This window comes from Saccopteryx bilineata, chromosome 2 (genome assembly GCF_036850765.1).
Source record: "Saccopteryx bilineata isolate mSacBil1 chromosome 2, mSacBil1_pri_phased_curated, whole genome shotgun sequence".
Lineage (NCBI taxonomy): Eukaryota > Metazoa > Chordata > Mammalia > Chiroptera > Emballonuridae > Saccopteryx > Saccopteryx bilineata.
The window spans coordinates 102089761-102161849 of NC_089491.1; the positions used below are offsets into that span (position 1 = coordinate 102089761).

Sequence of the window (72089 nt, forward strand, 5' to 3'; positions counted from 1 at the left end):
CATTTAAGCCCCCCATGTGTGGTGCCTTGTTACAACAGCCGCAGCAAGCCCATGCAGGGAAGTTGTGCTCTGAAGAGGGTGGAGAAGCATGGGAGACTTCGGAACAAGGAGGTAAATGAGCAAGGCTGTGGTCTGGGAAGATTAGTGAGGCAGGTGTGAAACATGGCAGGTGATGAAGGGAATGTGGTTGGCATTGCCAATGGCTGCTGGCTGCTCTGTCAGCATCAGCTGTAGCAGGTGCGCAGACCCCTGCAGGCTGATGGGTGTACATTCCAGCACTGGCCACACAGGACTGTGAGCACCCCAGACAAGGACAGAACTGGCACAGGTGACTATGTAGTGGGCATGAGAAGGTTCACACAGCAGAGTGACTCATTGCACACTCACCACACCATGACCATGACCACCGTCTGCCCTCTTAGCCCACACATCACCCTCACTATAGATCTGATGCTAAGGAGTGCCAGCCACCAAGCAGGGTCTCATGTCTTCAGTGGAAGGTCCCATGCTCTTGATAGCACAGGATTTGGGGCTATTTTATTACAAGGTTCATGAAGTGAGAACAGGATGGAAAAGAGGAGGGACTTGCCCACAATCATGTTTTATCGGAACTTGCATTGTCACAGGCTGATCATGGGGCCTTTTACTTGTCTCCGTCCAATAACCAAGTCTCTTGTGTTTACTCCCAGCGCCCACTGGTAGTCAGTGTTGTTACTTGTCCTCACTAAGCCTGGGTTCAGCGGAGACTTCAGGAGGTAAGGACATATCAGGGCAGGTAGCAATAAAACGAGAGAGTTTGCAACACTCTCTACAAGGCAAGGGAGCAAAAGAAACCTCAGCATTTGTGACCTTGGCCCCGAAAAGCCCTCTGACCGCTGAGCTCCGACATGCAGAGACAAGGCTATGTTACAGCAACACATATCTGCAAATCTCGGTGTTCGGACAGCCAAGACTTAGTTCCAGCCCAGGGGACACGGACAACTCACAAAAGCAAGGGTCTCTGCTCTGAGCCCATACCAAGTGCCATCTTGAGAGCTGCCAGATGCCATGTGGGAGGCCAAAGAGCTCTGCAGACATCACAGTGAAAATCACATGTTCTGCGTGGAGATGACAAGGGTCACTCTGCCCTCACTCATGGTGCACCCAAACCCAGGGAAGCCAATACGAGCTGTTCTTCAACTCCCAGGTGGAGGCCAGAGGGCAGCACGATGCGGTGATCAGCACTGGCGACTGTCTCATGCCCAGAACCCTGTACTTGCGCTGTCCCCGCACCTCACAGGTAAGGCTCGCAGCAGCTGCGTAACTCACCAGGGGTCCCACTCTGAAGATCTGAATTCAGGCCAAGTGGACCCCAAAGTGTGTCTTCTGCTCAAATTTGCCTATTTGACCTGCCCTCTCTCTCTGTCCCTCTCGCACACATTTCACACACGCACACCTCTTTCCCACTCCCTCCCTTTGTCCAACTCCTAAAAAAATGAGTGCTTGGTAAAATCCATCCTACTTGAGGTGGTTCTATTCTCAGAATACTCAAAGTTCCATTCAACGTGCCGTCCTGCTCGAAATGAATGCACAGACTAAATTCTACCGTGCGTCAAGAATCGCTGTTATCTTTTATAACATCAAGACTGGAGAGTGAAATTAGGACGTAGCTTAATTCTTGTAAGTCTTCATTCGGCGTGACCTGAGACTTTGTGTTCTTGTTGGGTCTGGTGATGTATCACAGCTAAAACCTCAATAAACGTAAGAAGATTTTAACTTCAAGTGTTTCACCTGTTTCAACGCACAGCTCCAGGTAATGAAAGACCAGCCGGGGTCTGAGATGTTAGAGAACTTGTGCTTTAACGTGTAAAGCTATTAGAGCTCTATTGTCAAGGTGCCAAAGGCAGCGAGGGACAGTGACTCAGAAAATTGATGCTCTGAGTAATCTCGACATCAGCGGCCGCCTGTAGGAAAATGCCCTCGATTACCTGAGACTCTTTGGGAAAGTGGCAGTGGTTGTGTGCTCTTGACAGAATTACAAATGACCTAGAAAACACCAATTCTGGTGGAGTGGTTGGAAGGAAAAGTAAGCATGGCAGTGGGTTGATAAGAGAAAGTCTCTCAGAAAGCTTTGCTGTGATATCACAGAGCAATGGAGAGGCAATGGAGGGGAAGAAGTGTTGAGGAAGGACATTTCCGAATGTGTAATGTGACACATTCTGTCTTACCAAGTCAGTGGAATGTAAAAGCCTAACTTTGATTCGGGTCCTTTTACTTCCCCATTTTTAAATATCTTTGTCTTGAGGGTCAGACAGTGTTATAATGCTTGTTCCACTCATCAACTATGATTTTTAAAGTTCAAGAGGAAAAGTAGAGTCTAGTGTGCGTGCCCGTATTTCTGCCCTTTTTCTTGTTCCTTCCTCTCTCCTGATGCTCTAAGTTGGCTCCTTTTAGCTTCTCCCTTCTGTTGGAAGAACTGCATTTAGACTTCCTGGTTGAGAGTTCTTTCTCTTGGCCCCTGAAAAATGTGGTACTTCCTTCTGGCCTCTATGGTTTCTGATGGGAAGTCCACTGTCACGTAAATTGGTGTTACCACCTCAAATCAATGTATTCAATAGTCATTCATCTCTATCTGCTTTAGTGTGTGTGTGTGTGTGTGTGTGTGTGTGTGTGTATGTGTGTGAGTGTGTGTGTATAGATTTCAGAAGCTTAATTGTCATGTCTTGGCATGTGTTCCTTTGAGTTTATCCTATATAGTATTTGTTTAGCTTCTTGAATCTATAGATATGTGTCTTTTTTTTGCCAAATTTAGGGAGGCTTTAGCCATTGTTTTTACACATACCCTTTCACCTCTGAGCTTTCCTCTACTTCTGGGAGCTGAGGATAATATTGGATCTGTTATGTAATCTTACATGTATATGAAGCTCTGTTCATATTTTTTTCCTATTTTCTTTCTGTTGTTCAGCTGGGGTAAATCCTAGTGAGCTGTCTTCAAGTTGATTGCCTGATACACTAGCAAACTGCTGATGCATGAAACTCAAAAGGATTGATTCACAGGTTAGTGTCTACGTGAGGTCTGTGGTCATGATTTAAAATAAAACTAGTCAATCCAGTTGAGTGATAGTTCTATAGTCAAGTTCTGCTTGGATACAAACAGAATGAAAAAAATACTTTAGATGAAGCAGTCTAGAGTTTTAGAAAATAACTCTAATGGGGGACAAGGGGACAAGTAAGTTCACTGTAGTCAGAGTCTGTGGAGAAAGGTGGAGAGATTATTGAGTGGGACTTCTCAGCAAACTTGAAGCTGTTTCGCAGCTGAAAGAATGCAAGTCAGTGTTTGTGTTTTGGGATGCTCACTATTGATATTTTATATACTGGTAAGCACACAGGATAGGAAGAAGTGACTGGCTATATTGAGGAAAGAAGACAATAAATAAAACTGAAAAAGTGACAAAAGGCTGATGGATGGGCCATCCAGAAGGTGACAGATATATTGTCCAAACTGGAACGCTTTTGAGAATGAACAAGGTGTCAGTAATGATTACTCCAGGACAGTAGATCTAAACTGAAGCTATTCCAGAGAAGCCATGATATGACCACCCCAGTTACCCATGAGGTTGGTGACACCACCGTGAATGTGACTGGAATAGGGTAGGACACAAAGCTGTGGCTGAATCAATTGTCTTTAAGACTGAGGAGACAGTGACCATAAGCAATGATGAATAGCAGAGACAGACAGAGCACATCCTTAAGGATCAGGGAGTTCTGATTAGAAAAAAAGAAGGGGAAAGGTTTGGAATGAGCAATCAGAAGGTAGGGATATAAACTCCACTTCCTGGTCCTAAGGAAAGCAGCACATAAGGGAAAAAAGCTAGCAACCTCTTGAGATGTCTGTAGTAAAGATTATGTACCTGAAGGACAAGCAGGTGTCCAAAGGTAAAAGCAAAGATCAAAGGAGAGCCTGAGGGAGCAGGGCCTAACTACCAGAGCGGTAGGAGTGGAGTTAGTGCCGTAGGGTCACATTAGTACTTACAAGGGTCCTGGGAGGTGTGGGTGAAGGATCCTTGGATGTCTGTCAGTGATGAATGTTAGAAGGGATGAGGGGTGATGGGTAAAAAATGAGATCAATCCATTTAAAAGCTGAGCTCAGGCCCAGGCTGGTGGCTGGTGGCTCAGCCTGGCATATGGATGGCCCAAACTCAATTCTTAGGGCACAAAAGAACTCCCCCTTTTCGTCTTCCCCTCTCAAAGCCAGTGGCTCAAGTGGTTCAAGCTCAGCCTCAGGTGCTAAAAATAACTCAGTATTCAAACATCAGCCCTAGATGGGGTTGCTGAGTGGATCCCAGTCTGGGCACAAGTGAGAATCTGCCTCACATTATTTTAAAAAGTAAAAGGAATAAAAAAATAAAATAAAATACAAGCTGAGCTCAGTCATAGACCCCTCATTACAACTCATCACACTAAAGAGGGACCAAGTGAGGAAAGGACAGGTGTGGGAGTCAGCATCCAGAAGAGGAGCTCACGGTGCCATGAAGGGTCCCAGCAATGTGCTCCTGAACAACCCCGCCTGGTCAGTGCTGTCTCTCCAGCTGACAGTTTCCTTTGCATTCAAGGGAAATGTTTTGGGTTCCAGGTCACCTCCTGGGCTTATTTTGTTCTACAATTAAATGAGTGACTTTGTAAGCATGTTCCCCTTTCTCTCAAGATTTATTTTTCTAGAATTGAGGGAGAGAGGTTTAAGAATAAAAAATTACAGCAATTTAACCAAAAAACACACAAAATTTAAATAAGCTTACAGGATGACAATTGTCAGGTTTACTGAATACATAAGTGTTCTGAGGAACCTTTACATTATTCTTAGGCATAATGTCACTATGAGAAGTGTGATTGTTGATCTTGACACCTCGAGTTGCACAGTAAAAAGGAACATCAACACCCTCCATCTCATCTAAAGAAATTAGGTTAGAGCCTTCTGTTCCTGGCTACAGGTAAAATTCCCCTGATTTCTCAGATCAAGTTAAAGAGACACAGGACACGCATTCTGCCGTCCATATAAGGTGACTAGGACTTGGTATAGTTGGAAGGAGGAGGGTGTGGTTCTCAGGAGATGGGCGTAAGACCCTCTCCCTGAGGTTCAGCCTGTGTCTGTGGCAATATCGCAGACAGTGATCAGGAAGGCACTGCGTTCACACCCCCATCTGTGCTGGCCTCTACCAAATCGCCTTCTACCTGCTGGCCCTCTCCAGATAGTTAAGAACAGCTATTGACAGCTTGCAATACTTCAGTGATCTGTGTTTACTCGTGACACATCTGACACCAAATGTGTGGAGTTTTTTACATCAACAACCAGTTTTCCAACTCTATAGTCAGCACCTGGTGTCCCACAAGTCTACTCAATTCTGACACTAGCCCAGAGTTAGCATAGACCCTATAGGTTCAAGGGCTCTGTCTCAGAAAACTGTCCTCACTCCAGGTTCCAGTCACAAGAATTGGGTGTCAAGGGTACCCACACTTGCATCCGACTCTGCCACAGACTCAGGGGTTCCCCCAACTGCCTTCTTTCCAGCTTTGATAATTTGCTAGAATGGCCTGCACGCCCAGGAAAAGAGTTCATTTACTAGATTACCAGTTTATTAAAAGCCAGTTCGGTACAGCCGGTGAAGAGAGGCACAGGGTGAGGCTTGGAGGAGGGGTGCACACTCCCACCCCTTGGCTGGAAGCGCCACCCTCCCAGTACTTGTGTTGCCCAATCCAAGAGCTCCCCGAATCCCATCGTTGGGGGGTTTTAATCGAGGTCTCATTACGTACATATGACTTAGTCATGGCCATGGGTTAAACACTTAATCTCCACCTCATGTCCCCTCCCTGGCGGAAGGTCAGAGACATGGGCTAAAAGTTCCAACCCCATGATAAAGGTGTGGCCCTCCCCTTCTAGGGACCAGCCCCCAATTAAAGCTCCTACCACTCACCTCACCAACAAACAGCACACTCTCCACTCTGATGGCCCCAGGCTTTAGGAGATGTGCACTAAGAGACAGGGACATGGACCAAATATATATTTATTATCCTCAAGTTCTTAAACCTCGATTATTCTTCTGACAACTGATTTTTTTTCAGAAAAACTGGAAAATGTGAATATTTAAGTTTAATACATTTTTAGCTAACCTCTTTATATTTAGTTGATTAAAAAGACCTTCCTCTATCATTATCTTCACATTCAGTCAACTCTAGGAAGAATGGCTTTGAGATTTGTCTAGCCCATCAGTGAGGACAAGTATGGCATTTAAAAAATATAAGCTACAACAGCGATTATTAACTCGCATGCCGCAACCAGCACACTGGTGTACAGCAAGAATGTTTAAAATATGCAATATACCTGATCATTTAGTCAGGGGCTCTGGCTACTTTTCCCATAGGCTGTCAAATTAAAAAAAAAATAAAATGACACAGCCAACACAATAGCCATTTCATGTGAATGAATCAAAATCATACCTAATTTTTGTCAGATTAGCAAAAAATATTTTTTTGGTATGCCGCAGAATTTTAGTAATTAATTTATGTGTGTCAGGAGGGAAAGCGTTGGAAATTGTTGAGTTACAAAATTCGTTGCCAACATTTAAGAGCCAGAAAATATCACTAATGAAATATCCAAGCATCTGTTTCCTCTTGGAACGCTGTGTCACTTGGCAATGTGGGGCTCCATCTCCCCGTCACCAGATGCCTGCTAGGACCTCACAGCTCCTGCCCTGGTCGGTCTTACCAGTCTGTTAGCAGACTGCCCCTGTGAACAGCTGAGATAGCCACTACAGCACGCAGGTAACACGCACTTTCCAGACGGCTCAGTGGTGAAGGTGCAATGTCTAAGGGTGACTGTTACCTTGGGTGTCCACTTCAACACCCACCTGGTCCTGCTGACTCAGGCAGTCCCAGGCACTGAGAATACAGGGCACACCTGCAGCCTCCATTCTTGCTCTGTGGTGGAGATGACACTCACCCACTGCATGGTCTCCGGTTCTCAGGGTCAACCCGGGGCACAATTTTAATGACCGTGTGGAATCCCATAGCTTGTGCATCTGATGTTTCATTAAAGATGTTTCTCTTTGTCATGAATTCTAGCCACACTTTGCTTTACTCTGCTTTTTATCTACATATGTGGCTCTATCTTCATTATGTTTTATCTAATCAGCACCTTTTATAAGAAGACAAGATAAGGACAAATAAATTGTAAGCAGACACTTCCAACATAGCTACACGGCCATCATGATAAAGGTACACCCAGGGTAATTTCAGAACACTGAGAACTTGCATGGGACTTGGGCTGGGGATAGAAAATGATCTCATAGAAGATTTGATTTAGAAGAAAATTATGTGTGTGTGTAAGAGGCCCGATCCTAGCAAGTACCTGTTGTGAATCAGTAGCTGCAAACACTTCTGTGGGTCATAAATGGGGTTGCAACAGACAAGTGGCAGAATTGAAGTCTGGAGAGCTGAGCAGAGATCTGACAACAGCAGGTCCAAGCTGCCGTTGCTAGGCAATGCAGATGTTGCTCAAGGCCAAGAGGAGCTGTGGGAAAGATGCAGAGCAGACGAGGAACATCATCAGGTCTGTTTCTTGGAAAGTTCCTTTGTGTAAAAGGCAAAAGGGAGACATTCATTTAGAAAGACAGCGAGATTAATAAGATATTGCAAAAATCACTTCAAAATGTATGTATATCCCCACTCTAGGTGGTGATGGGCTAGATCATGGGAATGCAGGCTGGAACTCTCAGACATGCACAGTGAGGGGTCTGTCCACGCTGAGCTTGTCTGCAGTGTGCCACCAAGATCAGTGCAAAATCAGGGCCCGTAGAGTATCCACCATGGGAGCGACGGGAAAAGGCACATGCTTTTCTGTCGTGGAACACTGCACAGCATTGCATGTCACTGACAGCGAGGGAGAATCTCAAACGCACATGGGTAAATAGAAAAGTAAAAGAAAATGAAAGTGACAGACTAGAAGAACCCACACCACTCACAGAACAAGCAGGTTGCAACTGCACTGCTTAGAGACGCAGGCGTCCATTGCTTAGAAAAGCAGAGTAACGCTTCTAAAACCAGTCTAGTGGTTGCCCCTAGGAGGGAAAAGGGGATCTTTCCCAAAAGAGACAATGCAGGGACTTCTGGAATGCCAGAATGCTCCATTTCTTGACCTCAGTACTGGTGACATGGCTGTTTTTCAAAAACATAGAGCCAACATCCTAAATAACCACCTGAAGACTAGCTGAAGAGAAGTCTTATGACCAGGGATTTACAAAAGAAACCACATGGAGGCTATTAGGAAGGGCAGGGGTGTGCACAGGGCCGGCCCCGCTCCTATGGGCCATGGCTCAGGTCCTGGAGGGATAGCTCAGCTGCAAAGGTTCCCCATGAAGAGCAGGCTTTCCAGCACAGCACCAGGCTGGGAAAAGGCACCCACATAAAGTCTAGCTATAAACATCAGCAGGGATTTTGAATGCCAAGAGAGACAGGAGTCGACTAGAGACATAGGCTCCCTTTTAAAGGGCCAGCACAGAAAATCTCATTCCCAGCCACTCACCCTGGACTCTGGCAGAGGGAGGGCAGAGTGGATTGAGAAGTGTAAGGAAAGACTGGGGTTTGTAGCTCTGGGAAGAGACCTGGGGGACAGCCACCAAGATCCCTGTGCTGGGTCCTACTCCCACACCACAGCTGCCACCTTTCTTGGGTGAGGCATCAGCCTGGGGGAAAGCAGTAGCCCCACCCTCTGGACTCCCTGTTGCCTCACCCTACAGAGCTTGTACCCTGTCTGGGATTCAGCTGCCTGCGCCTGGGGGGTCAAGATCTGGGAAGACTTAGGCGGTGTCAGTGACTGGGTTGTGTGGCTTTGGGTGGGGGCCATTCCTCCCACTTTCCTGCCTGGCACGTCCCCCTCCCAGATCCACAAGAACCACACTCCGGGCTGCGCCCTTTAGATCTAGGCAGAATCCAGGACTGACTAAAGTGTGTGGCTCTAGGGCCTGGGGGGACACGCCCCCAACCTTCCCACAAGCCTGAAATCGTGATTCCCTTTCCCCAGCTCCTGGAGACCCCATCCTGCTGAGCTCAGGCCCCTGGCAGAATCCAGGATGGACTGAGTGGCTCTAGAATGGGGGAACTTTCCTCTCACAGGGTTGCATGGTGCAGAACCCTCCTCACACAGTCCAACCTTACTCTCTTTGTGAATCATAAACTCACACCTCCTAAGTGTGTGATTTAAGTAGGAATTAGAATAAACTCAGAAGCACACACACACACTTTCTGCTCCAGCATCTGAATGTGGCACTCCTGCATCCCACTCTAATCTGTGGCTCTAATTTAGGCACATCTCCCCATCTCCCTCTTTTCCATCCCCCTTCCCATCAGAATCCCTCTCCAGTTGATCTCTAGATATCCAGCTATCACCTCCTCTAGAGAGCCAGTGTGGCTCCAAAGTTGGGTGCATCATGAGTGGGAAGGCTACTGTGGATAATGCCCTGTGAATGAATCTGTCACCAATGTACCCCAGTCCCTAGAAGAGGGCATGATGTGGGGTACACGTTCCGTGTATCTTTCTAAAGTAAATGGGCTCCCCCCTCTTTACTTCCTGCCCCAACATCTGTAACCTGGGTATGTGTCTACCTGTCAGCATGTTCTGGACTGAGTGCTGATAACACCACCCAATTTGTACAAAACAGCACCTTCCCTTCCAGGGAACAGGCTTTCCGGGGCAGCTGTTCGCTAAGACCTAACAGAGCCTCAAACCACAGGCAGCCTCCATGACAAATCCCCATTTTCCCTGGAAAACTGCAGTTCAATCATTATTTCCTGTCACCTTGGACTCTGCTCGGGAAAGGCAGGAGCACCTCGGTGCCCACAGCTCCCAGGGCCACATCCTTACGCTAACCTACACAGTTCGCCGCAATGTCTACTGGCTCTTATGGCAACTTCCTGGGTTTTGCATTATTCTAGAGTCCTTGTCAGAGAAAAAAATCCTACCTTCAGGAGAGAACTTCACAAGATTGCTAAATACTCTCAGATATGCTGAGAAACCCAGAGTGCACTCCAGAGGTGCGGCTTTCCTGCATGTGTCCAGCTATAGAAACAGAGAATCTTTTTTTATTTATTTATTTATTTAGTGAGAGGAAGAGAAGCAAAGACAGACTCCCCCATGCACCCTGACTGAGATCCACCTAGCAAGCCCACTAGGGGACGATGCTTTGCTCATCTAGGTCATTGTTCCATTGCTCAGCAACAGAGCTCTTCTTAATGCCTGAGGCAGAGGCCATGGAGCCATCCTTAGCACTCAGGGTCAAGTCATTCTAATCAAGCCATGGCTGCAGGAGGGAAAGAGAGAGAGATAGAAGCAAGAGGGGGTGAGGTGGAGAAGCAGATGGGTGCTTCTCCTGCATGCCCTGACCAGGAATCAAACCTGGGATATCCACACATCAGGCTGACGCTCTACCACTGAGCAAACCAGCCAGGGCAGAATTATTTTCTTGAAGCACCTCTTGTGTTTACAGAATGGAGTCATCATGCTAGGGTAGAAGGACCACCCAGCAAGCAGATCATCACCAGGAGTCAGCAGTCAGAGCTTCACAAAATTAGGTGCAGCCTGGGTCTATTTTTAAATGCTGTGAAAGAGGAAAGAAAGAAAAGAAGGAAGGAAAGAAAGAAAGAAAGAAAGAAAGAAAGAAAGAAAGAAAGAAAGAAAGAAAGAAAAAAGGAGGGAGGGAGGGAGGGAGGGAGGGAGGGAGGGAGGGAGGGAGGAAAACGAAAAGAAAAGAAAATGTACTTTGAATTCCTCTCTTCTATGTGTTAACTATGTCCTGAACTCAGAGAGCATAGGGGTTTGTACACCCATTTTACAGATGTATAGAGTAAGTCAGCTTTCTCAAAATCAAGGCAGGCCCAATGCAAGCAAACAGAAGCTAAACAATCATCATGTGCTCACCATGGCAGATTGGCAATGTCAGCTCCCCAGCTAACCTGTGGCCTTCCTGGGCAAGGACCATCCACACCCACTCTTACAGCCAACAATAGCAGAAGGGAATTGGGAGGAGCCCCTGGGATACTGTGTCCATGCACAGGACATGCCCTACTGTTGGTCACATGGCTCTCCAGGACATGTCATTGCAGAACCCACTCTGCCACACTCTGGGACAAGAATGATATTACATGTGCTTAATTACAACATATCCTTCATTAACTTCTTTATCTTTATCCTATTTGCCAAATTTCGGAAGTTTTCAGAGGTTATTTCTTTGAATACTTGTTCAGTCTCCCTCTCTCTCTCTCCTGGAACTCCCATGATGCCACTGTCAGCTCTCAGGTTGCTGTCACACAGGCCCTGACACTGCATTTATCTCTTCTTCTCCCTCCTGTATCTGCTCTTCACTGTTCTGCTTGATAGATCAAGTTCTGCTTGACTGTCAAGTTCACTGAGCTTATCCTTGTCATCTCCCTTCTGTTATTGAACCCATCCAGTAAGTTCACTGGGGTTTTTCTGGTTTAGATTTATTTTTGAGACTGTAATATATGATAGTTCTATGATTTTCATAATATTTATATTTTTATTTTTGTGACAAAGACATTGAGAGACACAGAGAGAGGGACAGATAGGGAAAGACAGGAAGGGAGAGAGATGAGAAGCATCAATTCTTTGTTGTGGCACCTTATTTGTACATTAATTGCTTTCTCACATGTGCCTTGACCAGGGGGCTACAGCAGAGCAAGTGACCCCTTGAGCTTCAAGCCAGTGATCTTTGGGCTCAAGCCAGTGACCATGGGGTCATGTCTATGATCCCACGCTCAAGCCAGTGACCATGGGGTCATGTCTATGATCCCACGCTCAAGCCAGTGACCATGCACTCAACCTGGTGAGCCCATGCTCAAGCCGGATGAGCCTGCACTCAAGCTGGTGACCTCGGGGTTTCGAACCAGGCTCTTCTGTGTCCCAGTCTGACACTCTATCCACTGCACCACCACCTGGTCAGGCTTATATGAATTTTATATCATCTGTTCCTTTGCTGACATTTTTTAGTTTATTTCAAGAGAATTCACAGCTGCTTGTTGGAGCAGCTTTCTGACAGCTGCTTTCAAATCCCTGTGGGGTGACCCAGCCTCCGCTGCAGCTCAGCGCTGCGCTGACCAGCGTTTCCCATGCCCAGTGCGCTTTCCCGGCCCTTGGTGTGACAGGTGCTCTCAGGTGTGCTTTCCCGGCCCTTGGTGTGACAGGTGCTCTCAGGTGTGCTTTCCCGGCCCTTGGTGTGACAGGTGCTCTCAGGTGTGCTTTCCCGGCCCTTGGTGTGACAGGTGCTCTCAGGTGTGCTTTCCCGGCCCTTGCTGTGACAGATGCTCTCAGGTGTGCTTTCCCGGCCCTTGGTGTGACAGGTGCTCTCAGGTGTGCTTTCCCGGCCCTTGGTGTGACAGGTGCTCTCAGGTGTGCTTTCCCGGCCCTTGCTGTGACAGATGCTCTCAGGTGTGCTTTCCCGGCCCTTGGTGTGACAGGTGCTCTCAGGTGTGCTTTCCCGGCCCTTGGTGTGACAGGTGCTCTCAGGTGTGCTTTCCCGGCCCTTGGTGTGACAGGTGCTCTCAGGTGTGCTTTCCCGACACAAAAGGACTTTCTCGCTGGGTAAAAACTGAAAGCTCATGTGCATTGAATAGACCAATTTTCTTCATTTATACTTGATGAGTTACATTGAGTATAAAACTCTGCAGATATAGTAGTCCTCCTCCCCTTACCTGGGCTTGTCCTTTCCATGGTTTCAGTAACTTGTAGTTACCAATGGTGGTCTAAAGCCACTGCATGGAAAAACCTGGAAATAATTCACAAGTTTCCAACTGCATACCACTGCGGGGAGCGTGATGAACTCCTGCCCCGTCCTGCTCTGCCCGCCGGGAGCGCGAGTCGTCCCTTCGTCCAGGGTCTGCATATTGTGTGCACTCCCTGCTTGTCAGTCACTTAGCGGCCACCTCAATGATCAGATCCACCATAGTGGTATCTCCAGTCATCCTTATTTTACTTACAGTGGCCCCAAAGTGCAAGAGAAGGTAGGGGTGCTGGCAACTTGAATATGACACAGAGAAGAAGTGCCTCTTTTAAATAAAATGGTATGTAGATATAGAAAAAGGCACAGTCTACACTGGGTTCTGTACCATCTGTGGTGTCAGAAATCTGCTGGGAAGTCTTGGAACATAGCCCCTGTGGATAAGAGTGGGGTAGGGGGCTACTGTAATGCTTTGACTTTGATTTTTCAGTATAAAAATTTCCCTGGTGACAAATTATGATATAATGCTAATTGCTCATAGTGTAAATGTCAGTACGGAAAGCTAACTTTCAGTGCCGTCCTGTAGGTATGAGCAAATGCTCTCCTAGCTGCACTTCCTATAGTGTTGCTTGTATACTGCAATTAATATGCAAAGGAATCAACACAGACTGTTTCTAAAATCCACAAACTAAGAAGAAGAAATTATCAATACAGTTTACTATTGGCTACTTTTACTACACTCCTCCTTTGTTATGCAGATGCAAGCAAGTCATAGAGATTAACATTCAAATTGAGTCAAGTTTAAAACCACACCACGTATTTCAGTGGATAAAGCGTCGACCTGGAAATGCTGAGGTCGCCGGTTCAAAACCCTGAGCTTGCCTGGTCAAGGCACATATGGGAGTTGATGCTTCCTGCTCCTTCCCCCTTCTCTCTCTTTGTCTCTCTCTCTTCTCTCTCCCTCTCTGTCTCTCTCCTCTCTAAAAATGAATTAAAAAAAACCCACGTATTTCATGATAAAGGACCTTTAGTTTAAGATGGCCAAATCACTAATATTATGTATCTGTTGTAAAGAAAATTGTAAGAGTTTAATTTTTCTGAGGTTCACAGTTACTTAATAAAGTTGTGTTTCAGTTAACTTGGGGGGAAACAGGCTGACGCTGGACTTGTGAGGTCTCCAGAGACCTTTCACTCCCCCACTGCAGGCAGTGCCCCGCGAGGTGCCCCTAGGGGTGGGGTTGTGGACTGCAGCTGCCTGCTGCCCTGCCCAGCCTTCCACGGCACATGGACTGGGCGGGGGGGGGGGGGGGGACATTCAACTCCTTTCCTGCCTTACCAACACATTTTCTGAGTGTGTGGGGAGCCAGTGAGGGTGCAGGGTGCAGCCCCCATGGGATGCGGCTGCCCTGGTGTGGGGGAAGGGCGGGCAGTACACTGGCCAGTCCCTCCTGGCTCACCATCCATGCATGCCCGGGGGAGAGGAGGTCACTGTGCAGGCAAACTAGCTGGTTTTGGATCCACCCCTGTGGCCTATGCCTACACAACCATAGGCAAGTCTCTTAAAGTCTCTGTGTCTCAGTTTCCATATCTGTGACAGTATTTAATCCTTAGTTCTGGTAGAAGAATAACTGAGGTGCGTGTGTTCACGGATCCTGGGAGCTTGCCAAAAATGCAGAATCTGGGGCCCTGGCCATTTGGCTCAGTGGTAGAGCATCGGCCTGGCGTGCAGAAGTCCCGGGTTCGATTCCTGGCCAGGGCACACAGGAGAAGCGCCCATCTGCTTCTCCACCCCTCCCCCTCTCCTTCCTCTCTGTTTCTCTCTTCCCCTCCTGCAGCCAAGGCTCCACTGGAGCAAAGATGGCCCAGGCGCTGGGGATGGCTCCTTGGCCTCTGCCCCAGGCGCTAGAGTGGCTCTGGTCGCGACAGAGTGACGCCCTAGAGGGGCAGAGCATCGTCCCCTGGTGGGCAGAGTGTCACCCCTGGTGGGCGTGCCAGGTGGATCCCGGTCGGGCGCATAGCGGGAGTCTGTCTGACTGTCTCTCCCCGTTTCCAGCTTCAGAAAAATACAAAAAAAAAAATGCAGAATCTTAGGCCCAGGGAACAAGAGCCTGACTCTTAATCACATTCCCAAGGACTCAAATACATGTCAAAATCAGAACAGCCTGACCTAAAATATTTGAAATCATAACTGAAAAGCAATGATCTTGGTAAAACACCTATAACTGCAATTCCTTTTCTGCAAACAATGTAAGGAACCCCAGCCTAAGCCGCTGCCGTTACCTAAGAAAGCATCTATTCTCAGCTGGGGAAGGCTGGCCTCCACGCTAGGTGCTCACTGAGCTTTAAAGAGGTTCATGGACCTCTGCCCCTCACCCATTCTCTCAAATTTTATTAAGTGTCATTTTTTCAAGAACACGTTCTTCGAACCTGTCCTCACTTTTGTTTTTAACCTCACATCCAATAATGAAGGTTGAATAGCAAAACCCTGTAAACACAGAGCCGGGAGCATGGATCAGCACACGCACCAGCATCAGGCTGTACAGCGCAGAGCTCTCTGCACGGCCAGACCAGGACCTACGCCCTGTCCCTCAGGTCCTCCGTGATCCCCAGATCCAAGAGCCGCTGTCGAATAACAGCAGTACCTCCTGTGTGCTGCAGAGAAGTCTGTGTCACATTAGACTCTGAGAACATGTTCCGAGTTGTCACGGAAATGCTCTGTGGTGTGCACAGAAAGAGGCTGCAGACGCCACAGCAGCTCTGTTCTCGCTGACCTCACCCTCTGCTTGGGCACTCTGAAAGCACCACTCAGGTGCCAGGCAGCCACGTGGCTCTGAGTGGGAAAGGTCACATCTAACCACCCCCACCGGCCGGTGCTCTCTCCCGTCCCTGCTCCAGCATCTGGGCCAGTGCCGGACGAACCCAGAGACCCAGAGTAAGGCGAGACAAGCGGCACCTTGATGTCTGGGAAGTGACACTTTTTGAATGTGGTAGGCATAGCTATGAACCACTTTTACATATCGCAGGATACCTTCGGAAAGCGAGGTATGAACAGCAGAACTTGTAATAAAACAAATGTCTTAGCCCAGGCAGGGGTGGGGGTAAAATGCAGCTGTCCCCTCGGGTGCGCCGCCAGGCAGAGACACCTGGTGTGAGCTGGAGCAGTCGGAGGCCATTGCTCCCCTCCTCTCCTTACTCCTCTCTCCCTGTCCAGCCCCCAGGAAGAACATGTGCTCAGTCCCCTAGCAAACCCTTGGCAGGTTCCTTGGACGCTCCCGGGTGCCTGTGCCCTGGGTTTGTGTCTGTTTCTCCTGATGCAGACCTCTCACCACCTTGTAGCGATTCAGAACAGTCTCCTTTCGTTCTGTTTTGTGTAGCGTCCTGCTGCGTACCAACCTCTGGGGGGCCATTTCCATGGACACCCCAGCTTCTTAGCAAGACAGCCGGCATAGCCTCCCTTAATATCCTGTTTGATTCTGCAGGAAACAGGACATATCCCTGGCGTCCTGAAGAGTGGATCCCAGCACACACCTCTGCTACCTGCTTTCTCTCAGGACAAAAATGCAGTACTTAGCATTAGGTCTTGATTCTCCGTTTGTGAAATGATGTCACCTACACATCTGTACTGACCTCCAAGCACTGCTCTACCTTTTCAAACAATGGCTCCATCGGGCCCCAGGGGAGCAGGTGCACGGGAGTGGGGTGACTGGATAAAGCAGGAACTCCTCAAGGAGGCCGCTGGACCCATGTCATTAGGAAGAGGAAGAAGAAAAGTGGAAGACAGTGGACTTTGGTGTGACCACCTGCTATCTTGCCTGTGTGAGGGTGCAGGTCCTCCAGGAAGGTGTCCACGAAAGGTGTGCTCCACGCGCTCGGAATCACCTGGCGACCTCCAAGTGAAGGCTACTGCAGCACGTCCTGCAGCGGCGACTGCCCACCGTCTCCCTGTGCCCGCACGGGAGCGCTGTGAGGAGCGGCAGCTTCTTGCGGACAGTGCAGGAGAGGGGAAAGGGGCACCGCCCGGTGAGGCCCGGAGAGAACCAACGGCACCGAGCAGCGTGGCAGGAAGTGCGAAGGCTGCGCTCCAGCCACAGTCAGACACACGACGACTGTTGTGAGTCCGCATTCTCCCGGATTTGCAGCCACGCTCTGCAGAGTGGAGAGACCCTCAACCTGGGAGAGGCTGAGGGGGGAAGAGAGAGGCTCAGGGTCCCCACCCAGTCTTCCGATCTGAGCCACCCTTCCTCAGTTCATACACTGGACCTCTACAAGTGTTTTCATTTGAAACAAAGTTTCATTAGTAACTTAAAAAAGTAGTTGGAAGTACCTGGCCTGCAGGGCAAACCCCAGTCCTCCTCCTGAGCATCGCGATGCGGCCCCCAGGCCCTGCCCTTGCGCTTCTGCTCTGTGCCCCTTCGGACTCCAGGCCACGGCGAGGGCCCCAGCATTCTGTAGCCTGCGTATGACCAGGCTCCGCCTCTCTCTCTCCTTTGCTGCTTCAGTGGCGCCTCAGGCACCGTGGCCTGCAGTCATCACTCTGTGTGTGCAGGCTTCACCATGCAGAGAGGGGAGTGTGCACCACTGGTGCTGGCACAACGTGACAGCCTTGACCTCAGTGGGCAGCGACAGAGGTTCTCCCAGTGAAAGGGGTGGCCTTCTACTTAGGAACAGGATGACCAAAATGGGGCTGTTTCTGACCAGAGCCTGGGAGAGAGGGTGTTTACAAGCTCCATGGGCTCGGGGTGATGGGCTGATTCAAGCTCAACTACACTTTAACATTATTTCTGAACATAATTTATTCAGAAGAAGGAACTGAAATCATAAGGTAAATCGTTTGCCCAATGTGGTTTTAAAAAATGTAACAAATCAAATGAGTGTACAATATTTCGACACTTCCATGTTCAGAAGACTTCAACAAAAAGTGCAGTAAAAAAATAAATATCAGTTCGTGGCACACACCAAATATTAAATAAAAGCAGAGAGTAATAAAATTAAATTAAAATGTTAAAATCTGTTGCTGATTCTGCAACTGTCATACTTCCAAAACATCACCTGAAACCCTCCAGGAAACGAAATAGATTTGTTCTTCAGTGGCCTCCAAGGGGAATGGGAGAGTCAGGCACAAAATATAACCCACCAACAGGATGAGGCTAAATCACCAACATGTGGGCGCCCAGGGGACAAAGAGCCCTTGAGTAGACCACGGGAACTCCCTCGAGGCCCAGCCCCGTGTCTGCACCTCACAGGCGAAGACGTGCAGACCAGAGAGGGCCCATGCCCAACCCTGCCAGCAAAGAACACAGTCATGGGAGTTGAGCCAAAAGAAAATGTCAGATGGGCTGACCCTCAAAGGGGCAAAAGAGCCCATCCTCCCATTCTCTTCACAGCCTTCCTTGGGTAGCAAACGCCCTGGAACAGGAACTGATAAGGAAAGTCATACATTCAGTTCTTTGTGAAAAAACAACAGCAGCCATTCCCATGTGCCTCTCTCTACATTTGACTGCCAGGACCGCAAAGGAAAAGGTCTGCAGAGATGTTCAGAAGAGACATTATTGTAGAAAACCAGGTATTCTTCCATTTACCTGTGTGTTCCTCCAATACTTACGGGCTGCCTACTGTGTGCCAGACACTGACAGGTACCAAGGACACAACACAGATTGGGAACTAGCCCCATCCTCACCCTCCCACAGTTTATGGTCCACAGGGGGGAATATCAATTCACCAGATAATTTATGCAAATAAATGTAAAGTTGCATAGAGGACAAGTGTCAAGATCTGGAGAAATCTTCCCTAACAGCCTAGGTGTCTGTGTGTGTGGGGGGGGAGGGTGACTTCGTGTGAGGGGGGGTGAGCTCGAGTGGGAGACAGGGACAGCACTATACCAACACTGCACCCTATGGCAGGCACTGAGCCAAGCGCCCTCAGGGCTATGCTTTCTTCAGGACCCTGGGGCACTGAAAATGAATCCATGCCCAGGCTCCACCCCGGGATCCAGACATAAATGTGAGTGAGATGTGGACTAGGTAGTCCTGTCCTGGCTGGAGGAAGGGAATACAGCTAGTGCTCGACTTACAGCCATGATTGGTTCCGACAGACTGGTTGTAACATGATTTGGTTGTAAGTTGAGTAGGCTATATGTACAGTAATGTGAAATGATATTATAAAAATCTTTAAGTCATATTTTATCATAATTTTCTTTCATTATTGTTATATATCATAATTTTCTTTGTTCATTTTATGCCATTTGTATCATCTCTACACCATTTTGTTTCTTATTTTTACATTCGTCAGGTTTAAGTAAAACACTGCATTACCAGTACAACTGGTTTAATATTTGCAAAGACAATTTTCTCTTGGTAGACATCTTGGGAGGGGTTTGATAAAAAATATCCAAGACACAAAACACAAATTGCTGTACCGAGTCTGGAATAACAGTTGAAATGGTGCACACGGAGATGGTAGTGCTGCCGGAAGCTGGTCCGCACTGTCGTATGCCCATCTGAGCAATGCTTACGCTGCCAGACGCAGAGCAGTCATGGCTAGCGATTGTGGTCATGAAGTCGAATGGTTGTAAGTTGCATAGGTCATAAGTCAATATTTGTAGTCACCAGGGTGGGTGAAGGAGGGAGGACGCAGGGCCTCGGGGATGAAGAACAGAAGGCTACCTGTTTTCTCACTTTGAACAGGGAAAGGTAATATGATCATAAGCACTTTCTAAAGACACAGAGAGAGTTCTGGGGTCAGGAATGCAGATAGGAAACCACAGAAAGAGTCCATGGGCTTTTGCAATGTCATAACCATTGCGAGCTAGGATGGTCCCCTCGGGGTGTGTGCCCCTTTGCCCCTTCTCACTCCAGATCTGGGGCTCACAGGAGAGTGCAGGGGTATGCACAAACATCTTGGTATTCCTTAGGGGTGTTGTGTTTTGCAGAGGAGGGTAGCCTGATTCAGGAGTTCTCAGGGGTGAGTGCTATCTTATGTCCAGCAGGCATTAAAGCCAGGTTCTGACAAGAACATTATAGAGCTCTCCAGGCAGCTGCTCTCATGGCAAGGCGTCCCTCAGTCTCATGGGCCGGTTCCATCTGCTCCTACATTGTCCCCTGGGCCCCTCTTTGCACACACACTGAAGTCTATTGTGGCACATTCACATTATGGGTTCCTCCTAGAACATCTGTTTTTGTCACACCACTGCTTAGAAACATCTGCATCCTTGTTGTCAGAGAAGGTCCGCCCCTGAACCTACAGGGCATGCCGCAAAGCTGTTCCACTGCTGAGCCTGGGAGGGGCTTGCTGTGCCAGCTTTCCACAGCTTCCTCCCTCACTTCCAGCTCTCCGCAGCCAGCTCAGCCACCCCCAAGCTGCCCGCCCCACCCCGCTGACCTCAGCCCCTTTCCCCAGCCTGCTCTCTTTCCTCCCTTTCCTGCCCACCCCTCCCCCATGGCACCCCTCACTCTGGGTGTCTGTGCACAAAGGCTGGGCTCCTACGCTCATCCCTCCAAGGACTGCGAGGCTTTCCTTAACAACCAGAAATATCATACCCTTGTGTGTTGTCGTCTCCAGTCCGTTCTGCATCTACTTCCTGCTTTCTCTAGGGCCACATTCCTTTATTTTTTCTTTTATTTGGAAGTTTCAGGTTCTAATCCCATAGTTTGCTAGAAAGTTGACCTCCTGATGACTGAGGTCATGTAACAGCACCTTGACTGTCTCCGGTTTCTCTTTCTCAGAACCTCACATTCATCCACACAAGTGACCTCATGAACCTCCCCACATCTCTGCACACCAAGGGAGTGACAGGTGTCCACAGGTAGGGTGCTGACCTTGGGTGGTCGCCGGCCTTAGACAGTCACAACACCGTTGTAAGGTGGGTCACAGGGACTTTAAATAGAAACTGCCCGAGTTGCAGCTCAGTTCTTTTCCACTTGGTTCGCCGCCAGAGATCCTGCTTCATTGTTTCACCAACAAACGGGTGTTTACACCACCCAGGCGGGCATGTTTCGGGGTCTTCAGTGCTCACTCAGTGGCACCAGGTCACTATCAATGCCGGCGTGCCTGGTGAGAGAGGTTCCCCATGCAGTGGCTACCTCATCAATGACAGACCACCCCTTTCATCGGCCCTTCACTCTCCCCTGAACTCTCTCCCTGGATGTGTCGCTGCCATTCTCGGGCTTTGCCGCCACGCTGGGTGCACTGCCCATGGCTGGAAAGGTAGAGCTTCGCCCTCCCTGCAGACCCCAGCTCAGACGCTGGGCAGAGCCTTCCTCCTCCAGGCTCAGCTCCCTCTGTACCTTAGCTCCTTGAACATGGTCCCCAGAAAGTCACGATCACTTTATTATTTGATTATAATTCCTTCTCTCCACGATTTGACTCATTATGCTGAGGGCGGAGGACGTGGTTTTGGACCTGCACTTCCAGGGTGCGCATGTTCCATGGCTGGGTACACAGCACGTCAACCTGGCTGCTTAGAACATTTTTACTCAGGGTTTTTTTTAATATTTTATTTTTAACTTTATTCAGTTTTTGTTTTTTTAGAGAGAGAGAGAGAGAGAGAGAGAGAGAGAGAGAAGAGCAGAAAGGATCAACTCTCATATGTGCCTTGACCAGGCAAGCCCAGGGTTTTGAACCGGCGACCTCAGCGTTCCCAGGTCGACACTTTATGCACTGTGCCACCACAGGTCAGGCTTACTCAGGATTTATAATTCAGGGATTTGGGAGCAGAGGGATTCTGACAAGGCCAGAGTATATTCCCCAGGAGTTTGATGGGCTGGCCACTCATGACGGCTCACTCACATGACTGTTGTGACAGCTGAGCAGGGATTGTCATCTAGAGTCTATACTCATGTTCCCCAGCACGGTGGTCTTGGGATAATCAAGCTTCCCATGTGGGGACTGCCTTCCCGTAGAGCTAGGATCCCAAAGAACTGGTAACAGGCAGGGCTTTGGTGGCCTCACCACGGAGGTCAGTTTCCCTTTCACCACACTCTGTCGGTCACAAAGTGAGTCATGAGGCTGGAGCAGATTCAAGGGCGGGAATTAGGCTGAGCCTCTGAATGATGAGAGTGTGGACTTTATCTTGCTGAAGAGCACGTGGGACCGGAGATAGATACTGTTGCAGCCTCCTTTGAAAGCCACAACAAGTGGCACAATACTTTCACTGAGGAATTCCTCCAGACATAGACTCAAGGGCCATGCCTAAAGCTGACCTCTACCTTCAGCACCCTGTGACAATGACTGAGAACTATGTAGACAGGTCCCGGGGTATCTGCACAGAATGTCTCAGTGCTTGCGCCTTGAACCACCATCAGCAGCTCCAGAATGCTTGTTACAAGATAGATAGATCCCAGTGCTCCGTTCTAGGCTCAACAATTGGAGCCAGAGGGTGGCATCAAATGTGTGTGTGTGTATATATATATATATAAACTATTTTTAAAAGATTTTATTTATTCATTTTAGAGATGGGAGAGAGAGAGAGAGAAGGGGTGAGGGACAGGAAGCATCAACTCCCATATTGCCTTGACCAGGCAAGCCTGGGGTTTCGAACCAGCGACTCAGCATTCCAGGTCGACACTTTATCCACTGCGCCACCACAGGCCAGGCTCAAATGTGTATATTTTAAACAAGCCCCCACCCCAAGACAACTGTAATGTGTTTACAGGAAGTAGAAGAAAAAGTCAGTAAAGGTTCATATTACTTGTACTGTATAAAATGTCCCCCCCAAACTGAGTGACTTATAGCCACCAGTGACAATCTTGGGGTGCCTACGGGTCAGGAGCTAGGTGTGGCTCTGCTGGCGTCTCCAGCTCACTGCCTGTCACAAGCATCAGTCCAGGTGGCAGCCAGGACTGCCATCATCTCAGGCATGCTTTGGGAAGGGTCAGCTTCGCACGTCCCTCATGTGGTTGCTGGCAGATCCTCACAGACTTTCTGGCTGGTGACAAGAGACATCCTTGCCACGCAGGCTGCTCACAACGGGCCATGTGCTTCAGTGCAGCAAACAGGCTGTGAAGACTGCGAAGGGAACAAGTGGAAGTCTCTGCATCTCTGTGACCAACTCTCAGAAGTGACTTCTGTTGATTCTACTTGTTAGATGCAAGACAGTCCCACCCGCACTCCAGGGGAAGGGAGCACCAGGAGGGTGAATGCCGGGCCTGGAGATCTCTGTGTCTACGTGCCCGGTGTCCTAATGAAGGACCGGCTAAGATGGCAAAGGAAAAGGAGGTAACAAGGGTGGCGACAAGGTCTCCATCTACACAACTCATTAGACATGGACACACCTTGCTGAAGTAGAGGGTGGAGGAGACTGCTGGGTGTAAGGGGACAATTACAGTGTGGCCTTCAGGCATACTGAGTTAAAAGAATTTTCAAGGTAACTATGTATGATTCCAAGTCAGTCTCTAAAACTTTATGAATCTAAAACTCTGAGGATTAGTCTAGCACAGCGATATTGATAAGTGTATAGTTGCTAATTCAATGCTAAATGAAGCCAGAACAGTGTAAAATAGCTGCAAGTAACCAAAACCTCACTTAAAATGATGCTGACCATAAAAGTATCCATGAGCTTGCCTAACACGGAAATGTACAGAAACGCTCATATTTGATGATCGGACCTGGGGGGTGAGCCTGCAAAGGTATGAAGGTGGTTAAAGAGCAGGCAGGGACCAGGGGAAGGCGTGACGGAGCCCGGTGGGGCAGGCTTCACACCGGAGGCTGCGCATCTGTGCAGGACGCTGCTGAGAGTCGCGAGGCCGTGGGCGCGAGCTGCCCCGCCAGGGATGTTGCAGTGGCGGGTGGGGGTGGAGGTGGGGGTGGGAGGCCCAGTTAGGGGGGCTGGGAACTGACTGGGGGTTAAAAAATGGAAACAAAATATAGGCAACTCTTGTGAGAAATTCCTGTTGGTACAACGGGAAAAACCGTAGCTGGAGAGTTTTATATACCTGCTCATGTTTCTGTTTTGTACGAGAAACCCGAGAGCAGACTTTCGGTCAGAATGGCAAAGCAGGTGAACGCTGTGCTCGCTTCCTCCCACAACCATGTCAAAATTACACTCAAGTACAGAACAGTCACCCTGGGGAACCACCTGAGACCAGCTGAGTGAAGCTCCCACACGGAAGCGCCATGTGGAGGCTGGTGAGAGGAGTGGAGAAGGAAACAGGCACCCACGTGCTCCGATTAGGAAACAGGAAGGCTAGCTCTGCTGCAGAGGCCCCTGAGGAGCAAGGGCCCGGCCCCACAACAGGCTCCGCATCCCAGAGCACCGGAGCCAGGAGGAGGCGTCCCCACAACACTAGGCTGCAAAAATCAGTCAGAACTCCATCCGGGTGAGACCAGGGCTGCTGGGAAGCCAGTCATCCTCATAAAGGGCCTGTACACAAACTCTCCCAAACATTTGCCCGCAGCTCCAGAGAAGGGGCAGCAGATCAAAGGCAGCAGGAACACCTGGGGAGAAACTAAATTGCGTGGCTTCATTTCAGGGCAAGAGCGTGGGAGGGGCAGCCAGGACTGCTCGAGTTGAGCCTCCTCTCTCACCACCTATAGGCACAGGCAGGGGCCAAACCTGAATCTGCATTCCACTGGCAAACACTGCACCCCCTGAGCTGGCAGCCCTGAGATGGTCACGCCCACTCACGCACTACCGGACCCTCTTTCAGCAGCAGCCCGCCCGGCCTGCTACACTCTGCTGAGAACTCCCAGGAGGTCTGCCGACCGGCAGCCAGCATGAATTCCAGTGGGGCCCCTGCCACACGCCTAGCACGGGCAGCCACCAATTACAAATCACTCTGTAGCTCCTACCAGGAGGCCACAGGCCAGGCACAGACAGCAGCTGACCTTCGTCAACAGCAGAGCCCAGCCTAAGAGGCCTCAGGACAAACACACCCAGTGATCAGCTTCAGACCACAGCAGAGCACCACCCACTTAGCTTCACAAAGCGCACACCTGAAGGAGCTAATCACTGTCACACCAGCAGGACAAGAAATGTTCAAGGGAGTTCTTCAAAAAGAAGAAGGAGGAAAAAAAAGGAATATAAATATAAATAAAATAGCAATAACTATATAATTAGCAATAGTTTCTTTAAAAGTAAATAAATTAAAAGCTCCGATTTAAAAACATGGGGTGGCTAAATGGATAAGAAAACAAGACCCTTGCATATGCATGCTGTCTATAAGAGTCCCACCTCAGACAGAAAGACAGACACAGATTGAAAGTAAAGGGATGGAAAAAGGTATTTCCTACAAAAGGAATAAGGAAAAAAAAGTAGGGTAGCAATAGTTAAATCAGACAAAATACACTTTAAAACAAAAGCTATTCCAACAAACAAAGAAGGACCTAGCAATTCCACTTCTGGGTATTTATCTGAAGAAACCCGGAACACTAATTCAGAAAGACACCTCTATCTTCATTACAGCATTATTTACAATAGCTGAGATATGGAAGCAAACTTAGTGTCCATCAATGGACAAATGGATAAAGAAGATGTTTTACTACATACAGTAGAATATTAATATTATTCACCCTCCCAATAAAAAACAATGAAATCCTGTCATTTGTGACAACATGAAAGAACTTAGAGGGCATTATGTTAAGTAAAATATGTCAGACTGTGAAAGACAAATACCATATGATTTCACTTATATGTGGACCTAAAAAACAAAATAAACAGAAACAAGCTCATAGAGACAGAGAATATTTTGGTGGTTGCCAGATGGGAGGGGGTTGAGGGGAAGAGTGAAAAAGGGGAAGGGATTAAGAAATTCAAAGCGCCAGTTATTAAAACAGTCACAGGGATGTAAAGTCCAGCAAAATGAATACAATCAATAATATTAGTAAGAACTATGTATGATGTCAGATTATATAAATGTCTAATCACCATGCTGTACACTTGAAACTAATATAATATTGAATGTCAACTGTAATTGAAAAATTTTTCCAACTATCAGATCCACCGGAAAGTTCTGTCCGTTTCTATCACAACAAGTTTCGATACGTAAGCACGTTGATTCGGTGCATGTGTGCCTCTCTATTTTTATCACTTAATGTATACATACTGACGTACCAAATTAACTAAAACAAAGTTGATTCACGTTAGTCTTATGTGTGAAGCGATAGTGTACCCATGGCTACTGATAAAGTTCATTCACGCCACTGTAATTTTATACAAATTTCAACAAGGAAGAAATGCTACAGAAGCATGTAGAAATTTATTGAAAGTGTTTGGTGAAGGTACAGTTTCTGATAGAACATGCAGAAGATGGTTCAAAAAATTCGAACCAGGTGATTTCGACCTTTCTGATAAGCCACGTTCTGGGTGACCATCTTTGATCGACGATGATGTTGTTAAGACCATGTTGGAGCAAGATCCTTTTCTGACAACATCAAAGATTGCAGAAAGGCTTAATTCAGCTCAGCAAACCATTTCGGACTATATTCGGAAGATAGGATTAGTGTGGAAATATTCAAGATGGGTGCCACATGAATTAAGTCAGAAGAATTTGGATGATTGAGTCGTCATATGCACATCTCTGCTTACTCGGAACAAATCGAGCCCTTCTTGAACCGGATGATAACTGGGGATGAAAAGTGGGTTACCTATGAAAACATCGTAAGGAAAAGGGCATATTGTGAACTCGGAAAACCTAGCCCTTCCACCTCTAAACCAAATTTGACTCTGAATAAGAGAATATTGTGTATATGGTGGGACATTCGAAGACCAATACATTATAAGCTTTTAAAACTGAACGAAAAGCTCAATTCAAAGAAGTATTGTCAGCAACTGGATAATTTAAAGACAGCAGTCCAAGAAAAGAGGCTGGCCATGTTCAATAGGAAGAACATCATACTGCATCATGATAATGCCAGGCCACATGCTGCTGTGGGGACTCGTCAAAAAAATTGCAGAACTAGGCTGGGAAATTCTGTCGCATCCACCATATTCCCCGGACTTAGTTTCTCCAACTATCAATTGTTTTTGTCCTTACAAAATTTTTTGAAGGGCAAAAAATTCAAAAATGAAGAAGATATCAAACAAGCACTGGTTCAATTTTTCACATCAAAAGATAAAACCTGCCTGACCTGTGGTAGCGCAGTGAATAAAGCATCGACCTGGAAATGCTGAGGTCGCTGGTTCGAAACCCTGGGCTTGCCTGGTCAAGGCACATATGGGAGTTGATGCTTCCTGCTCCTCCTCCCCTTCTCTGTCTCTCTCTCTCTCTCTCCCTCTCTCTTCCCTATCTAAAATGAATAAATTAAATAAATTTAAAAGAGAAAAAAAAAGATAAAACCTTTTTCAAAAATGGGATATACAAATTGCCCTCACGCTGGCAAGAAATCATTAATAATAATGGCTATTATATTATTTAATAAAGTTTATTGACGGTAAGAAAAATTTGTATTTTGTTTTATTCCAAAAATGGACAGAACTTTCCGGTAGACCACATATTTTAACAAGAAAGAGTAAAAAATTTCTTCTAACCATGGATAGGGGAATGATATATATATATACTTCAAAAAAATTAGACCCAGAGCAACCAGCTCTGTCCAACCTCAGCTATTCCAGCAATTTCCATTCATTCCTCCTGAAGAGGGACTTTCGTTGCTGATTCAAGACACTGAGATACTCCTGTTCCTCCCCCCTAAAACCCGGCATCCATGACCTCCCATTTCAAAACCAAACCAAACAGATCAAAATAACAAACTCAAAACATATACCTTTTATAAATGTTATCCTATTTTTATTTAAACCCATACAATTCTTTAAAATGTAAAAGCAGGCAGAGTTGCATGCTGCCAGCAGCACACAGTGTGACAGGTACAACACACTGTCACCTCCATGTGACAGGGATGAAGGGGTTGTGGGAGCCTTTAGTTCTCAGAGAAATAGTTACTGGGGCATTCAAGCAAGTGAGTTGGCACATTCTGTTGGCAGAAGGACTCACCCTGAGAGAGACAGAAGACCAGGAGACTCAATATAAAGAAGGAAGGCAGAGAAATTCTTGGAAGGGACTAAGGAAGGTTAGAGGCATCTGTGGGGTCAACTGGTGGCTATACTGATCACGTGGTTTCCTCTGGTTGGACTTCAGAACAACATGAAATAGAGAAAAGAGGGACCAGACATCCTTTCAGTAGAACATGAGGCTGAGAAGAGCATCCCTCAGGGCTGGAAGCATCCGAGCCTTCAGAAAACAAAGGAGGGCATGTGTACAGGTGCCAGGAACATCAGAGCCATGTCTCCTCAGAGTGGGACTCCCGCCTCTCCAGGTCTCAGCTGCCTGCTCTCCTCAGGGTCAAGCCTCCCTACATCCATTCCTCTCACTTTACTGACCCCTAAAGTCCTTCCTATCCCAAAGGATCCAGGTTTCCATGGAGATAGGTTGAGAACCAGTGATACCACTGACCAGCCTGACACCCAACACACTCCCCCACCCTGGGCAGTTGGTCTGAGGGACACAAGGCTCTGTAGACTTTCACAACCTGGACCCCACTGGAAGGGTATCCTTGTTCCCTCACCACACCCCAGAAAAGTCAGCAGCACCTATAGCTTCCCAACTAATTCTTAGGGAGTTTGTCTGGGAGAACACTTGGCCATCTGATGTCCTATCCAGGAAGCCCCGACACTGCCCGGCTGCTGCCTGTCACACCAATAATATACCTGACAGCTCTGCTCTGCACAGCTCTCTGTCTGCCAGGCCCACCCTCCTGGGGGCCCAATGCCAGAACAATTCAAGTGATTAAAAAGTGACCTCCTTCCTAAGGTACAGACACCCCGAACCCATCTGCATGAAGAGGGGCCGGAAATCACCAACATTTGTGAGAATTCTTTGACCCTAAAGAATGGGCTGACCTGACTCAGAGCAATGTAATGATTCAGAAAGACCAGGGTTCTTGCAGACCAACAAGAGCCCACAGCCCCAGTTGCCCCACTCACAATTCACATAGAGCTTCTCATACATGTACCTCCTGATGCCTGATATTCTTGCACTAATGGTGTGCCGGTGAATGCTAAATAACACTCTCAGGGAATGCAGGAAAAACTTCATTTGTGGTGTGTACCTGGTATAAATAGTCCTAGCATGACTAATTTTGAACTATCTACCCATGTCACTGAACACAGGACCCAGGAGAGAGAGGTGCCATTGACTATCACAAGCTAGCAGCAGCCAGTTCCAGTGCATCTACCCCTTTCACGTGATTATGTGCACACAATGCATTTACATACTGGGTAGGTCCCTCAACCCACCCCATATATTAAAACTAAAAAGAATGTATGTGTATGAACACACATGAACATTTCAACCCTCGCCCTCAATGAATATGCTGATAGAATACCTCTTACTACCTAAATTTTTACAGACAAAACCCTAATTACTCTGAATATTCAGCTGCTACACCTCTAACTATGTATACACAAACAACATGGGCAACCAGTGTACTGCCCAGGTGTACACACTGAATACCTACACACAAAGGCTCTCTAAAACCAACTACACAATTGTCTCATGTGCCACCCAGAAAAAGATCCATGTGAAATCCCACAGCCCTAAAATATACACACTCCATAATTCCTGAACAGACACACATACACACACAACCTACAGTCTCGGTTTTCCACATAGTGAGCTCTCACATCCCCTAGAACACACACCCCAGATGCTCCAGGAACTCAAATGCATACAAAGCCACAACACCTATACTTATCAAATATATAAACATTCACTGCACAAACACTGAGAAGACACATTCAAGGAAAATGACCAAACTCGGCAAGCATTCCATTCTGGAACAGATACAAACAAGACCCTAAGCCTCCTGATACACTCACAAATCCCAAATACAAATACCCACAAACCACTCATGAATATATAGCCCATGTGTTTAGATACACGCAAAACACAAAACACAATCTCTTAACTCTAATATATGTACAAATCTCATATACCTATAGACACATACATACTTGCAAATATCCCAACCCCTGAATATAGAGGTCCCTCAAACACCATACCTTATGCCACCTCTCCAGAATACAACCTCATCACCTCACCTTTCCAGTATATAACAAAAGGACACCATATATATATATATATTCTACTCTCACCCTTAATATACTGACAGACTACTTCTTACTACCTACTACCAAATACACGTAGAAATACTTTAGAATTCTCCAAAGAGACACACTTTTAATACTCCTAATCCCATACCCTATGAACAAACTTTGATAATTCCTGCACCTGTAGTAGATATACCCACAAACCAGTATACATGCACAAAACACATAGAAATATCTCCAGAACTCTATATATGAAACAACTTCTAAATATCAAATTGTCCCTAGCTGATGAGTCAGTGTTCACCTCCACAAATACTAACAGATCACCACATAACACACCTCTGATACATATAAATATAAGTTTCCCACTCCTTTGTACAAATATAGAAACCCATCTCTCCACCAGATACACACATTATTCACTTCTCAAAATACATAAGCCTAATAACCCCCTTATGAAATATTTAGACACTTAGCTCCAGCAAATATTCCCCTATACAGCCATTGCTCTTGAATATACACACCAAGTCAATACACACACAACTCTCCACAAGCTCCCCAAATACCTACAATTACCCAGTACGCTATATATTTGCCAACACATCACCCTATACCCTATGTCCCATATACATACACACACATAATGCTACACTACCTGCAGCTACACAACCCCACACTCCCAAATGCTCATACAGTATTAATTTTTCCATTTCGCAGAATACATACCCAATCACACAAACACCACATCAAACCACACGAACACCACATCTCCCCTGCGTATACAACACCCACCAGTCCTGTAACACTGGCACAGACCACCCCTGAAAAATCACAAAAATAAATACACATAACCCTACAACACACCCTGAACACACGGTGATCCTCCTACATTCCCCAAATACCAAGCAAATGCATCACACACCCAAGCAGTAGTAGTACAAGCACCTCTCCTAACACTGCCCTGTGCACGTGCAGATCATCCTTCCAAATCGGCCATCAGCAAAACTCCACATTCAGGGAGGGGTAGGGAGACAGGAAAATACCCCCCAAATACCGATGGCAAATCCTGGAGTTTGCATGCAATGCAGCACAACACCCTCCAAATACAACACGATCTTTACCCCGCACAAACCACGGGCACGACCTCCCCTTGCTCGCAAACACCCACAACCCGCCAACCTGCATGTGGACACAGAGACCCCACCCCACTGCTCAGACGTTCCTGGCACCGTCAGCCTTGCCCCTCCCCAACTAGCCAAGTCCAGCACCGCCCATTGCCTGGTGTATACACCACCGGAAGTGAGCTGCAAGGACCTGAACACAGACTTGGGAGGAACACAGTCAGAGTGGAACAACAGTGAAGAGTGGGGCCGCCTGGGCGGTGAGAAATCCGAGTGTTTCCCTCACCTCCCTGTTCACGTAGCGGACTCTGGAGGCAGTCATGCCAGAACCATGCCCAGCCAGGATGCCCAGTGAGCACCCTGCTCCCCAACAGCGCATGCGTGTTGCCTGGGCCAACCGACTGTCCAACAGACAATGGGAGCCACTGCAGGACAGAGCCCCACCCCCAGGGGGTGCGCGTGTGTCCTAGCGCTAGGTCCCTACAACCAGGATGACCTTGCAGGAGAGGAAAGAGGTGGAGGGTGAGAACTTGTGAACCTGCCAGGCATCCTCCTCTTTAGGAACCTCCGCCACCGGCCCTCGTCCCTCCTTCAGACCAGCAACCATGATAGGAGCACTTGCACAAGAGCAGTCCGTGCTCTTAGATATCACCCTAGTGCAAGAGTTTGGGGAGATCTACCTACAGTAGCACATGTCCTTATATTGGGGCAGGTTCCTCGTGCCCTTTGGATGCATTTCCCTGGTTTCTAAAAATAGTAGATCCTTCCTCCTACAGAGTTTAGGTGTCCCATTAAACAATTCTGGCAAAGAATTTTAGACCTGAGAAACCCTTGAACCCAGTGATTATAGACTATAATCTTCATACATCAGGGTGGTTACCTCTTTCACAAACCAGCACAAAAGTTTTGGCAGACCAGCGATGGATAAATACTGAGAGTGATACTTACTCCTGACTCTTCCTAGAGTTTTCCCAAGCACACTACTGTACTAGAATATTTTTCTTAGTGGATTCTTTTTGTATATAAAGATTTTTCAATAAATATTGATTCATATATGTTTCTTTTGCGAAGTTATTTTATAACGTTGATCAAGACTTGACTGGGACAGTTTCCGTTGGCATAGTAGGTATTGTGGGAACAATTTCATTCTCCACTCCCTCCTTTTTTTGTATTATATTGCAATATTATATATATATATATATATATGTATATATATATATATACACACACACACACAATAATATATAATATTGTAATATATATAACATTAGAGGACTCAGCTTACTGACTTGAGTTTGTCATACTTTCCAAAGAAACTGAGATCATCAGATCCTCTTTCTGGTCACTTGCAAGAGTAAAACTAATTCACTGTGGGCCCTAGCCAGTGGATTAGTGGATAGAGCATTGACCCAGAGTGTGAACATCCCAGATTTGATCCCTGGTCAGGGCACACAGGAGAAGTGACCATATGCTTCTCTCCCCCTCCCTTTCTCCCTTCTAACTCTCTTCTCCTCATGCAGCCAGTGGCTCCATTGGTTCTAGTATGACCCTTGGCACCGAGGATGGCTCGGTTGGTAAGAGCACGTCAGCCTTAGGAACTCAAAACAGCTCGATTGATTTGAGTGTCATCTTGAGATGGGGTTGCCAGGTGGATCCTAGTCAGGGGCCAGGAAAGAGACCACCCCACTATCTCCTCTCCTCTCACCTAAAACAATAATAAATATGTGTATCTGAAATTCAAATTCTGTTGGGCATCCATTAATTACTAAATCTGGCTACTTATTCTTTCATGTACTTCATGCATTTTAAGGGACTATAGGACTTCTTGCCTAGAATCTAGCCTCCAGAAATAAATACAGAAGCCATGTTTTCAATATAAAGACAATCATTATATTATAGTATATATAAATAATATTACACATAAAATAAATATATTGGGATAAATACTAACTTTTAACCAGAGGTAAAAGCTGAAAGCATTTCTAAAGATAAAAATAGTGTGCTTTTGCTTTAGTTGCATAGTACACCGCTGGATAATTTTAAAGGAAACAGCTAAGACTGGCATCCTGGGTTTAAGGAGACTGTGCTGACAGGGGAGGGGAAAGGAGAGAGACTCATCACCACATTTTGCATTTCCCATTAAGTACAATTTGACTGTGAACTAAGCAAAGGCATTACTTGTCTAAAACATTACATTAAAATCACTCAAAAGGTTTAAAAAATTAAACATTGAACAACAACCATAGTACTCTGAGAAACAAAAGGTAGCGATTTCTGGTCTTGGCCGTGCGGACTGCAGAGCCCGCCCCTGATGGACTGGAGCAAAGGGGATCATCCGTAAGGTCGGCTGGCTGTGGATGGCACAGCCTCCAGCACTGGACAGCACCTGGGGCCACAGGACTGTTTGCTAAGGAGTGGTGTGCACTCAGCAACAAACATGTTGCGTCTGCTGAGTCAGTCCCAGTTTCAAATACTGGACTCCGTGTGGCTGTAAGCACCCATTATTTTTCAGGCTGTATGTTCTGATTGTGTTCAGAAAGTGTAGCCTGTGTTGAAGTAAAAGCCAAGAGCCCAATAGGAAGCTGGTTGAGGGACCCAAACATAGGTTGATGAATCAAGAACTGAAATAAAAAGGGAACATCAAGTAAAGCATTTGAACTGTGAATCCAGAAAACCAATACATAAATTGACTAAAGAGGCACACACCAATCATGCTGCCACTTAATACTTGAAAGGAACTATGGTTCTTGCCTACCTGCCAGAGCCCTCCATGTGATGTCACCACCCCACCCACCCTCTGCCCCTCCCCCACTGCAGAATGTCCAGAGTCCTACATTCCGCTGTTTAAATTCAAACTCTTCCCTTCTCACTGGATGCTGAGCATCTGTTGGAGCAGGTCACTCCCTGGGTTCTAGACCTGAATTTTCTCATTGTGGAGGCTACTAGGCAGCTGTGGTCAGCGCTTGAGCCTGCAGGATGGCTTTAGAAGGAGGTAAGCCCATAGCTAAAAGAGAGGTGTGTTTAGAGACTGAGCTGTCCCTCAAACCTGGGGTTAATATGTGGCACTTCCACTGGAGAAACAATTAGGACTGAAGTAGAGGAAGAAGAGGACTGGATCTCCAAGAACCTGTCACCCAGGAAGGCTGGGAGGCAATGGATACCTGTGACCACACTGAACAGAAGGGCTCCTAAGAGGAAGATCAGGATGACTCGGGAAATGCCTGGGGATGGAGAGAGAATGTCAGCAGATATGTGGTTCTTTCTAGAGGGGAGACTAGCCACGTGGACATATGTGTGTTGGGAGTAGAGGGTTATGTCACGTGGTAGCACAGGAAGGGTCTCGGGAGAGCCTAGTGCTGTGTCCTGCTCTTCAGGCACCTGCAGTTGCCCACAATATCCTCCTGTGGGATCTGAACTGAGTACGCTAGAGCTAATGGAGGCAGTGAGGAGGGGTGGTCTTGGCCAGAAAGTTGTCTAGGGGGCTGTCTGTGGCCAAGGCTACAATGAAATGTCCTCCCTGAGGGGAGGTTGGACAGACTCCAGCTGCTGCCGCCAGAGCTTCTTCACTGCTCCCAGCCCAGAGCTCACTCCTCTGGGTCCAGGGAGCTGCTGGTCTTGGACAGGGCAGGGCAGCCAGGTAACTTCCACCAGCACAGGGCTCTGCTGATTCCCTGACTTGTCCTGAATTGTTCCCCTCTGGCAACTCAGTTCTCTGACCTACTTCCTCTCGTCCTGTATCTCAGGGTGTCCCCTCTGCCCTGCCTCTCACCCTTGAGATGAAGGGTTTGCCATATCCTCTGTCACTCCTTCACAGGCAGAACACGTGTGCAGCAGGGCTGGTTTTCCCTTAAAACGCTGTGAAGGAGGATTCCTCTTCAAAGGGGGCCAGGGGAGCGGCACAGGAGCAGGGAGACGATCTTCTGTCTCATTAGCACACGCCCAAGGACACCTGTCCTGAGTGATTAGGGCACGTGGTGTGTAGCTGGTCTCCTGGACTAGGGTCTGCATGAGCCCTCTGAGCAGGGGTGTATTCCAGACACCTTCGTCCCACTGACACTGGGTTCGCACCTGGTTCTTACTGCGCCTTCACTTTCCATTGCTGGGAGGTGGGTGGGAACAGACTATGGAGAATCTGCAGTCCCACAACCAATCTAACACGACAGCAGCTATGGAACTTTCTGGAAACCTCTACTAACAGCCCTCCATTCCCCAGCCCCTTTCCAATTCCCCGCTGCCATGCTGGCTGTGACATGACAGCATCTAAGAGACACAAGACCAACTTCACAGACCCCTCTCCTGGGAACAGAACCCCTGAGGTGGCCATTAGTCTGAGTGCTGGGGCCTGAGTTGCAGAACCTGGCCCGTGTTAAGTGTTTGCTGTTGTTGGTTCGGACATGCATGTGCATGCTGGGTGGTGTGTGAGGGGCTGTATCAGGATTCTGGTGCCTTCTAGTGGAGAGATACACTCCAGTGCTTTTTTTGTTCTTGTGCGAGACCACAACACAAAAGGAAGAATGAGAAGGAGAAGGGGCCCTACCATTTCAGACACTGTTCACAAAGGCCCTTGGGGTGCCTAGAACTTTCCTAGGGGAAGGTCTTGAACTCTAGTGTGTCTGCCTGGGGTGGTTTCCCACAGAGCCATGTCGTGGGTGACAGCCTCTGAGGCTGGCAGGGTCGGGTGCCAGGGAACCTTCTGGGAGGCTCTCAGAGTCAGTGCTGGCTGGGCTGCTTATCCCCGCAGACAGCGGTCAGGGAGCCTTAGTGAAGGAGCAGCAAGCTCTCCAGGGGACTGGTTCTCAACCGGAGGTCAAGAGTGTGACAGTGACTTGAGGATATTTGTGAACTCCACAGTGTCCCCATCCAAATGGCCCTGACCTGTTGAGACTCACCACTGATTCCCCAGTGGCTACAGGGGACCCAGAGCACCTCAGTCCTGTTTGCTGATTCTCCTAGTCCATTCCCCACTTTCCTTTATCTCAACAGCATCTGCAGTGCTGGGAGCGGATGTGACCAGGAACCCCGGTGCCTCCATGACCTCTTTCGTGGCACTGCCGTTTCCCCTGCAGATTAGTGGTCCTACACACCAGCCACCTCGGGAACAGCACTTGCCACCCCTCATGATCCCATCATTCTCTCCTGGTGGCCCCCTGGTGCTGCCGGCTTTGCCCGGGACTTCCCTGGTGTCAGGAGATGCTGGTCACGGCCCCATTGGGACTGGGGCTCGCAACATCGTTCTCCAGGTTGGGTCAGAAAATGCACGACCACAGCTCCCTCAGTTTCAGGCCTTTGTCCTGACTCAGGACCCCCTCAACTGGAGTGCCCCAGGGGTCTTCAGTGGGGGTGCTGCATGTCCTGCACCCCTCTTCTTGGAAGCTTCTGCAGTGGAGACGATTATGCCCACCTCAGCGTTTGGGGCCACCCCAGCCAGCAAGGGCAGCTTGAGTCCTGGCCTTCCTCCTCAAGCTCCACCACCAGCCGCCCAGCTGGCCCCCACCACCTCCCTGGTGAACACTGGGCCACGGCCACATGGGGCTTCCAGGGAGGGTGGCCTGGCCACCTCCCTGGCCAAGGCCACAGTGGATGACTCCGGTAACGACAATAGTGTATACAAAAACTTCCGACGTTGGCAGCGCTTCAAGGCCCTGGCCCGGAGGCACCTTCCCCAGAGTCCTGATGCAGAGGCTCTGTCCTGCTTCTTCATGTGAGTGCACCAGGCAGGGCACCGGGGCTCAGCTGGGCTTTGCACATGGAAGAGGAATGTGGGGTGGACGCACAGGCTGGCGTGTCCTGGGATGCTGGCAGCAAGGGCTGAGGATGGAGTCCCAGCTGCAGGGTGTGAGTGGACGGTCAGCCTAAAGTCCAGGTTCATGGGCTGGTGTGATGGTGAGGGAGTGACTGCAGTAGGTAGGAAGGCTTGTCCTGCACACACAGCTGCCCCTCCCTCACCTGCGGCACTCAGTCATGCTGTGGGGGCAAGGAGTTCGTGTGCTCCACCGAAATGGGGGGCCAGGGGGTGGACGCCAGGCTGCAGACCATGACTGACCCTGAGGTATTACAGCCCAGTGCTCCGGTCCCTGTCCCGCCGGAAGCCCACCATGACTTTGAAGGAGGGACTAGGCCAGGCCATGCAGGAATGGCAGAGTAAAAGCAACTTTGACCGGATGATCTATTACGAGATGGCAGAAAAGTGAGTCAGGTTTCTGGGCCTGAGAGCTGAATGTGTGTGTGGTGGGGGAGGGGCACTGAGCACAGTGTGGACTGAGGGCTGGCTGCCGGGCAGGGTCCAGCTGTGGCGGGGCTCATCAGAGAGGATGTAGCAAGGAGGGGTGTTGGTCAGTACCACGTCCCCACAGGCCTAGAGGCCTTCTCCCCCCAGAAGCCTCTCCCTCACCTTCAGAGTGTGGGTTCTTCTGTCCTACCTCCCCCGGGATCTCCACCCTCCCCTGATCTTGACCCATCCTTGGCTGGACCTGAAGGCTCAGGACAGGCTGAAGTGAATGTGCCCAGTCCAGTGGGGTCCGACTCCAGCCAGCGGGGCTGTGCAGGGAATGAGCTCCCCCAGCCGGCCCCCTGTCCGGACCCTGATGGCCAAGGCACTTGCTCTCTTGTTCCTCCATGGGCCGCTGCCTGTGCTGGGCTCTGGGAAGCCTCCTCCTCAGCACAGCCTGTGACTCCCTCACCCCCAGGTTCATGGAGTTTGAGGCAGAAGAGGAGATGCAGATTCAGAAGTTGCAGTGGACGAAGGGGACACAAGACCCGCCTCCTCCAGCCCCATCGAGACCTGATCCTTGGGGTCCCCAGCCCCAGTGGTGGGCCCACAGCCAGGTACGGCAGGACAATCCCACAGGAGCCCGTGGCCAAGAGCAGCAGGGGCTTAGAGCAGGCCACTGTCCCCTCATTGGTCCTTTTCCTTGAAGGGGCTTTGGTCTTTCAGCTGCAACAGCCATGAGAGGCAGGGCCTCAGTGCCCCTTGTCACCATGGGGTCTGGACCTGGTCAACTCTCTTAACTGCTCTCCCAGCTCCCTGTCAAAGGGAGCAGGGTGGAAGGGGCCCCTTGGAGAATCGGTGGCTCTGCATGTCCTTCCTCAGTGTCTTGCGTGCTCCCCTCTTTCCTCTCCCCTCACACGGTCACACAGCTTCAGTGGTCCTGACCTGACTGCACCCATGTTAATACCCCCCAAACACTGCCCTCACTGCCACATGCTCAGGAGGCAGAAGCGTTAACCTCTCTCACTCCCTCCTCTTCCCTCTCTGCTCCAGCATGCATGCCCAGGAAGGCTGTACCCAGGACCCAACCCGCCCAAAGACACCAGCAACCCCGGGAGACCAAGGCACCCACGGAGATCCCCCCTGAGGCCGTGAAAGAATATATGGACATCATGGACGAGCTGGTGGGGCCGGCCCACTCAGCCCCCGGGGAGCCAGGCGGAGAGTGGGACGAGGACAGAAAGGAGTCGCAGCAGGAAGAGGATGGGACCTACTCAGACCCAGGTCTCTGGAGCTACATGGAAAAGCTGTGTTCCCAGGAAGACTTCCTCACCAAGGTGGGCTGGCTCAGAGCCCCGTGGTCTGCAGGATTCCAGAGGGTGGCACTCGAGCTCCCAGACTTGGGTTCTGTCCAAACCAATGGAATTAAGCTCCATTCTTTGCTCCTGAGCTGGGTGCCTGTGTGGGTGTGAGTGTGTGTGTGCATGTGTGTGTGCTGTGCAGGAGTATAGTGAATGGTGTGTGCTGCGTGCACATGGGTGTGCCTTTATGTGTTGGTATATGTGTGTGTTCCTTGTGTGTGTGTGTATGTATGCTTGTAGCTGACAATCATGATGGTATAAAACACCCACCTGTGCAAGAGGTTGGTGTGGGTCCTTGTTTTTCCACTTTTCCTCCAAGTCCCGCTGACTCACAGGTGACTCCCTGCTGAGGCTGCTCACAGGCCTTCCTTCTGTCGCAGGTGGAGGCAGTCATTCACCCCCAGTTCCTGGCACAACTCAATTCCCCAAGAGCACAGCTGCATCTCTTGGCCTTAAAAGAGGAGTTGGAGCAGGAAGAAGCACTCAGTCTTGCCCAGGTGAGCTAGGGGATGGAGGGACTTTAGGAAGATGGGGGGGGGTGCCAGGTGAACCTAAGGAAGAAAGGGCCTCAAATGAGTTGGATGGAGGGACTCCAGATAGATCAGGGATTGGGGGCCACAGTTGAGCCATGGGAGAGAGCGTCCTGGTAAACCAGGGCAGTGCAAACCCAAGACAGGGATCCACATGACTCTGTCCACCCACCCTGGCTGTAGGTATGGCATGTGAGGGGCCAGCTCTGCAGTGGGTGCAGTGCAGGATGACAAGGAGAGGGCTATAGCAGGAAGAAGGTGATAGAAGGAGAGGGTGGGAGCCCAGAGGGGAGGGAAGGACAGAAAGCTGGGAATATGGTGCGAAGAATGGCAGGATGGGCACATGTGTGTTTTGGATTTGAGTTGTGGTATCATCCCCTGCCCACCTCCCCCCAATGCCATTGTCCCATTACCCACACTCCTATTCCTGTCACACGCATGCGCGGAGTCGGTCACTGTCTCCTCTTCTTCCCAGCTGATAGAGAAGCGACTCCAGGCCTTGAAGGAGGAGGAAGGTGTGCAGGCACCCCAAAGTCACAGGGCACCCCAATTGGACTCAAGTTCTCCTGAGTCTGCAGCTGAACAAGATGCCCAGATGCATGACCATGACCCCCTGCTGGGGACCAATGACAAAGCCTGCTCACCAGAGGCTGACTTAAAAGACCGTAAAAGGCACGGTCAGGCAGACACCCACCCATCCAGGCCCAAAGCCTTTGGTGTCCCTTCAGGACATGAGAACCGAGCTCGATGCCCCACCTCTGCTCCCCAGGGTCACAAGCACACTTACTCTGGACTGGGACCCAGGGGTGACTCCATTCCCAGAGGGACCACTCTCGTTGGGAAAACTCGCGGGCCAGTGGACTGGTCCAGTGAGGATGAGGAGGATCTCCCCAGCTTGGCCTTCCTCTTGGGCTCTCCTAACAACCTGCTGCCCTGTGGGCTCTCCCTGAGTCCTGTCCCTGCCTCGGGCCTTGCCTGCCCTGGAGGTCGGGGGCCCCGTGGAGCTGCCCAGTGCCAGTTCTTTCAAACACTAAGCCTTAGCCGAGCTGCCTCTGCAGCCTCCAAGTCCAGGAAGCACGCTCTGGGTGGAGGCCCAGCCCACAGCGAGGATACCCCACTCCCAGGGGCCAACTTCGGGGTCTCCGTGAAGCCAGCCTTGGCTCTGGGGCTGGTTCGCTCCTCACAGCCTCAGAAGAGAAAGTGTGACTCTGTCACAGGGAGTTGGAGGAAGCGGCCCTGCAGCCAGTATGGAAACTGTGCCAGCCCCCCAGAGGGCCCAGAGTAGATGGGACCTGGCTGTCCCCAGAGGAGCCAAGGGATCCTCCACAGCCCAGGGCTGATCCTGGCTGTTCTACTGACATAGGGAGATGGGCGACCAGGAGGGAGGGCAGGATAGTGAGGGTGGGGTGGGCCCAGGTACGGGGGGCGGGTAGAAACAGCACCTCAGGGGAATTATGAGTAAATTATGAATAAAGAGGGTTTTATTGAGAAATGCTCTGGTGGACAGTCTCTGTACTTGGGTGTGAGCTGCTTCAAGGAGAGAGAACCTGAGAGGAAGCAAAACTGTGGGAGGTCACGGGTGCTATGGATCCACAGGTGACCCTCCAATCATCTATGTTCAGATTGAAAGGAACCCCTTCCAATTGCTCCTAGGAGAAGCCAATTCTTTAATCTCCAGGGACTCCTCCCATCACCCTACTCCCTCCAGGCATGGGGAGCTTCTTTTGAGACTCTCAGTTCTCTGGGCCATTAACCAGTTTTCTAGAATAAACTGGAATCAGTTCTTGCCTTCAGAAAGCTTCTCTCTCTTCATCCTGTGTCCCAGAAGCAGTAGATTAACAATGCTTAGAAATCCTCAGCTCTACCAAGACTATAATACCCAGCAAGGCTATTGTTTAGAATCAAAAGATAGATAAAGAGCTTTCCAGACAAGAAAAACCTAAAGGAGTTCATCACCACCACACCAGTATTACAAGAAATGTAATACTGTAAGAGGATTTCTTTAAGAATAAAAGGAGGGAAAATCATAAATATGAATAATACAGTGACAATAACTACATATGTATCCATAATATGTTTAAATGTAAATGGTTTAAATGTTCCAATCAAAAGAAGTAGGGTGGCTGAATGGATCAGAAAACAAAACCCTTATATATGCTGTCAACAAGAAACTCACTTCAGATGTAACGACACACACAAACTGAAAGTAAAGGGATGGAAAATGATATTTTATGCAAATAGAAACTCCCCCCAAAAAGCTGGGATACCAATATTTATATCAGACAAAATAGACTTCATAAAGGTTATCATGAGACAAGGAAGGGCATTTCATAATGATAAAGGGAACAATATACAAAGTAGATAACCCTTGTAAACATGTATGTCCTGAATGTAGGAGCACTTACATATATAAAGCAAAATACAGTAATCATTGGGGACTTTAACACGCCATTGACATCAGTGGGTAGATTATCCAGACAGAAAACACTGGGGAACAATTTATATTTTTCATTTTCTGTTGCATGAGGTTTTAGAACTGTTTCTATATATATCTGCATCGCTGATTCCAAATCTGAAATCTGTTTTTTGGTGCATCCTCTAGTTTTTATGCAATTTTAATTTCTTCTTGTTACAGTTAATGGAATGCATTGGATTTTAAATTGGAGCTAAAGGGCAACGACTCTTGGATTGAACATAACCACAAGGCAATTAATGTTTTACAGACATTAATTTTACATAATTGTAGTGTTTTTAAATGTAAAAAATTATTATCTGATAAAAACACCCTCTTATTTTGTTTTAAGATTGAATCACGTCTTCTTCGAGTAGGCGTAAATTTAAGAATAGTCCTGACACCTTCTGTTATATATGTGGCTGTTACACACTTCAACATCAAAGGCACAATATTTCATCATTTATGACACGTGCATATATTGCCTATTTTCAACCTCCCCTTGGCGATCAAGACAAGAATTGGGCTCCTCATATTGTGTGTCATAATTGTGAGGAAATGCTTTGTGACTGAACAAAAGGAAAATGCAAAGGAATGCCTTTTGGTATTCCCATGGTTTGGCATGAACCTAACAACCACAGCAGTGACTGTTATTTCTGTCTGAGCCATACAAAGGGAATTGGCAAGAAAAAAACGGCATATGATCACATATCCTAATATTCCTTCAGCAATATGACCTATCCCACACTCTGAGACACTCCCGGTTCCAGTTTTCAATGGTTTCATTTCTGCTAAAGACGAAGAAAGTCCTTAGAAGAACAAGTGTATTTTGATAAGATGCATGAGGAAATGGTTGTAGAATTTGAAGGGTCTTCTTCGGATGCCAAGAAATCATTAACCCCTCGGCAGTTTAGCCAAACCAAATTGAATGACTTGGTAGAGATTTGGGCTTATCAAAGAAAGCAGCTGAGTTATTAGCCTCCAGGCTTCAAGAAAAGAATGTACTTCACCAGTCAGCTAAAGTATCCCATTTCAGGAAGTGTTAACAAATTTTTGTGGACATTTTTTCCAAAGACAAACACTTTGTTTACTGTCATGATATCAGTAGTCTTCTCAGCCAGCTAGGTGTTACCACTTACAGTCCAACAGAATGGCGGCTATTTCTTGACAGCTCTAAATGGAGTCTGAAATATGTTCTCCTACACAACAGTAATGTTTATGCAGTAGTTCCAATTGGTTATTCAACTAATCTGCGAGAAGATTATAATGACATAAAAATTGTCCTCAACTTTCTGAAGTATGAGGAGCATAACTGGATCATTTGTGTGGATCTTAAAATGATAAATTTCCTGCTAGAACAACAGAAAGGTTTCACAAAATATCCTTGCTTTCTGTGTTTGTGGGACAGCCGAGCTTGGAAGAAACACTGGACACAGAAGGAGTGGCCAAAACGTGAAGCTCTGGAAGTAGGGATGCAAAATATTATGAATGAACCTGTAGTTAATCAAGACAGGATCATTTTCCCCCACTTCACATCAAACTTGGCTTAATGAAGCAGTTTGTTCAGGCTTTAAATAGAGAAAGTGAATGCTTTCAACATATTATTTCTGCTCTTGCTGCCTTGTCTTATGAGAAGATAAAAATAGGTGTATTCAATGGACCTCAAATTCAAACCCTCATACGTGATGAAGAATTGCCAGGAATATGAATAAGGAGGAGAAAGAAGCATGGCAGTCTTTTGTGGCAGTTACAAAGAACTTCCTTGGCAACAAAAAAGCAGAAAACTATGAACTTCTGGTTCAAAGGATGCTGTTGGCTTTCTGCGACATTGGATATAACATGATTATTAAGATTCACTTCCTGAACAGTCACCTTGATAAGTTTCCCGAAAATCTTGGAGCTGTTAGTGATGAGCAGACTACTGCTGGAGCATCAAAAGAAATTGTCTTCGACAAGTACACAAACGCAAGAGCTACAAACGCAAATTTTTGCCTGAATAGAATTTAAATAAGTTTTGTGCAAATTCTATGATTAAAATAAGTGTTTTAATATACGCTACTTTAAAATTGTAGACAAATTCTGACAAAATCGTAACTTTTAGTGTATTAGTGTATTTATTGAATTATATAAATTATTATATTTTCACAAAGATGATGCCCAAGAAGACATTCTACTTCCTTATGTTAAACTAAATGTTGAAAATTTTACAATAAGATGAAAACCTAAAATCTTGAATTGCAAAAATCCTGTAGCTTAAAGAGAAAAACTAATGTCAGATTTGAGATCAGCACACTCGAGTTAGGTAAGAACAAGTGTTTTTGTGGATGCAACAAAAGTTTTGTTCCCCAGTGAAATCAACAAGGAACAGTGACCTTAAATAACAAATCAAATGAGATAGATTTTATTGATATTTTTAGAACACTTAAACTCTTCCCTGACATATATTAGAGAGTCAAGAAAAATGAATGAAGGAAGAAAGAAATGAATGACTTACAACAGCCCATTGCAGTAGGTCAGTGTCAATATATGGCCAACTCTACAGAGCCTACCCAATCAGCCCCAACTCCACGATCCCTCTATCTGAACAGGGACTCCATAATCTGCACTTATTTGTACCTAAAGTCATCAGAGTGACATCAGGCAGTTGCTGATTTCCCACAGACAGAGAAGCCTGCCATTTTGGATTGTGTAGATTATCCCAGAACATCCCCCCAATGGACTCACTCCATCATCCCTCCATTTTCTGCTTCACCCACTCCAAAGCAGGTTCCCAAATCTCAAGCTGCCTGCAGCAGTGGCCCCTGATTCAGGCATCTCTAGTCACATGGCCACATTCCTACATTAGAAAGTCTGCTCACGCACAGCTGACTAGAGAGAAGGCCTAGAGACCTTTATATCGCCAAGGCCCGAGATGTCAGGCAAAGAGCTGCCCACACCAGTCAGCCATGGGAGACCCTGAGATGTCCACCTGCCCACACGTGGCCCCTGGGCCTCCTGCCAGCTCCCACTCCGGGACACCATGCCCCTCATGCACACCCTCTCCCACACCCCACTGGGGCAACCAGCCTCTTTAGTCTCCTCACAGTCTTTAACGAGTTTTGCTTTATAATATTTCAAAAATAAGCTTGAATTTGAACAATGTGGCCTTTATTCCGAATGCCTTTATTCAATATGACCAGGTCTATGCCCAAAACTGTCTAAAGTTTGTTTCATCTAATGTCAGTCTGAGGCTCTGCCCCTCCCTTTGCCCCTTTGCCTAGCCACCAAATGCAGCCAAGTTATCCAGGTGGGAACAAAGTATGACCCTGGTCAGTGATGTCTGAGAGGGAAGAGAAATAGCCAGGACCCACAGTGCCCCTGCCTGGGAGATGACAGCACACACAACCCGTGAGACACACTCACTGCTCATACCAGAGGTGCCACCTTCTTCACGAATCTTTGCCTGGTGAGCAGCAGCATTGGCTCAGGCCGCACCCGAGGCCCCCACACTGGGGCTCCGGAGCCATTGTTACCACTCCATTCAGCCAGCAGTGGCACTCGTGTTCTCCCCACCCCTTCTTTCCAGCTAACCCAGCCCGTGGCTGCCTTCCTGCTTGCGTTGGGCTTGGCTGGGGGCGGGGGTGAGCTAGCAGCTGGAGAAACAATGTCCCTGTACAGGCCCCTCTCCCCACACTCCCACGGTTTCCAAGACCGTGACTGAGAACACCAGGAGGGAGGACTTGAAGAGAGCCATCCCAAGAAGCCCACATGGGGAGGGAAATGTGGGGGTGCAAAAGTGCAGACAGGCAGTGTGGGGGTAAGAGAGGAGGGGGACCAAACCATGAGACCCCCAGTAGATACAGGAAATAATGGTCAGCTGTCAGTTATGTAAGAGTTTGGATTTATGACAGCAGCTATCTGTTAGCAATTACGGTAAGTCACTCGGGGGAGAGTGGCAGCTTGTCAGAACCAGCCAAGAAGGACGTTGCCCTTCCCACCACTGACAAGGGCTCCCAGGGCCTTCTGACCTGCCCAACCCTGCTGGGAGTAGCAACAGTTGTCTGTCACTCACGTCAGTCCTGTAAGCATCCTGCCACAAAAGCATTGTTGAAGAAAGGATGACAGATGGGGCTGAGGCAGGAGTTGGGGGCCATGGGGGTGGATATGGCTCCAAGGAACTAGAAGAGTTTCCTCTCATGTATGACAGCATAAATGCAGAACGCCATGGGCCAGCCTCACTCATCAGGGTCAACATCAACTCCTGCTGGAAACCCTTCACTCCTTGAACCCTCTGGGAGCGGCATGTGCCCGGTCTTCGGCTTACCTTTCTGCTGTAAAGTTGTCTTCCTGTTTTAGTTGTCTATCCACACAGTGAGTTCAGAATTCTAAGTAGATTCTACTTTAAAAGTGTTGGGCTTTGTGCCTGAATCTCCCCTCCTTCTTACAGGAAATTATTTTCAACTTCTGAAGGTTCTTTTTTTTTCTTTAATATTTACTTCTGTATGTATCTGTAACACAGGGGGTCCCTGGGTTAATGACAGTCTTGAAATACGACGTTTAGAGTTCGTGACACTCCCATAAAAACTTTAAAAAATTGAGACGTGAATGTTTCAGCTGTTATGAAAGCCTTGCAAATTTGGAAGAGAAGTCATCAACCTTCCAGACTAGCCTGGAACAATTCTTTAAGAAGGCAGAGAGGCCTGCAACAGACCCTCTACATCAGCCGCTTCTCGAGATGAAACACCTGTAGTACAGGTAGAATCATCTCCAGCGTCTTTTGAATGTTCCTTAGGCAACCCTGATTCACCTGACCCAGTATCTCCAGAACCTTCTGCAGGTTCTCCTGCCTCTCCAGCTTCCTTCTTCCAAGAGGTCACTCTCTCCCACCTTGATATGTCATTTCCAGTGTGCAAGCCACCCACAGGAATAAAGGTAAGTTTTTTACACTAATTTTTTGTCATTTTTTCTGTTACTACAGTACAGTATAGTATATTTATGTCCTTTTCCTTTTTTGTGTGCATTAGTTGTGTTTTTATATTCTATATTATGATTTTACCACTGTGTTAGGATAGGTAAGTGACTTAGGCTAGGATATGTTTCAACTTACACCAAAATTCAGGTTATGTCATTGTCATAGGAATGGAACTGTGTTGTAACCCGAGGACATCCTGTATACTGTTCTGCTATGTCTTGATTCATTGAGAATGAATCTGGAATATCGTACTGACTTTCTTTTTTCTGAAGTGAGAAGTGGGGAGGCAGAGAGACAGACTCCTACATGCACCCGACTGAGATCCACCCAGCATGCCCACTAAGAGGTGGTGCTCTGCCCATCTGGGCAATTGCAACTGGAGCCATTCTAGCACCTGAGGTGGAGGTCATGGAGCCATCCTCAGCACCCAGGCCAACTTTGTTCCAATGGAGCCTTGGCTGCGGGTGGGGAAGAGAGAGACAGAAAGAAAGAAGAGGGGGAAGAGTGGAGAAGCAAATGGGCGCTTCTCCTGTGTGCCCTGGCCGGGAATCGAACCCAGGACTTCTGTACTGACTTTCTGTTAAGGCAGGTTCTCAAGAACTGGCTCTCTCCTGTCATGCCGTGCCTGCCTCTCTACCTCCCCCCTGCTGGAGCATCCCCTGATGCAAGGACTGACTGTGACTCCTTTCTCACACAACTTTGGTAAGGTTTTTCTGAAGTTAAAACTGCCTTCTGTTTTTATTGGCTCAATTTATCCTGAACTTCCTAGTAACACTGGTAAAATTTTAACACATCTGTTAAATATCTCAACACTTTCCCACATTCAAAGAGCTTGTTTTTTTCCCTAGAAACTTTTGAGCCTTTCCAACTTCCCTTCTGGGAGGGCTCTTCTGTTCCCAGAACACCACCTTACCTGGCCTTTCTCTCCTTAATTCGCTAAATGCATTCTTCAGTAGTTTTCAAAGAAAGGGTTCAGGAGAAAGATAGAGGTTTAGATAGATAATTGGCGACAGGTAAATAGATCGATAGATGATGAATGGATGGATATAGATGTTAATGGATGAGTGGGTAGGTAGGTAGATAGAAGCTTTCATGTCTGAAATATCTATGTTCTATCTTCTCTGTTGACCAATAGCTAGTAATTCTCTTTCCATCCATAGTGTTCTTTTTCTATGGATGCAACCCTTCTTTGACCCCTAAGAACATTAATCCTCCTTATCCACAGTCAATGGTCAGTTGCAATTACCCTTGGTAAGCCAAGGCACAAAAATATCCAATGGAAAGTTCCAGAAATAAACAATTCGTATGTTTTACTCTGTGCAATGTCTTGAGTAGCTTGGTGACATTTTAAGCCATACTGTTTTTGTCCATTGTCACCACGCTGTACACCCTTCCACCCATTGGAGCAGATCAACTGTCGTGATATCACAGCGCTGGGGTTCAAGTCACCCTTACTTTACTTAAGAATATCCCCAAAGCACAAGAGTAGCAATGATGGCAATTTGATTATGCCAGGGTGGGGGGGACTTTAGTAAAGGTAAAAAGTCTCCACTTAATAAAAGAGAAGAAAATGGATGCTGAGTTGCCAAGGTCTATGGTAAGAACAAATCTTCTATCTGTGAAACTGACTGTAAAAAAAAAAAAAAAAGGAAAATAAATTCATGACAGCTTTATGATTATACCTCAAATGGCAAAAGTTTCAGCACAGTGCATGACAAATAACCTACGTGATGTGGAAAAGGCATTCCAGTTTAGAGTGGGAGACATGAACAGAAACGTGTTGTGACTGACAGCAACACGTTGCTCCAGAAATCACGGACCTTTTGCCAAGTCAGGAAGAGAACCCTGACTCGAGGGACACCGAGACCATCACTGCAAGTGAGAGGTGTTACAGTGAGAGACTCTGGGAGAGAGAATCCACACTCACAGCCCTTTCATTACAGTGCAGTACTATAATCATTCTATTTTTATTATTAGTCACTGTTGTTAATCCCTTGCTACGCCTGATTTATAAATTAAACTTTAGTATAGGTGTGTATGTACAGGGAAGAACACAGTATTTATAGGTTTTAACATTATCCTTGGCCTTTAAGGCGTCCACTGGGGGTCTAAGAACTCAACCCCAAGGTTGGGGGGAGGGCGACTACTGTACTTTTTAGTTCTCTTTAGCTCCCTGTCATTTCCGGTTTGTTTTCTTTTTAATTGAATTGATTGGCATAATGTTGGCTAATTACATTATATAACTTTGCGGTGTACTGCATCTGAATATATTATTGTGTGCTCACCACCCAATGTCTAGTTCCCTTCCACTTCCGTACACCCGACCCCTCTGCCATTGTGTCTTCTGCTCACCTGCTCTCTGCTCTTGTTCCTATGAGTCTCAATGTCTCATGAGACTCTCTGTCCAGTGTCTGGCTGTCCACTAGTGTTTCAGAGGAGGAAGCATTAAGGTGCTAATAGGAATCTGGGCAGGTGGGAGTGGACGATGGCTACAGGTGGACACCATGAGCAGATGACCCACACTCAATTGAGAAACCACCCAATTTCAATACCCAGTGGTCTTTGCTCTGGGAATGTAGCACCATCTCCTCAGGGGAGTGCAGGTGGGCCGCGTGGCTCTCCCTGTGACAGTGGAGGGAAGGAGGGCTCAAGGCAGAGCCACTCAGGCTGATGCCCACATCACCCACCTTTTCAGTGCCTCTGCTGGGTCTACTGTCTCTAATGTGAGGAGTCCTTGTTTGTCCAGCAAGTAAACTTCCCACCCCATTGTAGCTTGACTTGTGATGTAACACTGTTTGGAGACAGGTTGTTATAGATGTAGTTAAACTAAGATGAGGTCATTAGGGCGGACCTTAATCCAATATGACTGGTAAAAAATTGGACAAAGACATGCACATGAGGAACGTTAGCCAGCCACAGCCGAGGAATTACCAGCAGGAAAGAGGCCTGGGACAGATCTTTCCTTGTCACCTTCAGAGGGAATGTGGCCTGGGCAACACCTAGATCTCAGACTTCCAGACTCCAGCACTGTGAGACAATAAGTTTCTATTGTTCTCAGCACCAACTCGGTAGTTCTTTGGAACAGTGACTTCAGGAAACTAACTCCTACCCCGCGGTAGGGTGGGTGGTGGCAGCCATAGCAGTCACTACTGCACAGAATGTCAGAAGCACCGTGCAGCCCAGGGCTCTCCCCCCGACCCGCTCCAGACCCGCCTCTTGCCCTGCTGTAGGCCTTGTACCCAGCTGGCCTGATTGCTCTGCCCCTCCCAGCAGGATGGCTGGAGAGGACCTCTTCTTGTCATTATCCCTCAGCTGAGTCCCTGGTCAGCACATGCTTTCAATGTCTGTAGGAGTCAATGGGGTGCTCATTCCTGTTCTACATCTTAGTAGCATTAAGAGAGAGGAGCAGGGCACGTGAGCATAGTCGGTCTGCCATCTCTAACAACAAATTTCATGGGCCTTTGTGAAGCAAACTGTCCCACGGCTGTTAGTGAGAGGTCTCCCAAGCTCTGTGTCTTCCCTGATACTCTCAAATGTGTTACAGATGAAAGTCACCTTCCTCTGAACAGCTAAGGTGCCGCAACTAAAAGGCAGTGAATGAGAAGCAGGGGTGTCCACATCACCCTGGGGGTCCCAACCTGTCCTGAGGGGTCCCTGAGCCTCCATCCTGGGCTCCTAGGTGTCTTGTTCTCCTCATCATGTGTGTGCAGCTGTTCCATCAATAGACCTGCAATGTCTTCAGACAAACTACGAGCAACAGAGGTACACTGGGCACAGATGCACAGACTTCTCCATGGCCCCTGCCTGCCTGACTCGCCAACGGGACTCTCCCAGACTATTACTGTTTCCCAGCTTCTCCTGCGATTGTGTCAAGTCCACTGCAGTCACACATACACACACACATACACACACATGCACTCACAAAATCCCTCATTCCATGGCACTCCAAGCAGTTCTATTCCCCATCTCAAACCTAAAAAATACCATTGATTATATGATGCAGCAATTAAATCAGAGAGCTCTGCCTATCTCTTCTCTCATGGTGCCTTCCCACTTGTGCTCTGAATGGAGGACACTCTTAGTCACAAGAACCATGCAAACACCAATTTCCTTCTCCACCCACCGAGCTGTGAAGTTGGGTGACTTCACACTTCAAAGGGCCCACCTGAGCACCTCCCAGAGCGGAGGATTGGGGAGTGGGGGGGCGTGAGCCCCTGCTGTGCTCTCTCATCCTTTCGGGGTCCCCTGCCTCCCCACTGCTCTCAGTGGGGATGCCCTGTGCCTCCTGCCTGCTCCTCCCCATCACCTGGAACCCACGAGTGCTCTCCACCCCCAGGGGAGCGGGGGACATTGATGGGCCAGCCTTGCTCTGAAGGGGATTTATCTCAGGTGCTGCTAGAACAGACTGATTTTTTTGAGGGAAACACTAATTTCTATTCTGTGCTCTCCTTCCTTTTTTCCCATTTATTTTTAGGGCTATAAACAGTCTGTGGGAAAAAAAATAAACATGAAGAGGAAGGACGAGTAGGGAGAGAGGTCAACGTCAGAGTGAGGGAATTGCTGGTCGGCGATCGTTAATCAAACGCCACCAGCCTGCAGACCTCACTTATTTCCAAGAAAAATTTCTCAGGCTGTCAGATTCCTTGAAGTGTAGCTTTGCTCATGTGACCCAGATACTTACGTAGGCCCTTATCCTTCCCAAGTGGGAAATGTCACCACATCTCATAAAACATAGAATGGATCGGGCCCGGCATGGAGCAGCCTCAGAAAGGGGGTGGGGACCAATTCTGAGTGTCTACTCCCTAAGCTTTAAGAAAGATGGTAACACCATTAAATGGCATTATATGGAGGCATAGCTAACGGCACGGGAAAATACACACCACATACCTAGTTTCAAAAACACAATAAAGATACTACAAAAATTATAAATAATTGTAAGCACAATGTGCATATGTTTGTAACACATCAAATATTACCATTTATTATTTCTGGGCAGTCAGATTTTGACTTTTTTTTCTTTTTTAGATTTTTTTAAAAATGTTTTGCTATAAGTATGGGTTGTTTCTGTAATTAGAAAAAAATAATAATAAGTGCTATTTTGTAAAAGAAAGAGGAATGTTTAACTTGGTAGAAAAAGACTTCACCCTGAGTTTGGGCTTAGAACCACAATAACGTAGGATTACCAAAAGTGTCCAAACTCAAACCTGAGTTTGTTTCTCTTCCAAACTTGGCCCTCTTCAATTCCTCTCTAGTTGTGTGACAATCCCTCCACTATTGAGTTAAACAAGTTAAAACGTCCTACTATCCCTTCTCTAACGCCACACCTTCAGTAAAGTCGATACTCTAAAATATTTCTTATCTTTATCCCCGTCTGTTCTCACCTCCCGCCAGTACACTCCTTTACTCCCCCTCCCAGGTGCAACCCCACACCATTCCTCTGTCCCAGACCACCACGGTCGGAATCCAAGGTCTGCTTTATCCACTTTGCTCTGATCAGTGTCCTCCCAAACCATCCCACCTCCTGTACTGATGTGGGAACTGATGTCTATTCTTTACTAAGGATCCACTACCATTTGCAAGTGTAATGGACACATCAAGTAGAACAGAATGGAAAGTTTGGGTTTCCACCCACCAAATCTGTTACTTCCCTGGCTTCTGTATCTTCAGAAATTGTAACGTCATTTACTTAGTTCATCCCCACACCCTTAAGGTATCCAGCTCATTCATCAGAGCAGAGTCTCGTCAACCACGGCTCCAAAGTATATCTTAAAGTCTTCCATTTTCCTCCACCTCTATTGCTACCGCCAGAGTCCCTGCCAACATCATCTCTTGTCTACAGTACCTTTCTATCCGGTATCCTTGCTTTATTATTTTTTTTTTTTGCCTTTTTTTTTTTTTCACAGAGACAGAGAGAGTCAGAGAGAGGGATAGATAGGGATAGACAGACAGGAACGGAGAAAGATGAGAAGCATCAATCATCAGTTTTTTGTTGTGACACCTTAGTTGTTCACTGATTGCTTTCTCATGTGTGCCTTGACTGGAGGCTACATATAGCAGAGCGAGTGACCCCCTGCTCAAACCAGCGACGTTGGGTCCACACTGGTGAGCTTTGCTCAAACCAGATGAGCCCGCACTCAAACTGGTGACCTCGGGGTCTCGAACCTGGGTCCTTCCACATCCCAGTCCAACGCTCTATCTACTGCACCACCGCCTGGTCAGGCTGGTCTCCTTGCTTTTATTCCTCAGTGTATAAAGTATGATTTGCACACAACCTAGAGAGATCTTAAAATTAAATCAGGGAAAAAAGCTGGTTACATCCCTGCAACGGGTTTGCATTGCACATGGAAACCAAATGGACATGTCTTTCATGACTTGTTGCTGCTCACTTCTTAGATCTCCTTTCTTACTTTTGATCACCAGGTTCTAAAACACGGACCCCTTTCTCACAGACCAAAGCTGATCACGGGTCAGGAGCTCAGTGCCTGCTGCTTCCACTGCCAGGAATGTTCCCCTCAGGCATTTTTATGGCAAAGCTTGGAGCATGCATCATTTGCTAACAGAGATGTTCCCTGTTACTAGTTAGACAAGTGGCCAGCCCCACGTTTGCACCCCTTCTCTCACACTATTTTATTCCCCTCCCCCCGCATTTATGACTGTCTGAAATAGTCATCTTTGTTAATGCACTTCTATGTTATGTATCAATCTCTCTCCACTAGAAAGTAAACCTCATTGTTTGTTTTGACCACTGCTGTGTCCCAGGCAGGGTCTGACAAGGTCCCTGTGATGATTAAATCTTTGCTGGATAAATGAATGAACCTCCAGAACGTTCTCCGAGTTTTATACGAGTACATCTCACTGCCTCTGTGAGATGAAGTCCCTGCTGTAATCTAAGCTTTCATAGTTTAAACTTAGATGAACGCCAGAGAAGCTGACTGCCTTGCCAAGTGTGCCAGACCCCCACTGCCTCCCTGCTGGCCGTCGGTGCAGACACTAGACACATGATGGCACCACTTCTGAACGCATGCTCAGGCCTCCCAGATCCACCAGAGCTGAGCAGTCCGTCACTCCGAGTGATCTCTGGCATCTGTGGTATGTGCCGAAGGAAGCAGGCAGCTGTCATATGACAGACCAGGGGGCAGAGGAAGGCCTTCACCTCCTGCCAGCATGCTTCTGTCCTGATCTGGAAGGGACTCTGTTCTTCAGGGAAGAAAAATTCAAAAGCATTCCAAAAGCGGAGGAGAAAACATCGGTAGACGGGGGTCAGGACAGAACCCTGTTGCGTCTCTGCTGTTTGATGCACACTCACACTCCCATCATCAAAGCATTCATATTAGTGTTGACATTGGCCGACCACCAGACAGCTCTCTGGGCACCCCGACACTCAGATGGGTAAACCAGGTGTAATTGGGACTACAGAACGCTGACTACCATGTGCTGCTTATCCTCAGAGAGCAACTCTGACACGGTATTCTCGACAGCAATGGCCACTGTCCAACCGCAACAGATTGAAGCAACGTGGCTAATTATGATTCAAACAGCCCAAATGAACAAAGATGGTTTTTCTTTATTATTTTCCTCCAAATTTATTCAGTGTTGTTTGGAACCCCTCGTGTTCTAGGCTCCGTGGATATAGTGTTTGGAGAGCGAGCTATACAAAGGTAAACACTCTGACGAATTTCTGGGCATTCAGAAGGCAGCAGGGCCCTGGTGTGTGAGAACAGAACATCCATGGCAGAGAACCAGGCACTGTGGGCAGAGAATAACCTGGGTGACACATTTGCCTCCCTGTCCAGAGTGAACTGAACCTTGCCTTGACCTTGCTGTGATCACAAAAGCAACAACTTTGGTTGCACATCATTGAAGGGTAGAAGCTAACTTTAAGGAACATCAGACTGCTATGCAGAAAGAGTTTATAGCTGCAAGCACAGGTTGACCAGATGGCCCATAGATACTTTCTTTTCAGCGTCTCACTTAGTTGATTCTAAGAGTTATAGGAGCCCACTCAGTATACAAAGGCAATCTCTTAGGGAAAAAAAAATCTCAGGGCATGGGTAGAAACAGGTGTCCTAGATAGGCAGGGTTACTTAAAACTCAAGCCCACACTTGGATACCGAGGCGTCTTCTCTCTAATCTAGAGCATGTTAGCTCCCTTTTAAAAAAATCACAAGAATGAGTAAAAAGAACTTGACCTCAGCCCATTCTCCTAGTCAAATAAAGACGGACAAAATGTAGGTTTACCGTTGTTTGTGTGGGAAATGATACAATAATTAATAAATAATGATACAAGAATTAACTCTATTTTGTGTGCCCACACCTGTAAAACTACTATCGCCCCTCCATGTATTATCAGTCAGGGTAGCTGACCCCTTGAGAGCTAAGCTCACAAGAGGAGACAGCTGAGGGGAAAAAGCAGTAATAAAACATAATAAATTGATTTACATCAGATCAAGAGGAATTGAGAGACTAAGACAGACAAAGACCTTAAATATAATAAATATTCTTGAGGGGAAGAAAAAATATATTCTTCACATGAAATAAAGACAGGGGAAGTTTTGAAGAAGAACCAGGGAGAAATATTAAACATGAAAAACACGAGTTAAAGAAAACTCAGAACATGGGATGGCTTGTTGAATGGACATAGCAGGAGGGGAAACATGTGAGCTGAGTGACAAGTGCAGAGCTTCTCCCAGCAGGGGCCCAGGGGAAGCGACGGCAGACAATCTACATGGAAAGTTAGTAAGTGTGATTGAGATAGCAAGCAATATAATATTTATATACCGCACATCTAACAAACAGAAAGTACATACAGAGAGGAAGAATTATTAGAAGAAAATAAAAATTAAATTTTACTAAATTATTATTATTTTTTCTTTTCCAGATGAAAGGAGGGGGAATAGAGAGATTACCGCATGTACCCAGACTGGGCTCCACCTGGGTCGTCAGTATGGGGCCAATGTTCTGCCCATCTGGGGCCAGGCTCGCAACTGAGCTGTTTTTAGCACCTGAGGTGGAGGCTCTATGGAGCCATCCTCAGCACCCAGGGCTGATGCACTCAAACCAATTGAGCCATGGCTGTGGGAGGGTTTGAAAGAGAAGAAAAGAGAAGGGGGAAGGAGAAGGATGGAGAAACCTATGGTCACTTCTTCAGTGTGCCCTGACTAGGAATCAAACCCAGGACATTCACACACCAGGTAGAAAAGCTACCACTGAGCCAATAAACTAGGACCAAACTTTACTTAATTAAAGAAGAATAAAAGTCTTCAGGTTGAAAGGCCTAACCCTGTACCAAAAGATAGATAAGAGAAAAAGTCTACAATAAGAACCTTATAGAAATATTAACAGTATCAGAAACAAGAAAAAAATTCCAAATGTGTTCAGTGAGAAGGGGCACTCATTTCCAAACCAGAAAAAAATTAGAACTCAGTGCCATTGGTCTTTTAACAACAGCATGGGGAAGAAGATGACAATAGAGTCACACTCACCGCAAATCACTGAAGAAAAAGAACTTCAACACAAAAGTTTATGTATAAGTACATTCTAGTTTAAACGAAAAGGCAAAAAAAGGTTGTCTTGGAAGTATGTGACCTCAGACTTCTCAGTGCTGAAGGTACCTCTCTGGAAAGTCTGGAATGAGGTCCTACAGCCAGAAGAAACTAAGTCAGTGGTCAGCAAACCACCACAGCTCGCGAGCCACATGTGGCTCTTTGGCCCTTGAGTGAGGGTGCAAAGGCCAGCTTAGGAGTACCCTAATTAAGTTAATAACAATGTACCTACCTATATAGTTTAAGTTTAAAAATTTTGGCTCTCAAAAGAAATTTCAATCATTGTATTGTTGATATTTGGCTCTGTTGACTAATGAGTTTGCCGACCACTGTGCTGGGTGATCAAGATAAGTAACATTGTGCAAAGAGCAATGAAATTGCTGTTCCTAGGAAACTGAGTACACTGAAAGGGTTACCGCTAGTCAACAAGGACTAAAATGGAGAGATACTTGATAGGTTCTAGGCATCCACCATAAACAGCCACAGCCTCTCTGCCGTGGCTCCAGTGGGCCAGGCTGGGAGCTGACCCCCACCTCACCTCACCTCACCTCACCTCACCTCACCTGCAACATCAAGCATGAGGCTACCCAGGCCTCCTGCGCAGCACAAGCACGTGGTGACACTCTGTCTCTCTGGAGGGCGGCATCATCAGGACTGATTGGGCAGCTAACCCTTCACACCAGGCAGAAGCAAGGGATGCTCTCATTCCCTCACCAGCACTCGCGCGTGTGCACACACACGTGTCCAACTTGTAAAACTGGTGAAATCTAAATAAGGGCAGAGGATATTATCTCTTTTTTAATTTAATTTTTTTTTATTTTTTACAAGGACAGAGAGAGGGAGTCAGAGAGAGGGATAGATAGGGACAGACAGACAGGAACGGAGAGAGATGAGAAGCATCAATCATCAGTTTTTCGTTGCGACACCTTAGTTGTTCATTGGGCAGAGGATATTTTCAATATAAATTTCCCAGTTGTGATATTCTAGTTATACTAAGATGTTACTATTACAGAAAATTGAGTAAAGGGTGTATGGGGTTTGTATTAATTCTTACAACAGTGTGTCAACTTACAATCTCAAAGTAATTTTTTTTCTAAAAAAATGATATATGGGCATTGAATAATATAGCCTGAAACTATGTGGTTATATAGTTAAATTAACAAAATGCCCTTCTCAAAACAGACAGAATAAAGATTCGTAAAATGAGCAAAAATACATAAATTGAATAATATGACGAAGTTCAAGCTAATAGTTACATGTAGCATGTACATTATCAACCACAACCAAAGAGGTGTTTTTCTCCGTTTCTTTTTATCTAGTCATATCCAGAATTCATTAGTAACTCTAATTGTCTATCTGTGCATAACAGATGGCGGCAGGTATTGGTAACGTGGAAAACTGACCATGTAAACCTGAAATATATAAGAGGATTCTACAAATGTACAAATAATAACAGTAGGAAATTCATAAATAGAGAACACATGGCCAAGAACTATATGAAGAGATGCTCAAAATTTCTATAAATCAGGGATATACAAATTACAGAAGCAGTGCATTCCTTCTCTCTCTCTCTCCCTATATCTATATATGATTTAGATCTATTTTTACCTTAGACTGGCAAAACTAGCAAACTGATTGATACCAACAAAAGGGCATACGGGAACCACGCTTGTGCGCCAAGCCCACATGTGAACTTGCACAACCAGGCCCAGCTCAGTAAAGTCAGTGTGTTGATTACTGATGGCCCAGAAAGTCCCTGTGGGGGCGATACCCCAGAGACTTCACCAGCAGGTCCACCCAGGAAGGTTGTTGAGGAGTTCCGTGGCCACCGTGTCTGGTGAAATGTTGGGCGTCTGCAGATGATGCCTGCAGAAGTTAGAAGCAACGAGCCAGTGTGTAGAGAAGCCAGAGGGGAGCTTAGAGGTACACCGATCACCCGTACAATGGGAGACAGAATGATGTTCTAGCCCACACACTCTATGTGCTTTCAAAACAAACAAAGACACAAAACAACATTGTACAAGAGCACATATGTCTTCAAGATAGGTGCAGGCAAAAACCTGAACCTCTGGAGGTGGGATTAAAACAGGGGCAGGGAGTTCGAGATAAACGGGGTAAACGTAAAAGCAGGAGCATCTTCTGCACCTACCGGGGGAGAAGCACGACAGTGCCTTAGAGTACAAATAAAGAGGAAATAACACAAGACTGATGTGGAGGCAGGGTGGTGGGAGGGGTAAACCAGAACCTCTTCAGGAAGTGCCTCTGGGCAGAACGGAGGGGGAAGATGGGGCAAGAAAGGGCTGGTCTACCAGGAAGATCCTCTTTTCTTTCCTTTCCCCCTGACCCCCTGAGCATGTAGATTTTGGTAAAAACAGTTAAAGAAAGAAGGAACAAAGGCTCTGGTGCATGCGCTCCAGATTGAAAGCTGGCAGCACGGCAGGCTCAGACCGCCTCTGCCCGCTGCCCCTGTGCTCGGCTCCCCCCACACACACCTCGTGCCCGCTCTCCAGGGCTTCCTCGGGAGCCTGCTCCTTCCAAGAGGAAGCTCTCGATTCATCCAGCATTTCTCTTACTGATGGACAGGGTGCTGGAGAGACAGCCCCTGCGTGGGCGGGTGTCTGCCCCAGGGGAGGCCTTGCCGGGGTAAAGCTGTCTGGGAACCTGATGCTGTCTCCCAAGGAAAATGCAACTATTGTTCTACACAAAACACGTGCTGTCCCTGGCCGGGCCAGTCTGCAGAAAGTTATTTCTACAGAACCCTGAAGGTGAAAGCTGCAAAAAAAAAAAAAAAAATGCCCCCTCTTGAGTTGATGTTTCCTGCTCTCCCCCCCCCCCCCGCCACCTCTCTCCTCTCTAAAATGAATAAATTTTTTAAAAATGTGCCCTGTCTTCAGTCTCTCTTGCAGAGTTCTTAGCTAAGTACAGGGAGGCATGCTCAGCTAAAGGGGCCGCAGGAGGGACAGGGGGACAGACAAGTGCAAGCCACTAGGTCACTGAGCTCTTGAGCTCTCCTTTGCCCCAAGCCCGTCAAACCTTGGTGTCCCGCTGCCTACTCAGTTTGCTTTCCCCAAGAGCCAGAAGATTGCAATGAAATCATGGGGCCAGCGGGTCCCGCACATGCCCTCCACAACCTCAGGCCTTCTCCAGAGACCGCTGTGGACTTGGCAGCCCCACCCAGCCATCATCACCAACCCACTCCAGAACTGATCTGACATCCACGGCCGCCACCAAGGCTCTGAGATCGGGGGCAGAGGGGATCAAATAGGCCATTCCTGCCTCCTCCGGGCCAGCCTGGTGACGGGGTGAGGGCAAAGGGCAAGGCTTGTCCGCTCCTGCCAGACCTGCAGGCCCCCCTCCCACCTCCCTGTCCCTTCTGGCTCCTAGCCCAGTGGACCACCGTGAGTAATTGGTGCTGAGACAGTCCTGCTTTTGTGACAAACCAAATAAATGAAATTATTATTGAGTCCCACTGATCACTTTCCCTTAAAATGCTAAAATGTAAATCAGGAAAGTTCGTACTTCAGTTCCAAATGAGGTATTTTATAGCATGTTAGAGGGTCATGGGGTTCAGCAGTCACCCCCTTCCCCTATAACCAGCAAGGCCCCTCCCTATCACGTAGGCCAGGGGTCCCCAAACTACGGCCCGCGGGCCACATGCGGCCCCCTGAGGTCATTTATCCGGCCCCCGCCGCACTTCCGGAAGGGGCACCTCTTTCATTGGTGGTCAGTGAGAGGAGCATAGTTCCCATTGAAATAATGGTCAGTTTGTTGATTTAAATTTACTTGTTCTGTATTTTAAATATTGTATTTGTTCCCGTTTTGTTTTTTTACTTTAAAATAAGATATGTGCAGTGTGCATAGGGATTTGTTCATAGTTGTTTTTTTTATAGTCCGGCCCTCCAACGGTCTAAGGGACAGTGAACTGGCCCCCTGTGTAAAAAGTTTGGGGACCCCTGATGTAGGTCACGCCTCCAGCAGAGCTTCCTCCTGGACTGTGGACACCACCCCCTAACACCTGTGCATGCTGCTTCAGTGTCCTGCTCTTCCCGGAGCTGTGGGACCCACTGATGCCCAGGCGCCCGGCAGAGGGACTGAACCGGGAGCCACGTGGCCTTGAGGGCATCGGGAGGTGTGACACCACCAGGTGGAACAAGTTTGAGAGCAGTCAAGGATGGTGAGCTTGCCCTTCCTCGTCACAGAGTCAGGTGGGGTGGGGGAGGGCATTCCCACCACCCTGCCTGGACATGGTCAATAGGTTGGCCCGAGTCTGTCAGGGCCCAGGGAGACCAGGGAGGGCTGGCAGGGCTCCCAACACTGGATATGACAGGAACTCCAGGCTGGGGCCTAGGAGCCTCAGAGTAGACGCTCAGAGGAACTACCAGGGGTTGGAATGGCACCTCTCAGGAGTCCCTGATTCTCAGCTTATCCACCCCAACACTCATCACACCCTAGAAGCAGGTAGAACTGCTGCCCATCTGGGGGCCCAGAGGACCTAGGAAGGGCAAGGAGCCTTTCACAGCACTGGCCGGTGGAGGAGGGCCCGCCGCTCACGCTGCCCTGACTGTGTGGAGTCCCCTACACTTGGCACGGGCGGGTCTGTAGTTCACAGGGCTGCTGTAACAAACACCACAGGTCGAGTGGCTTGAACAACAGGCATTCACCGTCTCACCGTCCGGGAGGCTGGAAGTCTGAGGCCACGGCATCCGTGGGGCTGGTTTCTTGGGCGGTGGCTCTCCTTGGCTTGTAGGGATGGCCATCGCCTCCCTGTGTCCACACACGGCATTTTCTCTATGTGATTCTGCATCCTAATCTCCTCTTCTTATAAAACACCAGTCACTTTAAATCAGGACCCACCTTAACAACCTCACTGTACCTTAGTTAACCTCCTTCAAGACCCTGTCTCCAAATACAGTCACATTCTGAGGTGCCGGGGGCTGGGACTCCAACATACGGATTTGTGACAGGACAGCTCAGCCCACGACAGAGGGAGTCCTCCACCCCACACCCTGCTGTCTGACCTCTCCTGCTAGATGACAAGATGACAAAGGCGAGGGCAGAATACTCTCAAACCAGCCTCCAGAGTGGAGAGGTGCTGGGAAGGCATTCAAAAACACAATCGGCAGAACTGGAGCGTAGAAAGGCTTTTCCCATCTTGTTCACGGGGCCAGGGATCAATACACTACGGCCTGGGCGAACCCTAGGTGGGAGGCGTGGCCACATCCCCATGTGTAGCCCATGTCTGTGGCAGCTTCTGCAGACTTTCATAGCTGTAACTGAGACCACAGAGTTCCCCAAACCTAAAATATTTATGAGAACCTGCACCAACTTCACACTGGGGTCACTCCCTGTGGCGGGGACTTTGCTGTCTGCTCCCAGCTGTATACCTGGCACATAGCAAGGGCTCAGGTAACACTCAGTGAGTGGATGGATGAATTGTGCATGCAGAACTGCAGATGTGGTGAGGTGCAGCCAGGAAACTCTTGGGATGAACCAATGAAAGTATTATGCCTAGATGCCCACCTGCATCCGACTGACGTCCATCCTGCGTTCCCAGCAAGACCAGAGCAGGCGTGAGCTAATCCCTGCTGGGAAGGGCCTGCCCCTTCCTTCCTTCCTTCCTTCCTTCCTTCCTTCCTTCCTTCCTTCCTTCCTTCCTTCCTTCCTTCCTTCCTTCCTTCCTTCCTCTATCCCTTAGTGCCCTCAGGAGCTTCTGCTCACCGAGCCGGTTGTTGAAACTCTCTGTCCCACCAAGTAGAAAGCCCACTACCCCCACAGCTATGAGCACTGGGTCTGCCTTTCTGCTCCACAACACAACGAGGTTGACTATACGTACTTGATATGTTGTAAGATGCAGTTTAGAGCCCAAATCAAAGTGTAAAATACATCGGTCACACCATTAGCCAGAGGGAGCACAAGCAGCAAGGGGCCTGACTAAACTTTCTTCAACCAAGTGTCCATGCTTGGACACTAAGAAGTAGATCCCCTTTCTTTCCCCAAAAATTTTAGTCTCACAGTGTCCTCAGACTTGTCACCACCACAAGGAAACCCAGGGCCTGAGACACCCAGTGCTCCTCTCCCGCTGACCGACAGCTACCATAGGTTGAACTGGTCCTGACCTTCTTGACTCCAGGTGGACTCAGGGTTCCTAAGGATGTCCTTCATTTCTCGGGAGACCCTTGGAAACACTCAAGTCCCCCCCCCCCACACACACACACACAAGTCTGCTCACAGGTACAGATGCACAGATGCAAATAAACTCTCCAAAATAGCCTTGGGCACCTCACAATTCCCCAAGGTGTGCTTCTAAAATAACCCCCAGGTTCCTGCTTCCCGGAGCCTTTGCACACACTCTTGAACTCAACAGACAAGAGGAGAGGGGAGGGAGGAGAGGAGGAAGAAACAGTTCCCCTTGAGTGCCGATGTTCAGTGTCTAGGAAGGGGATGCAGCGGTGGCCCACACCGTCCACCTGGGTCCCCTCAGGCTGTGAGCAAGCCTTCCAGCAACAGAAGCTGGGTGGGAACGTTTGTTCTCACTCTTGCTGGGTGTGGAGCCTCACTTTCCACATGGGTAAAATAAATATAATCATTCTGCTCCACAGAACTTTAAGAGGCCCTGGCTGGTTAGCTCAGCAGTAGAGCATTGGCCCAGCATGTGGAAGTCCTGGGCTCGATTCCCAGTGAAGCCACACAAGAGAAGTAATCATCTGTTTCTCCACCCCTCCCTTCTCTCTCTCTCTCTCTCTCTCTCTCTCTCTCTCTCTCTCTTCCTCTCCCCTTTTCTTATAGCAGCTCCCTGTAGCCACAGCTCATTCGAACAAGTTGGCCCCAGGCGCTAAGTATGGCACCATGGCCTCACCTCAAGCACTAAAATAGCTCAGTTGTTGAGCAATGGAGCAACAGCCCAGAGCATCACCTGGTAGGGGGTTTGCCAGGTGGATCCTGGATGCAGTGCATATGGAAGTCTGTCTCTCTGCTTCCCTGCTCCTCACATCATCATCATCATCATCATAAAAGACCTTCTAAGATAATTGGTAGCAATTATAAATCTATAAATCTAAACAATTATAAATCTAGATCGCACAGGAGAGCAATCATTATAGAACATACGTGAAACTAGAGAAATAGGATGACAAACACACATGAGTAAAGGGAAGAGAAAACAAAACTATTTTCTTTTTTTTTAATTTTTAAAGATTTCTTTCAATTACAGTTTACGTTCAATATTATTTTGTATTAGTTTTGGGTGTACCGTGTAAAGAAAGCATATTTTCTAAATGTCTTAGAAAAATTTTTTTCCCAAAGTTTTAGCTGCATTAAGTGGAAGCTAATAGCTGCGTTCTGTTCTCCGGGCTCACACACACACACGTGTGTAAAGAACTGGGATACAGATAATATCTGGGGAGATGCATTCTGCCTCAGTATTCAGTCATAGAGTGTCTCCATCACACACATCCAAGACATCAACCAAAGAGGTAGTTTCTTTTTCAACTGCTCATCTTGGCCTCACCTTAGCCAAACAGCTGCTTGGTAAGCTTCTTTTAAGACACAGTTTAGCCCAATCACCAATAGGACCAAATGTTCCTGCCAGGAGTGAGCTGGGTCACCTCAAATGCATTCCTCAGATACCTCGGTGTCTACCTGACTCATTTCCAGGTAATACTCATCTTCCAAGACTGCACAGTTACATTGAGCATGGGTGTGTGGTTGTTCAGTGCTTCTACTAGGAAGCTGAGTCAGAAAGAGAGATATTTCTCTGGTGACATCTCACAGCTCCTGGCATTCAAAGGCGCCTTCCTCCACCCTCCAAAGTCCTTTCCAAATAGGGAACATGCAGCACTCTGAAACTGGACCTGGGTACCCTGGAGAACCTGTGGATTCAAAAATATTCAACACATACTAGAAATACCTCTTGCCTTTGGTATGCAGGAAGAACTCTGGACTCTGAAATGTGAAGCGCTTGGGACCACAGGCACTGGCGAGTGCCAGCAGCACTGAAGCCCTCTGGGTCCCGGGCTGGCACTGTGCTGCATTGGCACCTCAGCCCACTCGCAGCTTCTCTGTGCACTGACGTGGCCGGCCTCAGCTTTAAAAGCGCCCCAGTCCCCATTCAGAAACTTTAGCTCACTGGGGAACACAGGATATATTTCTTTCCCAGGAAGATGTTTTAAAATTTCAAAATTAGCAAATGACTTAAATTTCAGAGAAATTTTACACAGTGCCATACTAAATTTTACTGAGTCTGACTATGTTCTAGGCATTAGGTTTGAATTATTTTATTTTATCTCACCGCAACTCAGTGGCATAAGGATGGTTACCAATTTCATTTTTCTATTTTTTTTATTCATTTATGTTAAAGAGAGAGAGAGAGACATCAATCTGTTGTTCTACTCATTTATGCCTTCATTGGTTGATTCACGTATGTGCCCTGACCGGGGATTGAACCCACAACATTGGTTTTCATTCATTTTCTCAATAATAACAAGTATTTATTGGACACCTTCTGTGTACCAGATATCATTCAGGATGTGAGGCAGGTGGCAGAGAGCCGACATCACTTCCCACGGGGAGCCAATGCTCTAACTAACAAGGGGAGCAGACTGCACCAAGCAGTGCAGCTTCAGCTTGCGTCAGAGAGTGATCAGTATCTCAAAGAGAAATCAATCAGGGATCAAAAGGCCACATGAAGGGAACAGGGTCAAGAGTCACTTCTAAGAGGCAGTGACATCTGACTGAGCGAAGGGAGGGCAGCCAGACGAGATGTGGGGTAAGACCTCCCATGGGAGGCAGAGCACGGGGCTCGCTGGAGGTGGAGGGTAGGGAGCAAGAGGGTGGGGCGCTGAGGTCAGAAAGGTAGGCAGGTGTGAGCATCAGGATCAGGTGGGAGTGCAGAGCATGTTGGAGTTTTTGTTTTGTTTTTTCTTTTTTTATTTATTTATTAAATTTAATGCAGTGACATTGATAAATCAGGGTACATATGTTGAGAGAAAATATCTCTAGATTATTTTGACATTTGATTGTGCTGTATACCCCTCCCCCAAAGTTAAATTGTCTTCTGTCACCTTCTATCTGGGTTTTCTTTGTGCCCCTCCCCTCCCCCAACCCCTCCCTCCTTCTTCGCCCCATCCCCCCTCACCCCACCCCCACCCCTGTTGCCATCACATTCTTGTTCATATCTCTGAGTCTCATTTTTATGTCCCTTCTATGTATGGATTCATATAGTTCTTAGTTTTTTTCTGATTTACTTATTTCACTCCGTATAATGTTATCAAGGCCCATCCATGCTATTGTAAATGATCCGATGTCATCATTTCTTATGGCTGAGTAGTATTCCATAGTTTATATGTACCAAAGCTATTTAATCCACTCGTCCTCTAACAGACTCTTGGGCTGTTTCCAGATCTTCGCTAGTGTGAACAACACTGCCACAAACATGGGGGTGCATTTCTCCTTTTGGAGCCATTCTTTGGTGTCCTTGGGGTATATTCCTAAAAGTGGAATAGCTGGGTCAAAAGGCAGTTTGATTTTCAGTTTTTTGAGGAATCTCCATACTGTTTTCCACAGTGGCTGCACCAGTCTGCATTCCCACCAGCAGTGCAGGAGGGTTCCCTTTTCTCCACATCCTCACCAGCACTTATTCTGTGTTGTTTTATTGATGAGCGCCATTCTGGCTGGTGTGAGGTGATATCTCATTGTGGTTTTAATTTGCATTTCTCTAATGATTAGTGATGTTGAGCATTTTTTCATATGCCTATTAGCCATCTGTATGTCCTCTTTGGAGAAGTGTCTATTCATCTCTTTTGCCCATTTTTGGATTGGATTGTTTGTCTTCCTGGTGTTGAGATTTACAAGTTCTTTATAAATTTTGGTTATTAACCCCTTATCAGACGTATTGTCAAATATGTTCTCCCATTGTGTAGTTTGTCTTTTTATTCTGTTCTTGTTGTCTTTAGCTGTGCAAAAGCTTTTTAGTTTGATATAGTCCCATTTGTTTATCCTGTCTTTTATTTCACTTCCCCGTGGAGATAAATCAGCAAATATATTGCTCCGAGAGATGTCCAAGAGCTTACTGCCTATGTTTTCTTCTAAGATGCTTATGGTTTCACAGCCTACATTTAAGTCTTTTATCCATTTTGAGTTTATTTTTGTGAGTGGTGTAAGCTGGTGATCTAGTTTCATTTTTTTGCAGGTAGCTGTCCAGTTTTCCCAACACCATTTGTTAAAAAGGCTGTCTTTACTCCATTGTATTTCCTTACCTCCTTTGTCAAATATCAGTTGTCCATAGAACTGTGGGTTTATTTCTGGGTTCTCTGTTCTGTTCCATTGATCTATATGCCTGTTCTTATGCCAGTACCAGGCTGTTTTGAGTACAATGGCCTTGTAGTATAACTTGATATCAGGAAGTGTGATACCTCCCACTTTATTATTCTTTTTTAAGATTGCTGAGGCTATTCGTGTTCTCTTTTTGTTCCATATAAATTTTTGGAATATGTGGTCTATATCTTTGAAGTATGTCATTGGTATTTTAATTGGTATTGCATTGAATTTATAGATTCCTTTGGGTAATATAGACATTTTAATGATGTTTATTCTTCCTAACCATGAGCACGGTATATGCTTCCACTTGTTTGTATCTTCCTTGATTTCTTTTATCAATGTTTTGTAATTTTCCGAGTACAAGTCTTTAGTCTCCTTGGTTAAGTTTACTCCTAGGTACTTTATTTTTTTGGTTGTAATTGTGAAGGGGATTGTTTCTTTAATTTCTCTTTCTGACTGTTTATTGTTGGTGTATAAAAATGCCTCTGATTTCTGAGTATTGATTTTATATCCTGCCACTTTGCTGAATTCATTTATCAGGTCCAGTAGCTTTTTGACTGAGACTTTAGGGTTTTCTATATACAATATCATATCATCTGCAAATAATGATAGTTTTATTTCTTCTTTTCCAACTTGAATGCCTTTTTCTTCTTCTTGTCTGATTGCTGTGGCTAGGACTTCCAGGACTATGTTAAATAAGAGTGGTGAAAGGGGGCACCCCTGCCTTGTTCCTGATCTTAGGGGGGGGATTGCTTTTAATTTTTGCCCATTGAGTATGATGTTGGCTGTGGGTTTCTCATAGATGGCTTTTATCATGTTGAGGTATGTTCCCTGTATTCCCACTTTGCTGAGAGTTTTGATCATGAATGGGTGCTGGATTTTATCAAATGCTTTTTCTGCATCTATTGAAATTATCATATGGTTTTTCTCCTTCTTTTTGTTTATGTGATGAATCACATTGATTGATTTACAAATATTGTACCAGCCTTGCCTCCCCAGAATAAATCCCACTTGATCATGGTGTATGATTTTTTCCATATATTGTTGGATCTGGTTTGCTAATATTTTGTTAAGAATTTTAGCATCTATATTCATCAGAGATATTGGCCTATAATTTTCTTTCTTTGTGTTGTCTTTGCCTGGTTTTGGAATCAGAATTATGCTCATCTCATAAAAGGAGCTTGGAAGTCTTCCTTCCTCTTAAATTTTTAAATAGTTTGAGAAGGATAGGAGTTAGTTCTTCTTTGAATATTTGGTAGAATTCCAAATATTGCGAAGCCATCGGGCCCTGGATTTTCTTTGTTGGGAGTTTTTTGATAACTGTTTCGATCTCATTTGGTGTAATCGGTCTGTTTAGGTTTTCTGATTCTTCCAGATTGATTTTTGGAAGATTGTATGTTTCAAGGAATTTGTCCATTTCATCTAGGTTATCTAGTTTTTTGGCATACAGTTCTTCATAGTATTTTCTTACAATATTTTGTATTTCTGTTGTGTCAGTTGTTATTTCTCCTCACTCATTTCTAATTTTATTTATTTGAGTCTTCTCTCTCTTTTTCTTGGTGAGTCTAGTTAAAGGTTCGTCAATCTTGTTTACCTTTTCAGAGAACCAGCTCCTAGTTTCATTGATCCTCTGTATTGTTTCTTTAGCCTCTATGTCATTTATTTCTGCTCTGACCTTTATTATTTCCTTCCTTCTACTACATTTGGGCTTTACTTGCTGTTCTTTTTCCAATTCTTTTAGATGCAGGGTTAAGTTGTTTATTTGAGCTTTTTCTAGCTTCGGAAAGTTTGCCTGTAGTGCTATGAACTTCCCTCTCAGTACTGCTTTTGCTGTGTCCCATAAATTTTGAGTTGTTGTATGCTCATTGTCATTCGTTTCTAGGAATTTTTTTTATTTCTTTTTTGATCTCATTCTTAATCCATTCATTATTTAACAACCTGCTATTTAGTTTCCATGTGTTTGAGAATTTTTGAGCTTTTCTGTTGTGGTTCATTTCTAGTTTCATGCCGTTGTGATTGGAGAAAGTGCTTGATATGATTTCAGTCTTTTTAAATTTGTTGAGAGCACTTTTGTGCCCTAACATGTGGTCTATCCCAGAAAATGTACCATGAGCACTTGAAAAGAATGTATATTCTGCTGCTTTAGGGTGAAAGGTTCTGAAAATATCTATTAAATCAAGTTGATCTAGTGTTTCCAATAAGTCTGCTGTTTTTTGTTAATTTTCTTTCTTGAGGATCTATCTAGTGATGTTAGTGGGGTATTGAAATCCCCTACTATTACAGTATTGCTGTTGATCTTGCCCTTTAAATCCATCAAAGTCTGCTTTATATATTTGGGTGCTCCTATATTAGGTGCATAGATATTTATAATAGTTATATCTTCCTGTTGGATTACTCCCTTTATCATTATGTAGTGGCCTTCTTTATCTCTTACTATATCCTTTGTTTTAAAGTCCAATTTGTCTGATATAAGTATTGCTACCCCAGCTTTTTTTTCATTTCCATTTGCATGAAATGTTTTTTTTTCATCCTTTTACCTTCAATCTATGTGTAACTTTTGTTCTAAAGTGTGTCTCTTGTAGACAGCATATGTACGGGTCCTGTTTTCTTATCCACGCAGCTACCCTATGTCTTTTGATTGGATCATTTAATCCATTTACATTTAAGGTTATTATTGATATGTAGTTGTTTATTGCAATTTTCTTCTTTAAAGGTGTATTCCTTTTTTGCTATATTCTTTTCCCACTTTGATCTGTTTACAACAGGCCCCTTAACATTTCCTGCAGCATTGGTTTGGTTGTAATGAATTCCTTGAGTTGTTTTTTGTCTGGGAAGCTTTTTATTTCTCCTTCGATTTTAAACAATAGCCTTGCTGGATAACGTAGTCTTGGTTATAGGCTCTTGTTCTGCATTACTTTGAATATTTCTTGCCATTCCCTTCTGGCCTCAAGTGTTTCTGTTGAGAAGTCAGATGTCATCCTTATGGGGGCTCCTTTGTAGGTGATAACTTTTTTTCTCTTGCAGCTTTTAATATTTTCTCTTTATCGCTTAGCTTTGGTATTTTAATTATGATGTGTCTTGGTGTAGGTTTCTTTGGGTTTCTCTTCAATGGAGTCCTCTGTGCTTCTTGGACTTGTGAGAGTTTCTCTTGCATTAATTTAGGGAAGTTTTCAGCTATGATATGATTGAACAAAGTCTCTATTCCTTGTTCTTTTTCTTCTTCTTCAGGAACCCCTATGATGCGGATGTTATTTCTCTTCATTTTGTCACAGAGGTCTCTAAGAGTTTCCTCTGACTTTTTGAGTCTCTTTTCTCTTTTCTTCTCTGCTTTCATGCCTTCATTCCAGTTGTCCTCTAACTCGCTGATTTGATCCTCAGCTCTATCTATCCTGTTTTTAATTCCTTCCATTGTGGTCTTTATTTCTGATATTGTATTTGTCATCTCCGACTGATTTTTTTTATACTTGCTATTTCTTTATTTAGGTGTTCATAATGACCATCCATTGTTGTTCTAAGATCCCTAAGCATCCTTACAATCATTGTTTTGAACTCCACATCTGGAAGTTTGATTATTTCCATATCACTCAGTTCATCTCCTGAAGGTGTCTCTTGTGGTTTCATTTGGATTGCACTTCTTTGTCTTCTCATTGTCTGTTTTTGGGTGTTTTATTTGTAGAGTTGGTTGAGTCTAGGCTTGGTGTTGTCTGCCTCCAGTTTTCAGTTGTGTTATTTCTGGGTCTTCTTGGGTTGGTATCAGCTGTTATCTGTAATCCACTTTTGGATTTGGGCAGCTTTGAATTCTTGATTTGTTTGTTTTCTTAACAGGTGATAGTCTTGTTTACTGATCTCAGCAGGGGGCTTCCTTGAAACTGTATCCAGGAATGCTATGGGTGTAACCTGAGACTTTGAAGGCCTCTTTAGCCAACTAATCTCTCTGGGGGCAGGGTGTTTTCTTAGCTTCAGTAGGGGGAGGTGTATCTCAGATCTCCATGGAGACCTGAGTTACTGCCCCTCCTCCCCACATCTTGTTTTCAGCTGTGTCTTGTTGCACTGATTGGAGCTGGATAGATGTCTGGAGATCTCTGATCCGGAAGCAATTCAGCTCTGTTTTGTGAAAGGTTCAGTCCCTCCCCCAGCTATGGCTGCCTCCAGCATGGATGAGTCAGCTTTTTTAGGTCATCTCCTTCATTCCTTAGCTCCTCACAGTCTGTCCCTCTCTCTTTCCTTTCCACTTGGGAGATAAGCTAGTCTTTTCAACACACCTCTCTCCCTGGTCACCAGGCAAGTGGATGTGAGCAGTAGTTTCTGCTCTTTTCCCTTGTGTGAGATCCCCTCTGGGCTCTCAGCCTCACTCCTCCCTCCATTCCTGTAAGCAGGGGAGATTCAGGCGTTCCCTACCAGGTTTGTTGTGGCTTCTTCTTTGCTCCTTGGTTTTTGAGAGCTGTTCTTGTAGTTCAAAGTTGGTTTTTCATGCTGATTTTTCCTAAATTGATTTGTATTCCAGTTTGGTGGTGAGAGCTGGGCATCTGGGTGTCTGCCTACTCCGCTGCCATCTTTTCTCTAGAGCATGTCGGGTTTTAAGTTGGATGGGGAACAAGTGGAGGGAACTCTGGTAGTTTCTATTCATTCCATTTCACTTTAGAAAAAATTCAAATCACACTCCACTAAATTGATTTCACAACCAACTAATACACTTATACCCATACAGTGTAAGACACAATTTGGTGGGTAGCCATTGCTTCTGAGTTATATTTATCAAAATATATACATTGAAAAAGAGTTTATTGTCACAGAAAAAACATGAGTAAGTAGGTGTTTTGATGGATGTTAACTGGACTTACTGTGTGATTATTTCACAATATATACATTAATTCAATTATGTTGTTATAGCCCTGGTTGGTTGACTCAGTGGTAGAGCATCGGCCAGGCGAGTGGAAGCCCAGGTTTGGTTCCTGGTCGAGGCACACAGGAGAGGCGACCGTGTGCTTCTCCACCCCTTCCCTTCTTGCTTCTCTCTCTCTCTCTCTCTCTCTCTCTCTCTCTCTCTCTTCCCCTCCTGCAGCCATGGCTCAATTGGAGGGAGTGGCCCTAGGTGTTGAGGATGGCTCCATGGCCTCCGCCTCAGGTGCTAAGAGCTCAGTTGCTAAGCAATGAAGCAACACCTCAAAATGAGCAAAGCACTGACCCCTAGTGAGCTTACTGGGTGGATCCCAGTCAGGGTACATGCAGGAGTCTGTCTCTCTGCCTACCCTCCTCTCACTGAATAAACATACATAAATAAATAAATAAATATGTTGTTACACATCTGAAACTAATATAATGTTGTATGTCAGTTGTATCTTAATTTTAAAATCCCCCCCAAATAAAGATAAAGAGATCTAGCAAGTTTGACTGTCCTGTCTATGCTGTCAGAATTAGCTACAAAGTGATTATAAAAATAAAATTAAATGATCACCCTTCTGTGTTTTACCTTGTATATGTGCTATTTTAAAACTAAAAAAGCCAAAATGGCCACAAGCCTTGAATGGCAATGCAGAGCCATCAGGTTCCCCAAGAAGCCGTGAGCTGTCAGCTCCACCTGCCTATTACCCAAGGCCGGCTGCTGCCTGTGGAGCCTCTGCTCCCAAGGGCCCACCCCCATTCTCATTTAGCTCCACATCCCAATGCGGGCACTTGCTGGCCCCGCCCAGCCACAGCTGGCAGAGGAACCTAGATGCACGATGCTCTTCGGACATGAGTCCTACAGCTTCCCTTCTGCAGTTTTAGCTGTGGACCAGGGCCACAGCTGGGCACAGGACTTATATGCTCTTC

At 46.8% G+C, this 72089-nt stretch overlaps 1 protein-coding gene across 1 annotated transcript; it reads left to right on the forward strand.

Moving 5' to 3' along the window:
* The first annotated feature begins 33896 nt into the window (after positions 1 to 33896).
* Positions 33897 to 40304, forward strand: LOC136322285 (NUT family member 2G-like). Its single transcript, XM_066254376.1, is given in 8 exon segments — positions 33897 to 33912; positions 35904 to 36621; positions 36979 to 37107; positions 37607 to 37710; positions 37713 to 37745; positions 38182 to 38465; positions 38870 to 38986; positions 39495 to 40304. Coding segments are annotated over 8 exon segments (2211 nt in total).
* The last annotated feature ends 31785 nt before the right edge of the window (positions 40305 to 72089 follow it).